The sequence below is a fragment of the Pleurodeles waltl genome, chromosome 11, assembly GCF_031143425.1.
Source record: "Pleurodeles waltl isolate 20211129_DDA chromosome 11, aPleWal1.hap1.20221129, whole genome shotgun sequence".
NCBI lineage: Eukaryota > Metazoa > Chordata > Amphibia > Caudata > Salamandridae > Pleurodeles > Pleurodeles waltl.
Genome location: NC_090450.1, coordinates 23343941 through 23416029, shown reverse-complemented (window position 1 = coordinate 23416029; position 72089 = coordinate 23343941).

Below are 72089 nucleotides of genomic sequence, written 5' to 3'. Positions count from 1 at the left end.
TGTGGCATTGTCATTAAAGGAACTGATGGAAGGTATAGCTGATAATCCCGTCCCCTCCCTTCTTACAGAGGACGGGAAGTGGCGTTTCCTGATGGCCTTGATGGACGTACTGGACAGGTACGAAGCATGTGGCCGGCAGAACCGCAGTACAGACACAACCCTTTCTTTCGTCTGTCTTCCTGCTCGCTAGCGGAGAGAGGGCCTCGAGTAGTATCCACCTGCATGGGTTCTCCTTCGATGTCTCTGGCAGGGGGGCGAGGTTCCTCAGAACGATGCGGATAAACTCGGGAAGTGCTTGGTTGGAAAGACCCTCTACTCCTTCTCTTCTCCGATCTCCGTTCCTGAAGGCGATACTCGATGGAAAGGGCTTGATCCATCAGGCCACGAAGATCTTCCACTCTGGTGGAATGTACTAGTTCATCTTTTATTTCTTCTTTGAGTCATCTACGAAACAAAGTCAACAAAGTACGTTCCAACCAGGTGGTCTCTGCCGCTAGCTGACGAAAGCGTGTTATGTATTGAAGGACATCTTGTGAGCCTTGATGAATATCGCATAAGGCTTCTTCCGCTGAGGCCTCCAATCCCGGACGACTAAACATTTGCTTGAAGCGATTCACGAAGGCGGGATAGTCCGACAATACCGGATCGTTGGATGATACCATCGGGGTTGCCCAGGCCAAGGCAGGACCGGATAAGGCACTGATGAGATAACCCACTTTTGTTCTGTCATGGGAGAATTGGGTGGGTCGGAAGGTGAAGTACACTGTTAATGAATCAAGGAACTCACGCAGTTTGGTTGGTTCACCAGAAAAACGATGGGTAGAGGCGGAGAGCGTCGGAACATCACCACTACGGAAAGCCAAAGCCTGTCGTAACGCAGCATTCTCACTGCGTAGTTGTTGTAATTCTTGAGCTTGTTGCTGAATTGTCGTCAGGAGAGATTGATCCGGATCTGCAGCAGCTACCACTGTGTCATCCATGGTGTTAGAAGACGTTGGGATGGTTGGGCGCTGCAATCTGTCACGACTCATGTGTTGCTTGCGCCTGGAATCTGCAGATCTAGTGGCGTGGATCTTGAGGGTTCGGCTTTGGCCCAAAAAGGGGCGACTCTTTCTGGTAGCCACGGTGCTGTAGGCAATGGAAACGCCAAGAACAGACCGTGACCTTCAGAAAATAGCGCCAGAGGGAAAAAAAACCTTCCAAAGAAGGGGAAAAAACCTCCAACAGAAGATTCACAGAAGATTCCTGAAAACAAGAACAGAAGAACAGGAATCAAAAAGAACTGAAGTCAAATAACACAGAATTGGCGAATTCCAGAACCAAAAGGCTAGGAAATCAGGAGCGAAGACACCATCTGAACAGTGAGTGTTGCAGCGCAAAGAAAAGAAGAAAACACCTCCCTTAAATACCACAGAACAGGAAGTGACCCACAGGAAGAAAAAGGACACCATCTTAGATAGGGAAAAGTAGATAGAATAGAATGGAGTAGAAACCATAGAGAATAGGGAAGGAGGAATGCTGGGAAGAAAAGGGTAACCTGGGAAGGGGGAAAAGACATAAAGGAAAGTGCAAGAAACAGACCCAAGAAAAAAGAAAGAAGACAGAAGAAAGAAGAAAGGAGCCACGAAAGGTAAGAGGGGTCAGGAGACCCCAACAAAACAGAGGGAGAGAGCAGAGCGAGGCCCCATGTAAGTTCTGGGGCCTCGCAGGGTGCAGGAAAGGCTCGGGGCGCGCCGCGTCTTTAGAACGCGATGCGCGGCCCGAGCCGAACGCCCGGCTTGTGCCAAACGCTCGGCTCGCGCCGCGCGGTGCGGCGCGACAGAACTCTGAAAAAACGTAAGTCCTCATCCTCGGCAACACCCCGTCTGCCTGGGACGACTCCTGGTGGCCCTCGGCACCGCACCGACCCCCACAGACCACGCCCGCAACCTCGGCTTCATCTTGGACCCTCTTCTCACCATGACCAAGCAAGTCAACGCAGGGTCCTCCGCCTGCTTCCTCACCCTCCGCATGCTCCGCAAGATCTTCCGCTGGATCCTCGCCGACACCAGAAAAACCGTGACCCACGCCCTCGTCACGAGCCGCATGGATTACGGCAACACCCTCTACGTTGGGACCACAGCCAAACTCCAAAATCGCCTGCAACGCATTCAAAACGCCTCGGCCCGCCTCATCCTCGACGTACCCCGCAACAGCCACATCTCCGCACACCTGAGACACCTGCATTGGCTCCCAGTCAGCAAAAGGATCACCTTTCGACTTCTCACCCACGCACACAAAGTCCTCCACAACAAGGGACCGGAATACCTCAACCGACGCCTCAGCTTCTACGTCCCCACCCGCCTCCTCCGTTCCTCTGGCCTCGCACTCGCTGCCGTCCCTCGCATCCGCCGCTCCACGGCGGGTGGGAGATCTTTCTCCATCCTGGCGGCCAAAACCTGGAACTCCCTCCCCACCAGCCTCAGGACCACCTAGGACCACTCCGCTTTCCGGAGACTCCTAAAAACCTGGTTTTTCGAGCAGCAGTAACCCCCTCTTTCCCCTAGCGCCTTGAGACCCGCACGGGTGAGTAGCGCGCTTTATAAATGTTAATGATTTGATTTGATTTGAAAGCTAGGAAAAGGGTTTAGATTAAGGAAATACTTCTGCCACAGGCGACGCGGTACCTGCTCGATACAAGAATTACTGATACACAATTCTATGCTCAGAGGAGTAACACCAGGTATACATTCTGTGCCAGGAGCACAAGGTGCCCGTCACTGGGCCTGTGGCATGTAAGTGCCCACCAAAACATCTGAGCTTCTAAAAGTACCTAGCTAGGGTCGTTCCTGAAGTATTTAAGAGTAATTCTCAAACTACAAGCCCGATGGGGCGAACAGTGATGCTGAATGAGGCCACTCGAGTACACCGGACACTGCTGTGGCAAGAGGCGTCGCAGATCGCCATGTCTGCCATTCAGGGTGCTTTTTACAGAGGCCCTGGCACAAGACAGAGTTATTCCTTGGGTTGTGGGTACAGCTGGGTTCGAGGGGCCCTAATACAAGTAACGAAAATAAAACCCTCATAACATTGTTAACAAAGTAAAAAAACAGCTATATCTGGGCTGTAGTGGACCCCGGTTGCACTGCACCTGCTGCATCATTGCTATGCCAGTGTTCACTCTACCCCAGTATGAAACTGACCCCCTGCAATGGCAGTTTCTATATTCCCTCCGTTCATGACAGCATAATTGCCACACCGGAAACCACATTGTGGTGATAGGTAAAGCAATATCGTAATGCGAATGTTTATTCTGCCCTGGACACAAGTGACACTTATGCCAGACTCTGCCTTGGCCAGCTTCATCCTGTACAAACTAGAAAACAAACTGTGAGCCATTGTTGTGCCAGAAAATAATTTGTCCCTGTTATGTGAAGCTCTACTTCGTTGTAAGCACTGTCAGCAACATGCGAGGCACCCAGACCCCCATCCCCTGTCAGGGCTCATCCCACATCCCCTTGGACCTACGGGTGTGTCCACAGTGGCCAGCTGCTCCCCTCACTGTGGCAGAGATAGATGGAAACGTGTGTGTACTTCTTCCTCTACAGCCCTGGAGGTTTTCATTCTTTTGGGATGTAAAGTGGACCAGTCCATCCTCCCGTCCATCCTCCAGCCACTCCCAGATCACACACTTTATGACCTCGGCCTGCAATGTGGTCTTGCTTTGAAGGTAGCATGTTTTTATGGTTCAGAAGGACAAGCTACCAGGATGAGGATATCCACTTTGGGTCAAGGGAGCGAGTGGCCACCTCAGCCAGGTGGGGCACCGGCAGGGGGCTTCAGCCTAATAGAGGATCTTTGGTCTATTGAGGCTAAATCATAGCAGCTCAGATTACTGAGGGAATATCGGAACAAAAAATATTGTGTGGACAGGATATCGTGTCAAAAATATTGAGGAAGAAAATATTGAGAACGTTAATACAAATAGATAATTATAGATTTACTCTTCTCAACTCCACATCTGCCCACCTTGAAGGTATATGTAATGTCAAGGTACAATTATGTGGAGTTATACGTGGTAAAACTTTGCTTACATATAGAAACTTGCCTTCACAATCTTTTTGTCCACGATATACTTGACATATTTTGTCCCACAATATTTTTGTTTCTGGTATTCAGTGTAAACACCGTCCGCCCACCAGGCCCTGAAGTCAGGTAATGAGAAAGTGTGCTGGCCTGTACACCGGGCGTGGGACCTGCAGGCTGCTTCTGAAACTGCTCCTGGTCAAAGAGCCAACATTTTCACCTGACTTCCCCACTCAATACCTACAACATATTCCCTATTTTAATTTTGCATCTGTAACCTCCTTTGGCGTACACTTCCCTCCATCATTTAACCAACATAGGCACAAAGCCATCAGCGCACCCTGCTCCCGCCACTCATTTCAGCTTTCAGCATTTAGGCCTCAATTACGAATCTGGAGTTCTCAGGACTCCCAGCTTGCAGTGGCGGTCAGACCGGCGCAGCTGTGGCAGGCTGACCACCACATTACGAACCTGACGGGCAGACCTGCCAACCTATGACCGCCCCCTCCAGGATCCTAGATGCCATCAAGCTGGCGGCGGGATGGTTCTAATCAGCCAGGGCAGCACTGAACTTAGCGCCGCCCTGCTGATTACATTCTTGTTCTCCACCAGCCTTTTCATGGCAGTTCCACCGCTGTTGGAGAACAAGAGCAGGTGGCTAGAGGGCCCCCTGCACTACCCATGGCCATGGCATAGGCAGTGCAGAGGTCCCCCTGCCCTGCACCTTCAAAATATGCACTGTTTGCCTTGCAGACAGTGCGTATTTCAAGGGTGCTGGTGCCCCCTACCCTTGTGCAGCATTGCAGCTGGCTCTATCATCAGCTAGGGGCAATGCTGCTGCAACTTTCTCACTGGGTTGACGTTTTCACTGTTTCACCCAGTGGAAAGGTCGTAATGTGGCTGGTGGGGAGGTTACCAGCACCAAGCAACCTCCCCGTCAGCAGTTTGGGAGGCAGATGTGTCTATCTGCCAAACTCATAATCAGCCCATTTGTCCCAGCTCATGGGTACACATATCACCATTGGAATAATAGCAAAGTCCCTTATTCATACCACACCATCACCTACAAATGTTCACACAGCCTTCTCCAGGACCTTCAACTTGCCACACCCTCCTATTTCAGATTCCCATCTCTTCCCACTCACACGCTAGGCCACTTTCCAAACCTCAACAAAGGTGTCCATTCTCAACCTGTGCACCACATATATGTGTCATCTCTCACAACCAACAATCAACATTTGAACCCTCTTCCCACAGACGACTAAAACCATCAGGTACCTTTGCATATCCCTTTTTTACTTTCTCACCCTTTGCCCTCTGCAGCCATCCAACTCAACGCATTCTTCACATTTCAGTTGCGTTACCACCTCAGTGGACCAGCCTGACTTGTTCTCTCAATGGTTTCTGTGCCCCATATTCAAGAGTTTCCTCAGCTCACTCGCTCCCATCCATTTCACTTGGTTAACTAGTGCAATCACGCCAGCCTCTTCTCCCCTGAACTGCCTTGGTCTATCCCCGGCTCCAGAATCATTTGCTGCCCACTCCGTCCTTCTAACTACTCTTTATCCTTTAAATGACCATTTCATCAACAGTCTTTTAATGACCCATAAAAACTCCTTTAAGCGGGTTTCTACATAAACAATTCCCCTATATCCTGCTTCATTATCCACCTTCAGCTGTTTACCTTTCATATTCCTGTTCCTAACTCGGTGAGAACAGGACCAATAATCCCCAACGTCTCCCCATCATAATTTTTAGGAGTCCCATTCCATATTTTCAGGAGCTCGATCAACTCAGTCCTTACATCTGGGTATGGCATCACCCTAGGATGTCTTTGGGCTTTTACTTTCCTCAGTGACAAAATATCCAACTTAGGACTCTCTTACCACCTCTTTCTAACAACACCAAAACCTTTCTTTCACTCACCTCTCACGGTGACCTGTCACAATCCAAATATTGGACTTACTCTTTACCATCCACTTCTGAGCAGGCAGTAATTACAAAGTTATAAATATATGATACATATTAAAATTACACTTTTTAAATAATTTCCAAAACTAAATTTTAGCGTCAAGATGTAAGGATTTTAAGAGAATTGAGTGGGGAATGTATTACTACTCAGGCAATAGTTTCAATACCTGATTATTAATATACTAAAATCATTTATTAACGAAAAATAGTAAATAAAAGTAAGAAATAATTTTAATATTTTCTCCTTTTGAATATTTTATATTTTTAAAAGGCACATAAGAACATTAGAGTTATAGCTTGTAAATTATATTATACTCAGGTATTGTAGTACATTCTTAGTTATTGAGGCATTTTATTATTGAGAAAATATATATGTCTTAGAATAATTTTCAAAAATAATGTATGAAGCGGGATGTAATGGTTTTAGGGGATTATGGTGTGGAGTGTATTAATACTTGGGTAAATATTTAAATATTAGAGTCTCAATATTTTAAAATACTTGTAAAAATATTGTTAACTAAGATACATTTTTATAAACATGCAACATTTTTTTAATGTAAACGTCTATAAAAATAATACATTACAATTAAAAATATTAAATATTTAAAAATAAAAAACATATAATATCATTTTTAGCATTACAATTACTTCAATCCGATTATTTAAAAATTAATTCTTTATTAATGATTACATTTAAATGTACTCATAAAATTATTTATTGTGTTAAAATGTAAAAATAATGAACATTTCAGAATAAATGGGGACAACTGAAACTTTTTTTTAACATTTCACAATAAAAATAAATATTTTCTTGCATTTTCCAATGGTTTTACATAGACACCTATAGTAGATATTGTCCTTTTTTATTTCATCACCTGCAGCAATATTCTTTCTAAACCTGTTTTCTGCATTGTTTTCGACATTCGGTACTAGTTTGTACAAAACATCGCAAGCATGTTGCCGAGTTTGCTGGTAAATACTTCTAATGTTTACATATTATTAATGCATATTGAACAGTTAATTGGAAGGATACGCTAGGTGAGGTTTATTAGTTGTTATCAAGTTAATATGCTTTTGTTTGTCTATGTTTAACAAATATTCGCACACAGGTTGCTACAGAGTATGCACACCAGATAATGCATTTAAGAAAAGGAAATTAATATTTTGGAATGTGTGTTTTTTAACTACAAGAAAAGGGTGTCATTATTTTTGGAATGATACCAATTTTCAAATTAGTCTTTAATTTTTTTAAATAGAGATTTTTTAGATTACAATAACTTCGAAGGTATACTATACAATATTGAAGATGGATTTTTTCTTTTTGTAAAAAAGGAGATGCAATTATTTTATATACTTCAATTTTTATTTTGTAAGCAACTTCATTCATGTTGTTCAAGGCTTTTTTTTAAAAAATTATAACTTTTGGGTTTTTGAAGGGTTTAACAAAATTGATTACAATAAATGTGGATTTCGTAACATGAGTGGTAAATGCCTCTTAACACATTACCAAACATTGATGAAAGACGACACCTTCAGGTAGGATAATTTCAAACTAATGTAAAACCAAATTAAAATGTATAGTTTACAGACAGGAGAGTAAATGAAAAATGCAATGATGTTTTAGTGTAAGTGATTGATCTTAATAATATAGCATATAGGCAATGTTTTCCAAGTAGTCAACACCCCCATACATTCCAAATTAATGCATTTTAGAACGGCATTGCTCATTCACATGTATAGGCTTTTACATACTCTGGGTTTCAAACTGCTAGCAAAAGAGTGTGCTTGTCTCATTTCCTGGAAATGTGGCTCCTTTCTCAAACTTTCAGAGAAATAATAGAAAGTAGGAAGAACGGTATCTTTAGCACAGGATTAAGAGTTCCGACATCCTGTTATAGCATTGTTCGTTTTTGCACTCCCGCTAAATAATTTGAGTAGCAGTTCCATTATTCAAAACAGTTAAGTGGAAGTCTCCTGCGATGCAACCTGTAGAGATGGCCAAACCATTTTTGTTCAAAATAATTTAATAGGGGAGCTTATTGTTCTTAGTTTTGGGGAAACTATTGTGATTGTACAATTCCAGAATAGTATTTGTTTAGATACTCTGATCTTACAAAAGGTAAGGCTGTTGTTTTTTTTCAATTCAAACTGTAATTTGATATCTGACATATAATACCAGACAAATTTTATGCCAAATTGTCTAAGAGAAATGGAATAAGCATCCTTGGATTTGAGTACTTGGGAACAATTATTCATTGTTAATTGAAAGTCAGTTATAACTTTTGTAGGACTTTTGTTCATTGCTTTAGCTTTAACGAAACAAAAAAACCCATTGAAGTGGAGGATTCTTATCGGGTAGCACAACACACTCTAATGGTATTGTGCTGTGATTAACAGAAGCATTAATGATATATATATCTGGGTGAATGGATGTGGTGTTGTTTAATGAGTGCCACCATTCATCCCGATATTACTGTTCTCGAAAGTTACAAGATTGTTAGTAGTTGCAAATATCAGTATTTTCTGTGGGGGGTAATTTTATCAGAGTAGGAAAGGTTTATGTGACATTTTTCTTTTGGGTGAGGAGGTATTAGAATGTTGGTATAAGTTTTAGGTTGCTCATGTAAAGATTTACTCTGCTGCCTTTTCCGATTTGTCATGTTTTCAAACTTGCAATGGTGAGTAGTGGTCCAGCAATGTGTGTGAATATTTGTGGAAACCTTCTTTAGTAGTGAACCGGAACACTCACTAGAGGTGCTCGCTAGTGTTGTAGGTTGTTGCACAGTGCCTCTTACAATAAAGGAGTCAATAGGAGCTTGGCGGATGGAAACATCCGTCGACCAAACTCCCGATGAGGAGACCGCTGTGGTTCTGACGGTCTCCCCACCGGACCCAATAAAAGGTTCCCACTGGGCTGACCGGCGGAAATCAAGGTTTTCCCCAGTCAGCCCAGTGGAAAAGGTGACGCAGCATTGTTCCCGGCTCATAATTTAGTCAGCGGAAATGCTGCCACAAGCGGGGTGCACCAGCACCCTTGAAAGTGCATTTAAAGGGTCCAGAGCAGGGGGACCTCTGCACTGCCCATACCACAGTGATGGTCACTGCAGGGGCCCACCTGTGACCCCCTGCATTTGTTCTCCTCCAGCCTTCTCAAGGTGGTAAAACCTCCATTAAAAGGCTGGCGGAGAACAAGGTTGTAATCAGCAAGGAGGTGCTGAGTTCAGTGCTGTCCTGGCTGATTACACCAAGGACTGCCATCAGCCCGTCAGGAGCTTGAATCCTGATGGGGACGGCGGTAGGTTGGTGGGTCTGCCCACCAACCTCATAATGTAGCAGTCGGACTGCCACTGCGGTGGCGGTCTGACCACCACCGCAAGTCTGGCATTCTAGTGATCACCAGACTCGTAATTGGCCCCTAAAACTTTTGCTGCGGCAGAGAGATTATGCTTTTACATTTTTCAACATGGTCACCAGCATTATCACTCTGCCTCTGCAAGAGGTTGAATGGTAGTGAGTATTTGTTCAGTATTTCTGTCTTTGATGATGTATTCTCACATTTTGACTGAAGATGTGTGGCTAATGGCATGTTCTCCATTTGATGTTTTATGTGTTGAAGTGATGAAAAGAAGAGATTTGTTGCAATGTTATATTAAACAATTGGATAATCAGCTTTCATGCATATTCCTTGATATCTGTGGATTTTTTTTAAAAAGTAATTGTTTCATACATTGCTGCTCCTGATTGAAAATGGAAATGTTAATGCAAAATAAATCAGAAATATTATTTTTTTCAGATTTCTAAATCAAAAACATTGATAGTTATTTAAATGAAATTGTGTTTTACTATTTTAAGCTGTTTGACTTTCTTGAGTTTGTTTTCGGAGATGGATTGTTTCTTCTTGTGACAGCTAATACTTGCTTTTTGAAATTCTGAAATGAGGAAAAATATGCTAATATTTAATTTAAATAAGGAGTTTTTAGTGCTTTCTTTCTTTAATTGGTATCCTTTTTAAAACTGTTCTTTTCTGTAGTAGAGAATCAAACACTATTTTATTGTTTTAATTGTTATTCTTACATTTCACCAAAAATATGTTTTAAATAAACTTATTCTAGGTATACCGTTTTACTTGTTTTTAAGGTGTACATGGTTTTAGGTGCAGATAAAAAGTCTTATTTTATGGCAATTGTTCGTGATTTCTGTCAAATGATAAATAATATTCAAACTTATTTATATTCTTTTCATTTTTGATTCAATGTTGGAAATAATGAACAGTTGCATTTATCAATTAGCTTTAGTTTCTGTTTTTTTTTATCAAAACATTGTAAATAAACTTCATTATACTCTAAATGTTTTGTTAGCTCCTGTGTCCCACAAGGACATTTTACTTGATTAGATATTATAATACATTTAAATGTTCATTGCGAATTTTAAAAAATCGCCTTGGTAAAAAGAAGAATGCTTTGCTTTTATATTTTAATCATATGAAGGAGAAACTCTCGAAAAGACTATAATCAATACCTAATGAATATAATTTTCTGAAAATATTAGGGTAGAAAAACAGTCTGTCTCTGTTACGGTTCTGTAAATGTAAATATTTGATGTTTTAATTACAATATATTAAAAAAGGCATTGCTCTTTAGGACAAGGCTTCTTTTTATGTCACACAAATATTTCAATACAGGAATACAAATCTTATCTATTTAAAAAATAAATAACATAAACATTTATTGAAACTAATTGGAATGGTTTGAGTTTACTACATTTTTGTGCTAACCTTTACTGATAGGCCGATGAAGGACTCAAACAATTATCTGATCACCTTAGTGCAGTCACACAACAGTAAACATAGAAAGAGAAGAAAAGAGGAGGAATAGAGATATTTCTCCTTGTTACGCGTCCCCCGGGAAAGTGTAAGATTTTGGGGCATCCCGAGGTTTACACGTTCTTGTAAACCTGGGAATGCATCAAAATCCATTGGAGTTGGTTGGGAACACCTACGCAACACCCGTGGAATGCCTTCCCAAGGTACAGTAACTCAGAGATTTGTGCTGCATTGCACTACTCCAGATGTAGAATCACACGGAGCAATGCAAAGTGGCTTTGCGATGCTTCAAAAATTTGTACCAAGGTTTGCATCGCTCTTTTATCCTGCCGTGCGGTGCAAAAGCATGCAAACAGCCTCATAAATAGGACGCCAGGTTTCCAAATTAAAAGTACTTCTGTTGCTGGGGTGATTAATTTTGTCATAGCCGATCCTCATTTGTTAAGGTAAAAGTCTAGTTTCTGAGTGTAGGGGCAAAGGCCACACACCCATGTTGCTAACTTCCAACTTTTCTGACACCTGATGTCTGCATCAGTTAAAAGTTCAACTGTTCTCAGCACTTCCTCCATGTACTCAAAAGTATCTCCCTTGCATTAACTCTAAAAGACTGACTAGTAGGAGTTGAAATTGCCATTAGATCTTGTCTCAAATATGACGCCCTGTGGCCGAACCAGGGTACGGCAGATAAAGCCATACCTAGCATGAAGTGGCTCTCTCGCACAGATGGGCATCAGTGCTACTACTCCTTGTTATGTTGTTTTGTGCCCACCCGGAGTGGCAGCACTTTTAATATGAATTTGAACCCCTCCCGTTACCAGGCAATGACACTGCTAAGTGTTGGTGGTTGCTGATTATGGAGGTGCCATACAGGCCATTTTGCCTGCTCACGTAGGGACACTGCCTACAGGTCAGTGAGCTCTGCGTTCCCCATTGATACCTGCTCTCAGAGTAGATATTGAGGGGATTAACTTAACTCACTGAAAAATCTTGGTGTATGTTCTGCCCCCACTCTAATGCTGCACTGAACTGCCCATGAGGCTCTTTTACAAGTATTGCCACCTGTCCAATCCTACTACATAGGTTAGCATGCAAAAAACAGAACTATTGGCTTTGCCAATGCTTGTTAATAACAGTGGGGTTTTGGCGTGCTATCTGTGTTGTGGCCATTGTTTTTTTTTTTTTTTTTTACAAACAGCGAGTGCTGGTCTGATGTTGGTGTCTGTGGGCAGGGCATGTCTGAGACTCTCAGTTATAATGACAGTGGACCCCTGGACCCTGGCACCCCGTGCCCCCCGCACTTACAAAGACAGCAAGGTTTGAATTATTGTATGTTTTTGAGGCTTTTATATTTAATGACAGTGGGGTTCTGGTCTGCTGCCAGTGCTTGGAGCCCTAAGACCTAATGACAGTGACTTTGGGGTCCTCAGTTCTATTGACAGATACCTGCTGCTATTAAGGGCCTCATTACGAGGCTGGCGGTCTCTTGTGGTGGTCCGACCACCACATTAAGATCCTGGTGTTCAGATCGCCGGGGTTCCGCTATCTGTCATAATTCGGCAGCCTTTTCATGGCGGTTTTACCAGTTGAATAGGTCCAGAGGGGTGGTCGTCACTATGGAGGCGGCCAGCCTGACAGGGGTTTGGCGGTAGGGCTTTCCCATCAGCCAAACTCAAAATGAGACAGTCTTTTTAATTAAACTTGAAACCTTCACTTTTAACAAAACTTTAGTTTTGTGCTTCTTCCGGAATCTGGGGAGGGCCAAAGTATTTATGACTGATATGCTGAGACCTGCACATTGTCCAGGACCCTCATTTTAAATGGACCATTACCTTCCCTTGATTTTTTCCTAAATCTCCATCTTGACTCTTCCCAAACGCTGGCATGATTTCCATTTGTGGTGCTACCTTACCTCCTCGCACGTCTTCCTCATCAAGTCCTTACTGCAGGCACAGGCCACTGCTCAGTCAGAAATTGATTACCTTAAGCAGCCAGAAAAACACCCCCAGTATGGCCACCCCTATCCCAGCATGCCATATAACCGGAAACCCCACCAAACCATATCCTGTTTCGTTTTTTCTGTGACCCAGATTGGAGCCTGACAACAGCCAGCCGAGGTGAGAATATTCTACGTGCTTCTTTATTTATTTTTTTGTTTTCCAAGTACTTTATGTTGTTCTTTTCTCTTCTTTAAAACCTGCAGTAGCATTTTTTATTTGTGTATGGAGTCTTTCCAACATGCTTTGTGGTCACATGTGGGGTGCTGGACACGCTGGGTGGTCCGTATTTGGAGGAATGTGGTGGGCGGCATGCCACGCGCTGTGTTGCTTGCCAGGCGTGCGGTGTGGCGCACGCTTTATTGCTTCAAATCCCCTGTGATGTTTGGACGCGTGCTTTCTCTGTGGCTTTTGGGAGCTTTTGCCATTGGTTGTGATGGCCGGCTTGTGTTTTCTCGCGAGTTGTGCAGTGAGTTGTGCACGCGTTGCTGGGCAACAAAGCTGTTTGAGGAAGTTGGCAGCTGTGTGTGCTACTACCAGCGTTATGGAGTGAGCGGTGGTTGACGCTGCATGTGCTGTGGAGCAGGGTGGACCCTCCTCGGCCTTGCCATCTATGGATTAGCTGCCGTCTATGATTTCTGCATCAGTGGAAGCTGCTATGAGGGCCAAGTAGGCTGGTCCTGTGCCTTGTAAGGTGCCTTGCTTGGACCCTGATTTCTTGCTAGATGATGATGAGAATATCAAGTGCCGATTTGTGCAGGGCACAGACTTGGTGGAGGTCCAGGCACACATGAAGGATAATGTGGGGTTTTTGGCTCCTCTGGTGGTACCTCCTGAGGAGGATTTTCTGGCGCATAATCAATGCGCTGAGCCTGAATCCCTTTCTTTGCGCAGGTCAGTTAGGCAAGTTTTGACCAATGAATGGAAAGATTTAGAGCACCAATCTATTCCTCACTTTCTGCTGAAGAGGTATCCTTTGTAGGGTATTTTGGAGGAAATTCTCTCCAATGTCAAGGTGGGCAACCTTATGATGGTTGGTGTTCCTCCAGTGCTGATTCTGGTGCTGCTGTTTCTGAAATCAGGAACATCTGGATGAGCTCATGGAAGACAGATGCCTCTCAGAGGGTGGTCCTGTTGAAATTGTCTTTTTCTGGTTCCAAGGTGTTTGGTCAGGAACTGGAGGATCTGGTGAAAAAGACTATTGAAAATAAGAAGCTGATCACCCCTTCAAACCTTTTGGTTGGGTAGGGATTTTGGTTTTTATGGCGTGTTTGACTGGAGCGCGGCTTGGGGTTCCTCTCAGGGCTTTCAAGGCAGGGGTCATGGCCGGCTGCCCCTAGTTTTGATAAATCCCGGTTTCAACATCAGTCCAGTTTCTCCTCTCAAAACTCCCTCCCCCCATAAAAGCATGACTATGCCTCAGTCCTGCTGGTGGGTGGACATCTCCAGGCCTTCAGTCATGTTTGGTAGATGACAGTTTTGGATGCTTGGGTTCTGAAGTTCATGTCCTGTGACTACCGGAATACCTTTGTGCCTCCTGCTTCTTTTTTCAGGGCCACTCCAGTTCCACTGAACCTCCTGAAGATGGCTCGTCGGCTTGAAGGTGCTCAGTTGCTTCAGGGCGAAGACCCTACATCTGTGGTCCCTCCAGGGGAGGAAGGAAGGGGGTTCTACTCAATCTCAGGAGCATTCTGTTCTGTGCTGGATCTGAAGGGGGCAAACAAATTCATTCCTCATCAGTCATTCAAGATGGTGTCTCTGCAATCCATCATACCTTTGATAATGTAAGGGGACTTTTGGTGTTCAGTAGGCTTGGAAGATGCATACCTGCTTGTCCCCATCCATCCAAATTCCCAACCGTTCCTCCGGTTTGCAGCGCGTGGAGCCCACTACCAGTTTAAGGTCCTGCCGTTTGGGGAGCCTACACCCCCAGGGTTTTGATCAAGGTGGTTGCTCCTCTGGTGGGCACTATTCATTCTGCGGGATTTAGATTCTTATGTATTTAGATGATTGGTTTATTGCTTCTCCTTCCTTTAGGGCGCAAGCAGACATTCAGCATGTTTGTGCAGTCCTGAAGAAGCCTGGGTTTCTTCTCAACTTGGAAATGTCCCATTTGACTCATTCACAGTGGATCCAGTTAATCGGGGAAGTGTTTCAGAGAGACATGCGGCATGTACTGCTGACAAACGGAGAAAGAGATTGATGTCTCATTTGGAAACTCTTGTAGCCCAAGACTTGTTTCCTGTGAGAACTTGGTTGCGGAATCAGGGAGAAATGGCATAAACTATGGCCACCATCCCTAGGAGCTGTTTACATTGTTTCCTCTGGTGCACCACCTGCTGCAACATTGGGATCCACTAACACAGGAAGATGAGTTCTGGTTCCAGTGACATTGGAGATCAAGAAGTCTCTCCAGTGGTAGTTGCTGTCCCGTGGATTTCAGCTGACTCGCGTCCCTCTATGCGTTGTGACCATGGATGCAAGCAGTGTGGCCTGGGGTGCCATGTGTCCACCTCATTCGACTCAAGGAAGATGGTTGCCAAGTCAGGCCTCTCTGTCATCCTGTTGGAAGGAGCTGACGGCTGTATGGTGGGCCCTTCTCAACTTTGCCAGGATTCTTTGTTTACTTTTGGCCTTTCTATTAAGGGTCTTCATCCCTCTTTGGCTACCTTGCCTAGGTGGGTCAAGCTGGCTATCACAGGAGCTTATGGTTCTGTGGGCCGACAGCTGTCGTCTTCTATTTAGGGCAGATCGACAATGGGACTGTGTAGAGTTTAAGGGAGCTTCGCTCTGTGACATTTGTTGCGCTGCTACTTGGGTGCCCCCCCAAACCTCCATGTCCCACTATAGCAGAGGCCCTCAAACTGGGGGGCGGGCCCCCTTAGGGGGGCTTCAAGTGGTCCCAGGGGGGGCGCCAGACTCTGACCAAAAGAAGCATTATACAGATGACAGGCCTTTGTTTTAAGGAGAAGCATGTTATTGCATTCTTTAAAAAGGTATTAGTACTTAACTGCAATGTTCAAATAGGTCTAGACATATTTAAACATTGCCATCTTTAATAATTGTGAAAAATTCTGAGGGGGGGCAATGATTTTTATTTTTCAACTGGGGGGTGCAGCATTAAAAAGTTTGGAGACCGCTGCACTATAGGTTGCAGGTGGGTGGTGCTTCTTCCACTGCTTTTGCAAATGACATGTTGTCTGTGGTACATGAATTGTGAATGTTGTTTCTTGTGTGCTGTGTTGCTCAAACCCTTGGTACTGCACTTTGGGTTCAGTGTTTTTTATTTCTGTAACTTGTTGAACCAAAATGTGCCTGCTCGGGTATCGGCTCCTGCAAGAACTGGACGATGAAGCCGTACCAGGAGGTAGAGTCTGGTTACTTACCGGTAAACTTCAATGCTACTAAAGATCTGAAAAGTATTTTTATAGCGTGTGGGGAGCACTCCATCTGGCAAAATACTTGTTTGATTGGATCAGTGCACGTCCCTGTATCGTGACTGTCTACCCGACACCCTGGCGCTCAGATGGACTCCACGCCCCCGCCCCCTCTTGCCGGATTCTCGAGCTCTTTGTAAGCATCAGAGATATCTCATTATTACCTCATTTTAGTTCCGCCGCCGCCAGCGGTTTTTCTCCCAGCGCTTCCTAGAGCGCGACGGCTGATTCTCTGCTCCCACCAACCTTTCTCTGGAGCCCGCTTAGGTAGCGTTTTATTAAACGTGGCACGGACCGGCCTCCTCCTTGGGTCAGAGAGGTCTGTGTAGCTCTAATGGATTATCGATCCAGCGGGACGGTGTGGGGGGGGTTGGAAAGGGGAACAGGGAGCCCACACTCCTGGGCTCAGGCACCGCACAGGCAAGATGCGAGCCGATTAACCTCATTATCACCGATTGCACCAGCTACCCCGGCTCAAGGGGAAACCTCCCCTCCCTGCAGGGAGAGAGGATGTGGCGTAAGCGCCAGAGCTCTAGGCTTTAGAGCTGAAGAACCACGCCCGAGTCTCGGGGTCGTTTCCACATCCTGTGATCCTGAGCAAATCACTAAATCTCCCCGTGCCTATAAAACACGAGTGTGGTCTTGTGTGGCGTAACTAGTGCTCGTGTAAAGCGCTCCAATACCTGCGAGCAGAGGTGGCGCTATGTTTAAAAAAAAAATACAAGTCAGGACCTCTCCAAGTGGCCACCCTCCATCCCTGGTAGGGTGACGACCTGATCAATATTTCACCCACACGGACAGGCCTTCATTCGAAGGCCTTAACTTAGCAAAAATCCTTTTATAACACAAACTAAAATTTACCCCCACCACCCGCCCGCCTCGTTGCCTATTCTCTTTCAGTTTCCTCCTTGGACTTTAGACATTAGGATCTGAGAACAATTTCGACTGTTTAAGTGACCGGCACTAGAGGGCGCTCGAGGACAGCCTTAGAGATGCACTTGGCTATTGGAGATCCTGCCACGGTACATGTAGTGATTGCTCAGCGGGTGAATCACCTCTGTAGTTAGGCCGCTTCCTTACAATTGACCTTTCCCTGCCACCTGACTCCACCGTGCTCTCCGGCAGCTACTTATCGAGAGCTCCCGCCTGCTTCTATACATCCTGCCTCAGCCTATACAACCTCTGAGAGGCACCTTCTGCTGTGATCTCAGTCAAACAGGCCCACGAGTGAGTGCAAAGGGTGTTCATGGGAGCAGGGGGGGAAGGGGGGCATTGGTGCTAACCAAGGAACAAAGACCCCCCTGACTCACCAGTGGTAGTAAAGGGCAGTCATAATTGGGGTACAGTGGGCCATCTGTCCCCCCTTAACGAGACCATATATGCGAGCCCGCTTGTGTGCGGTCTGAGTGACTAAATGTGTGTTTCGTGGCACTGTCACCTTAAGGATTTTTGGGACCCTGGGAATTATGCATTCTGTCCGGAGCAGCTTTGAACCTATTGCCCATTTTCAACTAGTTGAAGGAGTTCTGCAACCAAATAATATTGAATTATGTGCTAACGTTTTAAGAGAATGCCCTAGTGTCCTGGGGTCCGCCAGCTGAACAGCAGCAAAATAAATCTCGAGCAAGCATTGTTATATCAATTTCCCTTTGCTGTTGGGGAAAGATTCATTGTTGTGTTGTTCAAACGATATTTTATTGGAATTCGGAGCCTAATCAACCTGCTCCCCCCCTCCCCCTTTGTAGGTAAGACACACTAAGGGTGATTTGGTTCCAGCAGACTTTTAGTAAACATGTTCATCATATCAAAATAAGGCATATTTACATAGACCTTCAAATTGTACATTTGATTGGTGGATTTTCAAAATCATAAAAAAATACCTCTCGACAACCAGACAGAAAGCACTAAGAAAATGTAAGTCATTATGTTACACTTGCATTGCACGCAGTACAAGACGGATGCTACCAAATGTGCACAAAGGTTTCAGATAAAACTGGGCTTCCAAAATATAGGTTTTAGGAATGCCCAGACTGTAGATAATGATTTATTTTTATTTAAATGTCCCGGAAAGCACACACTGCACAGGTCAGCTGATAACTCGCTTGCACTACCAGTGGAAAATAATAAATCTTTGTCACCACAAAGCGTCATGTGATGTGATGTGATCAATTAAACCAGTAACTGCTCCCCATCCCCCTTTACATTCGCAGTTTAACCAGCTGTGCACATTTGCATTTCTTTAGGCGAAGAGGCACCTTGGCAAGAAGGCCTGTTTATTGATAAGCTGCCTGCCCCTCCCTCGGTCTCACAGCCCAGCAGACTCCCTCTCTGAATGAAACTGATGGAACTGTAATGAGTGAAAGGTGTGAGGTAGAGGCAGGTAAAATAGATAAAACAGGTAAAGAGGTTAGTTACGGGGTGTAGCTGCCATTGGTGCAGCAGGTGCAGTGGCACCGGGGCCCTGGTGCCTGAGGGTCCCACCGACCCCTGATTATTGCTGTATTTCACAGTTGAAACAGAGGCCGAGGGGGCCATTTCTTTTCTTGCGCTAGGGCCCGTGACACACTGGCTATACCCCTGGTTATCTAGCGAGAGAAGCATTGAAAGAGGTAAGGTACAGAGAGTGGTGGGGTAGGACGAGGAAGAAAACGAGAAGGGGTCCAGAAATATACTCCCACTAAAAAAAAGTAACAAAGAAGCTGGTAAGATAGAGAGAAAGCGGCGAAGGATAGAATTTTAGGTAAGGTGAAATGAAATGGAGGTATAGAGCCCGAAACAGAGGACGACAAAGAGAGAGTGAGGGTGAGAGAGAGAGTTGAGGTGTAAAAGGGTAAGTTAACAATTAGAAGGACATACAAATAGAGAGAGTGGAAAGAGAGAAGGTAAAGATGGAGCAGTAGAAAGGAAGGAGTAAGGGAAGGAGAGAGGTGAGGTGGGGATAAGTAAAGGATGTTGCGTAACTGCCAGTGCTGTCGACTTTGGAGCTGGGGAACCAGGTTGGAATCTCAGCATCGGCTCAGTATCCTGTGATCCTGGGCAAATCACTCTGGGCCAGATGTAAGAATTTTTTTTTTGCGACTCACAATGTTGTGATTTGTTTCGGACTCGCAAATTGCGAGTCGCAAAACAAAATGTACAACAGTGTTAAGCGCACTGTTAGCGTTTCCCAATGGGGTCGCAAAGACCTACCTCATCAATATTTATGAGGTAGGTCGCAATTTGTGAGCCCATTGGGAATGGCGCACTCACAGGGATGGTGGCCTGCTGGGGACAGCAGACCACCATGTCTGTGACTCTTTTTTAAATAAACAAGTTTTGTTTCTGATGGATGCATTACAAAAAAAATAATCTTTCTTTTTTCAGAGATGGCAGTGGTCTATGGGACCACTGACTGCTCTGAAAAAATATTTTCAATACCATTCACAAAGGTGAAGGGGTCCCTTCCCGTTTGCGAGGGGGTTAACACCAATTTGAGATTGGTGTTAACTCAATTGTTTTGTGGCCGCATTCACGGTCACAAAACAATCATACTTACCATTCAGATTCGGTATTAGGAAGGGACACCCCGAACGTGCCCCGTCCTAATACCAAATAGCAAAACCCAAATAGCGATTCAGTAACAAGTTACCAATTCACAATTTGGGCTTTGTACATCTCAAAAAGCATTTTTCTAGTCGCAAACGGGCCAATTCTGTGAATCGGACCATTTTCGACTAGAAGGATGCGCTGTACATGTGGCCCTTTATCTTTTGTGCCTCCCAAAAATGAATGTGTCCTTGTGTAAAATAACTGGTGCTCATGTAAAGCGCTTTAATACCTTTGGGTCGAGTTTGTGCTATATGAAAACTCAAAAAAAGGGAGGGGAGGCGGAGAGGCGAGACAGCAAACACATGGTGAGGTAAACTAAGAAGCCTGGTAGTAAGAGAGAGGGTTGATGCTTTAGTGAGGGGCGTGCGAGGTAGAGAGAGTAGCGAGGTAGATTGAGGCGAGGTGGAGAGTGATGAGCTGCAGAGTGATCCGAGAGAGACGTAGGGAGAGGCTTATTGATGAGAGAAGTGAAACAGATTGAGGAACGATACATAGAAGTGAAATGGAAACAAGGCGGCGAGATAGAGAGAAAGGCATGATATAGACAGTCGGGCGAGAGCTGTACAGGTGAGCACGGAGAGTGGTAACAGGAGCGGTGGGAGAGGAAGTGGCGTGAGGGCCAGAGATGCTGACTTTGGAGCTGGAGAACTAGGTTCACGTCTTGGCGTTGGCTCAACATCATTTGATTCTGGACAAATCACTCACTCTCCTCATGCCTACAAAAAATAAATGTGAGCATGTGTAATGTAACTGGTGCTCATGCAAAGTGCTCGATACCTTCTGGTCGAGTTTGCACTATATAACAAGTATTTGCAATGCAACGGGTCTCGCGTTTGCTCATGTTAGAGCTGATAGCATTGTAAACTCCTAACCCGACTTTTTACCTATCGGCAAAAGTGCATTTATGTATGTAACCCGAAAAATTTACTATGTAAAGCGCTCGACTTCTGTCAAGCGAAATCGCACTAGTAAAATAGAGAAAAAGTAGTCCACGAGCCGAACAGAAAACAGCGAGCCTCGCATGTTTTCTGTACTTGGTCGATGCGCTCGAGGAGAGCTACCCACCGGAAAAGGCATGACGTGTGCATGCCTTCGACTAATGAAAGCAAGCAGATTTTATTAGGCAAGCCCATGAACCAATGAAAAACACAGACGTGACGTTGACATGGCTCCGAGCCCTTTTCTAAACCCTAAAGCGTCTCACTGCGATACGCATGCACGAGCCCATGCAACGCAGGCTCAACCCTAAAAATGAAAAAGGTGGGATGATGGGGGTTGTAGTGAGAGAGAGGTCAGACACTTGGGTGAGCTCCTGCCTGTTTCTTCAACTCCCTTCTCGCCCCCATTTTACTACCCGCCAATCCCCCAGCTCTGTCCTTTGTTTCATTGATTGTTCTTTACTCACTTCCTTTCATTTCCCCCTCCCTGTGTCCCCCTCCTCCTCCTCCTTTCCCCGTCTCCTCCTCTTGTCCTTTTTCTCCCTCTTTGACTTCTGTAGCCTGCCCCAATATACTAGCGTTGCTTCATGCAGCTGCATGTTCCACATTCTATGCTTGTGTCCCAATCTGGTGTCCGGGTCTGACTTACCTGTGACTGTTTTCGTTGTTGTTCCCTGGAAAAAAAATTGACGCTAATATGGCTCAAGGGGCTTGTACATTTGCCCCTTAATTCATACCAATAAAAATTATTACAACACAAAAAAAGCCAGAGAGGACAGGTAGAGAGAGTTGGTAGAGATGGAAAGGAGTTGGTACATTGAGATTGGTAGTTGGCGAGTTGAAGACAGATGGGTAGGTAAGAAGAGCTGAGATAAACAGAGGAAATAGAGTCAAAGACATCCCAGTTTAATGTTATTGCTGCCCAAGAGGGAGCGGGTTAAGCTTGAGCAAGCAGGGCATGCCCAGCTGCTGAGGTAAAATAGGCTGCGCATGTGTGATCTGCATCAACCTGTGCACGGAGGTTCAGTAACTCCACGCGTAGATGCCAGGTTTCCCAGGTCCATGCGTAATGTGCTGCTCCACTCCAGTTTTTTTTTCTTTAGCATTCTGGGAGTTGTAGTCCTGTTTTCTAATGGAAAAAAAAACAAGGCTACAAGTCCCAGAATTCAAAGGAAAAACCTGGAATGGAGTGCACGTCACGCATGGGCCTGGGGAACCTGGCAGGGCTTCCACGTGCACTGTGCACGAGCCAAACCTGTTTTCTTTGTCGGTATGTCTCTGCCGTGCCCACCCGCCCACACTTGGCTGATGGGCACACGTGTGTTTAACCAATAGCCTCAGAGTGGTGCCCCCTGGGCACTGGGGAGAGTGAAGGTAATGGTTTTTTACGATCTCCGCTTTACAGCCGCCTCTAAATCTACAGCTTTTTAGCCAAAGTAATTGGAAACATTTGCATTTAAATGCACTGTTTCGGTCTGTTGTTTCATTTCCTTGCGCCCTAAGGACCTCCTATGACGCCCGTGAAGGGCACCAGCGCGCCCTGTCCCCCAACTTATCAGCTTGCTATCGCGATACATTCACCAGAGGCTGCTTTACATACGGGGATGTGAATTTATTTTACGCCCAGTTTGCTTTAACAATCGCTGCAGGGTGTAGTTGATTACGGGGGCCGGGGGGTGCTGGGGGGCATTAGATTTATTTCTTGTTTTCTTACCTCCTCTAGGGGAGCCCTCTAAACGGAAGAACGATGAACACTCGCTGCCGGAAGCTGACGATCAGCCAGAACCAAGCACACCTGCACGTTGCACGGATTCTCTAGTACAGGGAACTGAGCGAAGGAATGGAGTCCTGGCTGGAACGATACTTTTAGGAATAAATGCAAATACTACTATGAAAAACCCCAATGAAGAATCCTTAAAAACCTACATTTTATTTAAAATTAGATGGGCAACTATAGTGATGCATTGGTAACAAAAGCCTTCACGCAGAAAATGCATTCCTAAATATATCCCTGATCCTTAAGTTTAGCCCTACATGTACCTTGAATCTAAGGGGCATATTTACAAGCCCCTAGCGCCACCTCGCATCACCGTAGCGCTTTTTTTTATGCTAAGGTAGCGCTAAGGTTCCCCACGACGGATTCACAAAGTGTTGCAATGCTTGTATTGCACCACTTTGCAACCCCTTGTGCCACATTATGCCTGCATCGGGCGTAATGTATACAAGAGGGGCGTTCTGGTTCAGAGAGGCCCAAAAAAATGGTGCAGTGAAGTTTGCAAAATTTCACTGCGTCATGTTTTCCGTCATTTTTAATGCCTGCTAGGAGCAGGCGTTAATATGACGCACTAATAATATTCAATGGGCCTCCCTGTGCTTTGCTGCATTAGTGTTTACATTTTTGATGCTATTGCAGCAAAGCACCACAAGAGCGTAAAAAATGTTGACGGTATTGTCCTAGCAACCGCCATGGTGTGCAGTATTGTAAATACGGCACAATCATGGTGTCGTTAGGTGAGACAGGTGCAACGCAAGGAAAGTGGTGTATGCACCACTTTCTTGTAAATATGCCCCTAACCCTTGACCTAATCCTAACTATAATCAGGCCCGGCTTTAGGGCAGAGCAAGCGGTGCGGCCGCACTGGGTGCTGACCTGAATTAGGGGGGCCTGACCTCAGGGGAGCGCTGTCTTTAGATATAACTTAGAAACTTGAGCTTTAAAAGCACCTGCTGAAAAGTTCCTTGTGTGTTCAGCCTTCAGGAAGCAATTAAAATGTCAACCTACCTCTTGTGGTTAATGTTCCTGCTAGGGAGAGAGATGGGAGTTTTGTCTAGACTCACGGTAAAGTAGCGTAGATGGTAATGTGCCCGCTGCAAAGTACAGAACTCTATTTTATGTGGATAGCTGAGTGGATTAGTAAAGCAAGTCTTTTCAAGCGCTTTAAAAGAAATGGAGGCTATGGAGAGTTGAGGGGCACATCTGCTGGCTAGTAGTGGGGTGGAGGGGTGCCAAAAAAACACAGGAAGGACGCAGGGCAGTGCAGCAAGGACGCAGGGCAGCACAGCAAGGGCACAGGGCAGCGCAGCAAGGACGCAGAGCAGCGCAGCAAGGACGCAGGGCAGCACAGCAAGGGCGCAGAGCAGCGCAGCAAGGACGCAGGGCAGCACAGCAAGGGCGCAGGGCAGCGCAGCAAGGACGCAGGGCAGCGCAGCAAGGACGCAGGGCAGCGCAGCAAGGGCGCAGGGCAGCACAGCAAGGGCGCAGGGCAGCACAGCAAGGACACAGAGCAGCGCAGCAAGGACGCAGAACAGCACAGAAAGGATGCAGAGCAGTGCAGCAAGGATGCGAGAGAGCATAGCAAGGATGCAGAGCAGCGCAGGAAGGATGCAGGGCAGCGCAGCAAGGATGCAGGGCAGCGCAGCAAGGACGCAGGGCAGCACAGCAAGGACGCAGGGCAGCGCAGCAAGGGCGTAGGGCAGCACAGCAAGGACACAGAGCAGCGCAGCAAGGACGCAGAACAGCACAGAAAGGATGCAGAGCAGTGCAGCAAGTATGCGAGAGAGCATAGCAAGGATGCAGGGCAACGCAGCAAGGATGCGAGAGAGCATAGCATGGATGCAGGGCAACGCAGCAAGGATGCAGGGCAGCGCAGCAAGGATGCAGAGCAGCGCAGCAAGGAGGCAGGACAGTGCAGCAAGGATGCAGAGCAGTGCAGCAAGGATGCAGGGCAGCGCAGCAGCAGGGATGCAGGGCAGCGCAGCAAGGATGCAGGGCAGCGCAGCAAGGATGGAGGGCAGCACAGCAAGGATGCAGGACAGTGCAGCAAGGATGCAGGGCAGCGCAGCAGGAGGGATGCAGGGCAGCGCAGCAAGGATGCAGGGCAGCGCAGCAAGGAGGCAGGACAGTGCAGCAAGGATGCAGAGCAGCGCAGCAAGGATGCAGGGCAGCGCAGCAGCAGGGATGCAGAGCAGCGCAGCAAGGATGCAGGGCAGCGCAGCAAGGATGGAGGGCAGTGCAGCAAGGATTCAGGACAGTGCAGCAAGGATGCAGGGCAGCGCAGCAGCAGGGATGCAGGGCAGCGCAGCAAGGATGCAGAGCAGCACAGCAAGGAGGCAGGACAGTGCAGCAAGGATGCAGAGCAGCGCAGCAAGGATGCAGGGCAGCGCAGCAGCAGGGATGCAGGGCAGCGCAGCAAGGATGCAGGGCAGCGCAGCAAGGATGGAGGGCAGTGCAGCAAGGATGCAGGACAGTGCAGCAAGGATGCAGGGCAGCGCAGCAGCAGGGATGCAGGGCAGCGCAGCAAGGATGCAGAGCAGCGCAGCAAGGATGGAGGGCAGCGCAGCAAGGATGGAGGGCAGCGCAGCAAGGATGCAGGGCAGCGCAGCAAGGATGGAGGGCAGCGCAGCAAGGATGCAGGATAGTGCAGCAAGGATGCAGGGCAGCGCAGCAGCAGGGATGCAGGGCAGCGCTTCAAAGGGACTTCGTATCCCGCGGCAAATATTCCTAAATGAGTCTCTTTTTTTCAATAGGACCCTCAACATTTGACTTGAAGCATTTAAAGATTACTGATATTTTGATATCGTCTTTTCACCCAGGTGGATCCGCCTGAATGCTGGGAGCCTCTTTGGGGAAAATAATACAGCTATGTAGTTGGTCCTCCCTCAAACACATCAGAGGTGCTGGAATTAACGATTGCAAATAGTACAAACACTGGCAACTGCTCGGGTAGCATTCCAATCCGTCGTTTTGCGCCCGCTATGTCACGGTTGACCGAATGCTTCACGGGTCTAGCACCCAGAAGCAGATTTTCTAACTTTTTCGACGTGTATATGTAATTTATACCTGGATAACTTTGGATGCGAGTGTGTTAGGGAGGCCTGTGTATGTGCTATTCATAACCCATGCGCACTGTTAGCACGTGATGGGTTATTCACGGGAGTGCCAGAGAATCGCCCAAGAGAACACACCGCACTCCAGGTTACAGACCCACACATCTGTGACACACGTCATCCAATAAATGTACACGTACCAGGATTAGGCGTGAGGGGTAGAGACCGCTTGCAAAAAGTGACAAAAACTGTCTATGTTTGACAAGAAGTTTCCAGGAAGGAGAAATATGAACGGGAAATCATTGGTAGAAAAGATATTTTTTTTTACAATAAACAGTATATGAGGTATTTGTGTTTTTTTCGCCCTGAGTTTACAAATCCACATGGAAAGGAAATGCGGGGCTTGGAAATTAGGGGCGAGCCAGCCAATGTGCGTGGAGGTCCTACATACGCATATGTTGCATATGTTTCTACGTCATTCGCAGCTCAATTTCATGGAAAGGTGGAGACATCAATCAGCAGTCATAAAAAACCCGTGCGTGAACGTAAATTGAGATTTGCACAATTCCTTCATTATCATCAGACCCAGAGCCCCGTGCATATAGTTCTTACTAGTTCTTAGTCCGAAGCCTGGCTAGTGGCAGTGCAGCGGGTGCAGTGTACCGGGGCACAGGGGCTGAGGTGGTCCAGTGTAACACAAGTATGGCTGCTTGTTACTACTGGATGAGGGGCAGTGGGGCTATTGTGCTTGCTTGCATTAGAGCTCAGGTCATCCCGGGTACCCCACTGTCCGAAAAAAATGGACGAAAAATGCTTGTGCCATTGACGTCAGAGGAAGGGCACAGGACTGCAAATACCGCGAATAAATTGCAACTGGTCGCCTACTACTTCAATTTGTGTAAATGCTCCTGAAAAAGCGACACGTCGGTAACCACTGACAACGGTAGCGCTGTAATTGGCGCTACGTCAAGCGGCTCGCGAACATCCTCTATTTTTCCAAATAGCGATTGATGGGGCTAATGGTTGCCAATGGTTACTATGTCAATCCATTTGCGGCAAGACCCCGAGCGGATGGCTCTAAGAATAGCCGTGAGTTTGGGGTGCAGGGAGATGTGACCAGTAAAGTTCACCAGGCGCTTGGGTCAAAGGTCAGCTTCGTGCAGCTCCTTCCTTCATTCTCTGAGACTCACAGCCAACAAGCACATTTATTAATCAATCTACGAATTGTGTTGTACAGCACTGGATTGTCGCATAGCCTGCTTCGCAGCGCTTGGGAGCCTGAGATCTCTCCAAAGGCCTTCAGTCTCGCAAGGTACCCAACGTAGCGCTTCGACTATTCAGATTCTCATGTAGGACTTCCAGTGCAGGAGAGGCCACGAGTACGTTGTCGTCGGCCTGTTTTTAATGTGAGACAAAGAGGCTTTCTTAGACTTTTGATTGGTTCCTCAGTTGAGGGGTCAAAGTGCACCAGAGTAGAAGGACCCAGAACCCTGCATCATGCCTGAATCTTTACTGAGATCACTTTAGCCCCCACCGCCCATCTTAGGTTGCAGTGGGCATTTCGTAGTGGTTCGTTATCTTATTCGGAAGTTTTTTTGGGGCCTGTGACCTTTGATGACAGGCCGACTGTACTTTCTTAAATAGTATTGTCAAGGCTACTCGCAGCCAGTACAGCTCTCTGAAAGCCATGGTGATGTGATCAAACCTCTTGGCGACCTTTGACCTTTTAAGATAGCGCTTCTCCCCCAAGCTTTCCCTCGCTGACCTGCTGAGCTAGACATCTGCCAAAATTGGTTAGACATACCTCGAAACCACATTCACTACACAACGCCTGCACAATCCGGTCTAGGAGCTTCGTTGTTTGGTGCGGCGCCCGTGTCCTAATCCCGGCTGCCCTACTTTATCAAACCTTGTGATCCTCTGTAACTCACTTTATCTCCCTGTAATTTTTCTCTTTTATGAGGTTAAAATCAGGATTCTACGAAGTCGTATATACTAGGGGTGGACGTAGCTGGTGTAATTCTTTCCAGCGTAATTATAAAATTATTTGTAATTATGGGAAATTACTTGAGACGCATAATACCTCATTCAGCTATTTTCTTAGTGCAAAATGTACCATTGCGTCCACAATAGGCCAGAGGATGCGTAGTGCGATAGAAAGAACACTGAGGGGCATAATTACGAGCCTCTTGTGTGTCATTGTGTTACGTTTTGTGCCGCAACAGTGGGCCAAACCCTGAAATCATATCTATGAGGCCTCACAAAGCCACTTTACGTGGCTTTTAATAGCTTCATAAATATGAGTAAGGCTGCGTTGCCGTACTCTGCCTTAGGAAGGCATCCCATGGATGTTTTGGTGGGTGTTCCAATGCAACATAAATGGATTTTGACGCATCTCCGGATTTACAAGACCTTGTAAACCTGGCAATGCACCAAAACCTTACGCCTCCTCAGGAGAGGTGTAACAAGGAGAAACATCTTTATTATTCCCCGTTGTTTCCTCCTCCATGTGCTCTGCATTCTGCAGCACACATAGAAAGAGGAAAAAGCCTCCCAGGACTGTTTTTGGGCAGGAAAGTGCCCCTTCCTGCATAATACCAATCATGTGTGCAACAGAGGCACCCTAGCACCACGACGCAAGGATGCCTGCATCGGCACTAGGCTGTCCAAATGGCGCCAGCACGGTAAGAAAGGCCAGGAAATGCGCTGAATGTCATAAATACGGTGCATTCCTGCCCTTTGAGGCAGGGCAGCGCACCAAGGTGACGTGCTGCTCTTCCCGGCGCCAGAAGCTCCTAAAAATGAAACTGAGTGCAAAAAATCTCAAACTGCGGCAGCCAGTAGCCGTTTGCCCTTAGTTCTTTGTTCTTGTGATCCTGCTGCAGGGTTTTGCCCCAAATTACTCTTAATTACCGAAGATGGCTTAATTGCGTAATTTCAGTAAATTAGCATCACAAGAGTGATGGGTTATTACTGAAATTATGCATGTTACTCTGGTGTAATACATTTTGCCCACGCCTAATGTATACTCCTGTCTTAAACGATGTGAAATCATAAACAAGGTGAATACATTTTGAATAACCGGCTGCGTTCCATCCTGAGCTATCAGTTTCTTTAGTTTCTTATGAATGATTGAGTTTTTTTCAGGTTGTTTTAAATTAGTACCATAACTGCACATTGTAAATCGTGGTTTTGACACGTACTCCTGCTTGTTGGTTATTGCGCAGAAGAAAGATCGCCCTTACAGGAATAACACACAGATTCTTTGATTCTGCTTTAGGTTACTGGTAAGTCCAGGCTAACCCTCACAATGTTCTGTGGGGCATATTTACAAGAAAGTGACGCATCAGTCCCAATGCGCCACTTTTCTGGCGTTGCCCCTGCCCCAGCTAACAACACCATGGTTGTGCTGTATTTACAATGCGACGCACCATGGCAGTCATTAGGAAAGTAGCGTCAACATTTTTGATGCTATTGTGTCACTTTCCTGCACTAGCATAAAAAAAATTGACGCTATTGCAGCAAAGCACAAGAAGGCCCGTTGATTGAAATGGGTGCATCATTTTAATGCTTCATTTTAATGCCTGCTATAAGTAGGCATTAAAATGATGTGAAAAAATGGGGCAGTGAAATATTGTAAATTTAATTGAGGCATTCTTTCGGGCCTCCCCGAGTGGGAATGCCCCTCTTGCATACATTATACCTGATGCAGGCACAATGTGGCGCTAGGTGTTGCAAAGCGGCGCAATGCAAGCATTGCGCCACTTTGTAAATACAATTCATGGGAAAAGCAACATTAGCTCCGCCCAGTGGTGTTACGAAATGTGAGGGGACCCTGTGCAAAGTACCTTGAGTGGGCCCCTCCCCCCCGGACCCAGTCAGGGTCCTGCAGCCAGTGCAGATTGTGCTGTGCTGAAGGGGCCCACTGAAGCTCAGGGGCCCCACCCACAGAGTGGGGGATGTGGGGGCCTTTTACGCCACTGGCACCGCCTTAGCATAAAAAAATGATGCAATGGCGGCACAAGGTGGAGCTAGGCGTTTGTGAATATTGCCCCTATACTTGTTATCAGCTCTACCCATTACTCAGACACTATGAAGGGCACGGCAGGGTCGTTAGAAGACAAGGGAGATGCTTTGCACATTCAGACCATCCAATGAATACCAAGGTGACAAGATGGCCTCATGTCTTATACTCCAACAACAATAATGCACAACACTCGTGACCCTCAGAGGGCACCGTAGTGTCCCTGTGTGACGCTTGCATGTTCTGCTTGCCTTTATTCAGTGCAGGCTCATGTGGGGCCATGACTGACACATTTGTTTTAAAAAAATTGGCCCAGGGAGGATCTTTCTGGGACCCCACCCACAAGAACTAGGAGGTCAGGAATTTCCTACCCTGTCCTCTCATATCCTTTTCATTTTATTTTTCTGTACTCGGGGATGGAGTTCTGGAGTCCTGTACTGGTGGCTGCAACATTTTCTTCAGGTTGCTGACCAGTCACATTGCTTGGTCTTGAAGGTCTCTTGTGGGGCCAGCCAATCATAATGCTTTTTTGTTGTTTTTTTCATACAGAATTTCACTAGATCTCTACCCAGAAAGCATACTTTATGTGATTTGTTATAAATCTATTCAGCTGTTCTTGAGAAATGAAGGTTAAAAAAATAGCAATATCCAGGGATTGCATGATCAAAAGATAACATCTTTTTGGCTACCATTAATATCCATCAATATCAACACAGATTAAAAATTGAAGAAAAAAATCACGCATCACATGCCCCTCCTTACGCCCATGTAACCTAATGCAGCCCCCTGTGGTCCTGCAGGACCAATTAAAAAAAGTGTGGGGTGCTTTTTCTTGAAATCACCTGAGCGGTTGGCTAGGGACCAGAGATTGGAACTTCTTTCTTTTTTTATCAGTCTTTTAAATATTTGGGGAAGAGGGGCTTGCTTGGGGTCAGATCCCTGAGACAACTTTTGGCCCAGAGGACCACATCTCCCGGGGCCCCAAGCAGTACATGTCCTAGGCAGGGAGCTGTTAAGCTTTGGGAGCAGAGTCCGAGGGGGCCACAGGAAGTGAAACACTCCTGACACAAGTCCACACCAACTATTGGATCACACCACTGAAGTTACTGCAGAGTAGAGTCCACTCAGACGGAGCCTGCTTTTGGGACAACTGTACTGAATGGCACACATCTGATACCTCAGGAGGACAGGACCACCCTGTGACTGCGGTTGGATTACTTACCCTGTGTACCTTTCTGCTAGGAATGAACCTGTGGGGTTCCCTATATAACACGTGCTGCCGTGCATGCTACCTTGCAAATTCAGCCTTTCTGGGGTTCGACTGTGTTTGTCTACTGAAAAAACGCCCTGGTTTCCTCTTGCTTTGCACTGAGAGTCCAAAGGGAATTTCTTAGATTCCCATTCACCACTACAGAGGTCTCTGGACCACCAAAACTAATGGCCTGTTGGGTCTTTCTGTAAGAAGTATTTAAACATTGTGCTTCTTGTTTGATTTACTCTTGGGCACCTGTCCAAAGGAGGGACATGAAGGTGAGCAGTGTGAGTGATGGTGGATCTTCTGGTGGAAAGGAAGACAGACGAGTGACTGATGTAATTAGTGAGTTCCAGATTTTGGTATTTTAGTATCTGATGGGGTAGTGAGATGGGAGCTGGCATGGTGTGGGTGACATTTAAAGATAAGAAGTGGGGTGCAGGTGGAATGTTTGCCTGAAGTGAGTAGAGTGGCTCCTGCTATAGAGTGCAGGTGTTTTTTCTTCTTCTGTCTTCTGAAGGTCCAAAGGTGAAAAAGATTTAAAAACAAAGAGGGACCCTGCCTGGTGGCGAACAGATATGTAGCATCCCTGGCTGCTACCACACAGCAGTGGAGCATCCCTTGTGTGTAGTCTTCTAACACAAACACTGCTGACGTGCCTTTCTGAGCGTAAAGGGTTCCCTTCCAAGAAACTCCAAGAAAGACAGTTGGAAGCATATTTATGAGCACTTTGAGCCATGCTGGCACCATGCAACAGGGCACATGCGTGGTGCAAACCACCAAGTCATATTTTTGAAGCCACGTAAAGCCACTTTATGTGGCTTTGAATGGCCACTTTGCGTGGCTTTGAATGGCTAAAAAAATATAGAGTAAGGCAAGGCAGCGCAAATTGCTGCCTTGCCTTACTCTGCACAAGGGAGGGGTTCCATGGGCATTGCGTGGGTGCTCCCAGGCAACTCCCATGGTTTCTGAATCACTTCTAGATTTACCAAACCTGGTAAACCTGGGAATGCACCCAAAAGACATGCCTCCTCAGGAAATATCTGTATTTCTCCTCGTTTTTCCTCTTTCTCTCTATTCTGAAGCACTCATAAAAGGAGGAAAGAGCCTCTCTGGAATGTTTTTGTGCAGGAAGGTGCCCCTTCCTGCAAAATAACAATCCTGCATTCAATGCAGGCTCCCTTGCACCACGGTGCAAGGCTGCATGCTTCAGCGCTAGGCTTCCAGAAGGGCGCCAGCGCAAAGGGAGAGAACAAGAATGCGCCGTATTGGATAAATGCAGCGCATTCTTGCCCTTTCCCTGTGATGCAGGTAAGTGCAGCGAGGTGAATTGTTGCGCTGCCCTGCGCTACAAAACCCATGAATATGAGCCGCGGTGTTTAAGAGACTTTTACTCCTCGAAGCCCCAGGTTCCTTCCACAGCTACACCTCCCTGCGCCATCTTGGTTTTTGTTTCGGATGTTTGGGGCCTGGGTAAAGCAGTTTCTGCCTGTGCCCTTGCTTGGAGCTTCCCATCAGCCATGGAGGCCACGATGAGGCCAGAGAAAGAAAGCATCTGATGCTTGCGGGGGACAGTTCTCCTGCGCTGATGTCAGAGAAGACCTGCATGCATGGGGCTTGAGGGGTGAGTCTTCACAGATGAGAGATTAAAGCAAGGTTTAAAAGCAAACCTCGTCTATTTATTAATGGCCAGATAGCATCAGCTGTTGTCAGGAAGCCCTGGTGTAATGTAATTTACTCCAGCGCAAACTAGTGGAATTTCTGGCTTTTCCCATTACGGTATGAAAAATCCTAAACATTAAGCACCAGTACATGGTTACACCACGTTGTGTAAGCAAGATTTTGTTTGGATAAAAATTGTGTCACACCAGCACCGAAACAAAGCGAACATAAACCAAATGCAAGTACCAATTTGTGTAGCACCTGATTTTCTGCTATTTTTTTTCCAGAGAGAACTGTGTAAGGTGCCACAACGGAGTTTTGAGTAATTGTTTGACATTGTACAGAGTTTACGCAGAGAAATTCTGCAAGTTTCACCCGACTTCGTTGTGCATTTGCTGACCCTGGTACTTCAGCCATGCCCGACCATTCTGGAAAGTTCTGTGATTATTGGGGGCACTATTTACAAAGAACTGGCATAGGGCATTCACCGCTAGTCACCTTAGTGCGCTGCCCTACACCAATTTGAAAGGGAAGGAATGCACTGTATTTACAAGATCTGGTGCATTCCTGTCCTTTCCGCCTGCGTAGGCACAGAAATTACAGTTGAGCACCAAAAGCAGGCACCCTTGCACGATGGTGCAAGGGCGTCTGTGTTGTTGGCATGATTGTTTTTGTGCAGGAAGGGGCACCTTCCTACAGGATACGATCACAAGAGGCGTTTTCCTCGTTCTATGTGGGATGCAGAATGCAGCACATGTGGAAAGAGGAAAAAACGATGTAAACATTTTGCCTCATTACGCCTGCTCTGGAGAGGCGTCCGTTTTTGCTGCTGCCCCCTGATTTATGCTGTCTTGTTAATCTGGGGCAGGGTGAAAAGGCATGGATGTTGACTGGGAGCACCCACAGCAGCATCCATGGCACACCTCCCCGACGCAGTGTGAGGCAATGCCGTGACTTGCGCTGCGTTGACTCACACCGAATCTTCAAGGCAGTGGAAAGTCATGCAGGGTAGCTTTGAGTGGCTTTGTAGACATGGGCCTGCACCAGCCGCGGCCCGTACTTTAGGGTGGAGGAGCCACGACCCCACACCTTTTCCCCCTCGTGAAGAGTCCCTGTCAGTCTGAGCAAAGGTCAGGCTGATAGACACTTAATGTTCAGCTCAGGCAGCCAAGAGCGAGACATGCACGGTTTACGGTGGCTCCTGTCTGCCTGAGCTGAACTTTGCTGGGCTGAAGAGGTCACAGCTCCTATGGGCGTGACCTCCTCGGCTCAGCAAAGGTGCCTCGAGGCCCTCCCCCTCGGTGACTAGGGGAAGGGTCACCCATTGACACCAACCTGGGCGCTTCAGGTTTAAGCTCTGAAGCGCCCAGGGCGAGTGTCAATCAGTGACACCTCTTCACAGAGTGGGGTCGGGTCAGCAGTCTCACTGACTCCACTCGACTCTGTGACGAGGTTGGGACTGCTGCCTTCCCTCACTGGCTGACCTAAGGTCCTTGGGTAAAAATATTTTATCAGATAGTTTCAGTGCGCAGCTCTGTCCTGACAGTCATCAGGGAGAGAAGATGGTGACTGAGCGCCAGTAGAAGATCAGGTGCATTTATTGAAATAACTTTGCATGGAAGAGCTGTTACTCATTCCCTCCATTTCTGTCTCTTTCACACAGATTTCTCTCAGTCCCTATGTTAAAGTGTACTTCACTGTCATTCCTTCTCCTTATCTTTTTATGTCTAACCTTTTCTGCCTATTCATCTGTCTCTGTCCAATTTTCATCTCTCCTGCTGTTTCTTCCTGTCAGTTTTACCTCTCTCCTGTCTCCCTCTCATTCTCTGTAACTCCATTATTCTTTTAGACACACAGGGGCATATTAACAATAAAGTGGCGTATCATCGATGATGTGGCACTTTTCATCCGCCCCCTACTGTCACCTAATGACACCAAGGTTGCGCCATATTTACAATACGGTGCCCCATGACGGTCGTTAGCACAATGGTGTCAACATTTTTGACACTATTGTGGCACTTTGCTACACTAGCATCAACATTTTGACTCTGGGGCAGCAAAGCACAAGGAGGCCCATTGAATATAATGGGTGCATCATTTTAACGCCTGCTCTGAGCAGGCATTAAAAATGACAGAAATAATGTTGCAGTGAAATGTTGTATATTTCACTGAGCCATTTTTTTGGGCCTCCTGCTCCGGAACACCGCCTTGCGTACATTATGCCTGACACAGGCACAACGTGACGCAAGGGGTTACAAAGCGGCATAATTCAAGCATATTGCCACTTTGTAAATGTGGCATGGCAGAAAGCCACCTTAGCGCCGCATTACAATAAAAAAAATTATGCTATGGTGGCACTAAGGTGGCGCAAGGGGCTTTTAAATATGACCCACCGTTCCTATCCACCACCCTTAATCCTTCTCACTGTAGCTTAATCTTTTCCATTCTTCCTTGTGCCCTTGTTTCTCCCTCTATCATCCCTGTCACTCAGACTTTCCCATTCTCCTTAGTTCTCTCCATCACTGTTGCACTGCCTCTGCCTCACGTTACCACTCGCGCATTCCCCATCATCAACCACCTCTATCTTTTTCCGTTTCCTTCTCTTTTGATTTTTTGCTATTCATGCTTTTCTTCCATTCTCATGTTATTTGTCATATCAATTGGAAATCTTTGCAATGTTTTCGCTCATAGATTCTTTTGGGGGACCACGGGGCGGACAGGGCCTACCGGTCATGAAACCATGGTGTTCAGGGGTCTGTTTTTCCAAGGCTCTGCAAACTGTGCTAAGTACACTCGATCCACACTTGTCTTTCAGAGAAGCGATGGTGAGTATTGAAAAGGATACTCAGGAAGGTATTGTGGGGTTGGAGCAAGAGCTCAGAACTCAACAGGCCTATGGTGGATACCATAATGCGCTGTACGGCCCAGCGTAAATCTTAGTACAAAGAAAGTATTAAAAAATAACAGCAAAAAGTACTACTAGTTCACTAGTTCTCTACCCATAGAGTATTTCATAGCTGAGTTCAACGGTTCACACCCAACATTGGACATTTTAAGTAATAGTCACTGTTCCCACTGCAGAATATGGTCTGCACATGTAACTTATGCCCTCATTATGAAACTGACCGTCCATGGACCGCCAGACTCACAGTGGGGGGTGGACCGCCATGGTAGTGGTGGCCCGCCTGCCCTATTATGACCGTGGCAAAAACGCCACGGTGGAAACATCGCCACTGCCAGGCTCCCACCACCAGGCAGCCTGGCGGTAGCGGCGTTTCAGATCCTACAGGGCAGCGCTGCAAGCAGTGCTGCCCTGCGGATTATGAGTCCCGCCAGCCTTTTCCTGGAGGTTTACACTACTAGGGAAAGGCTGGCGGAATGGGTGACTCGGGGCCCCCATGCACAGCCCGTTGTGCATTTCACTGCCCGAATTACGGGCAGTGAAATGCATGAAGGGTGCTGCTGCACCCCCCACACTACCACATTGGTTCCGGCTCTGTTTGGAGCCGGCGTCAATGTAAAGGCCCTGTTTCCAGCTGGGCCGACGGGTGGAAACAATATTTCTGCCCTCCGGCCCAGCTGGAACATCATTATAGGGCCGGCGGGGGCTTCGCCGCGCTGGCGGACTTCCGTCGACTGTCAGCGCGGCTGTCTGCGGGGTAACCCACCAACATCATAATGAGGGCCTTAGTCTTCCACATGTGAGGCCCATAACGTGTTTACATTGTGGCAGTTTTGGGGCACTTGTGGGCATTCTCCTAGGAAGAACTTTTGGAGTGACGTCACTGAGGATTCAGGCCCCCGTAGGCGAGCAGCACAGCAGGCCTGATCGGTAAAAGCCCTTCCCAGCCGATACGCCCTCTGATGAGGGATTCAGTCTATGCTTGTTACAGACAGTTGCAGCCTCTGATCTGGTATCACATGGAGTTGCTGTTCTGGCTGGAGCGGCCTCTGTGATGGGTTCAGGATTATAATCCAGAGGCAATGGCAGCTCGTCCAATGGGGAGTCAAGCAGTAGCAGCATCATTCTATCAGGCATAATAGGTGGTGCCAGCCAGCATGTGTTACCTCTCAGGCTTCGTTCATGTACCTGGTTCACTGTGGGAGCCAGGACTGGAGGCCGCTTACGTCACACCATGGGTCAGCTCTGGCTTCTGTCCCATGGGGCATTCAGCCATGTCTGGGTGTTCCACATGCCCCAAACCCAATTAGCTTCTTCTCCTGGTCAGTCTCTTTTCCTGAAGATCCTGGGACTCTCCTTCCATATCTGAGCCGACGGATACCACACATTCCTTCAGGTTTTGCAAAAGGTTGTGCAGACTTCAGGTTTTAGGGAGACTGACTGCCATGCTGACACCAGCCCAGTTTACACAGCAGGTCTTCAAATACTCATCAAACACTGCCTTCCATGGTCTTGAAGAAAGAGCAACTGGTACACAGCAGGACGACTTGGATCCCACTTTGTTACACATTTTCTTGACAGGGGATGTTGATCCACATCTTGACACTGAACATATTAACAGACAGGAAACCATCTATTTACTTGTGTGCATTTATCTTTAAATATGGAAAAATGAACAAAATAGATCTATTGTGAGGCTCTTCATGCTGCCAATCATTGATGCTTTATCAATAGCTGTGTAGATGGAAAGTATTAGAGTTAACAAAGGTGAAGGTTTACCAAAGAAGCCTAAATTGTTGCGTATTTGTACCTTAATTGTAATAGATTGCACATTACAATTGTCATACCCGGACTGTCTGTACTGTTTGCTGCCTTTTATCATCACCTTTTTGCAGTTTTGTGCTCTGCTGTGCACTGCTAAAAGATCTGTTTACTTAAGTGCAAATGCTGGGAATCTGTGTTTGAGCATATATGTGGTGCTAATAAGTTAAAGGCCTCTGGGCCAGATTTACTAAAAAGTGGTGCTGCGCCAAAATTTGTAGCGCTGCGCCACTTTACATACACAGGGATGCACCGTATTTACTAAAATACAGTGCACCCCTGTGTTTCCTCCTGCGTGGCCCTAAATTTAGCTGCCAGCACCAACACAGGCAAGGGTGACTGCACTGAGGGGTGTGATTGTTTATGTGCAGGAAGGTGTGCCTTCCTGCACATAAACAATCTACAATGGCGATTTGGCACTTCTATGTGTGCTGCAGAGTGCCTCACACATAGAAGTACCAAATCGGCATTTTTGAATGATTGTTTATGTGCAGGAATCTGTCCCTTCCTGCACATAAAAATCATTCATGGCCTTTTGCTCTGTCTATGTGTGCTGCAGAATGCAGAACACATGGAAAAAGCAAAAAACAAGAAGGAATAAAAGTATTCTTAATGAAAGGCCCCAATTTCCTGCTAGAGACAGACTTCTAATTGATAAAAACAATCAGAAATCATCAGTAAGGCATAAGTTCGTAATGTGCTTGTTTACTCAACTTTCTATTTCCTGCCCCAGTATCATGTCGACAGCCTTCTAACTGACAGGATACTCCAGGTAATCTTCTACAAGGCTCCAGATGAACATTTGCATGATACGCTATAAATACTGATTTGAGGTACAGCACCTTGCTTGGCTTTGTCAATCTGCTTGAAGAGAGAGTTATGTCTCCTGGCAGCGGCGTCTTTGGGCATCGAGCCCTCCTGCCTGTGAGAAGAGTAAAGTGGACGCCTTCACTTGGCATCTGAGGGCCAGCAACCACTGCTGGAACTCTGTATTTTCGTAACAGAGTCCAACAATCTTGAACCCTGGAAGCTGGTCCTTCAGCTGGCACCGCCGTGCCCCCATCACCTTGACTATGATCATCAATCTCTCACCGCCCTTCAATGGTCCAGTGATCTGACCCCAGTGCATGGATCTCAGGTTGCTGCACTAACATAATTCTTCTAACATGGTTTCATTATCCTTTTTTTCCTCAAGGACACCCGGACAATTTGAGCTTGTATAAGAAATTCTTGACTAAAGGAAAAAGAGTAGTTGTTGTGAAGTAATACAACTTTAAGGGAAGATAAAGAATTTGGTATCATTTGAGCAGAGGCTAAAAAATATGCATTTGTGATTCAACATAAATATCAGTTCTGAAGAGACCTACACTAGGGCTTCCATTTCTTATAGTAAATCTTGTTTGATATGTTTCATTGAGGACTCAGACCTCAGGCTGTTTGTAAAGCCTGCATGTATAGCTGTCTAGTCATTGCCGCCTTGTTGCAGACTACCTTCCTGACTGAATGAGTGTGCCTTGCTACTAGAACCTGAGTGGCCCCACTCCAAAGGAATAACATCCTTCCCACAGGAACTCCAGATTCACCAGGAAAAAAAATAAAATAAAATAAAAAAAAAAAAATATATATATATATATATATATATATATATATATATATATATATATATATATCTTTCTCTCTCTCTCTCATATATCTAGGTGAGTGGCCATTGCTGTGACAGCAGTCCTTGTATGAAAGCTCAACTCCAGTTTCATTACAGGTGGCTTCTCACATGAAAAAGAAATCACATAGCTGTTTAACTGTATTACAATTGAGTTTTGATATCATCCAACATCCCAGGGGGAAGGTATATTACAGAGCATAACTAGGACTGCAATTTAAAAAGAAATGTGGATTTCCTTCCTCTGCTGTATTTTTCTAGATAAGCAGCAATCAGCAGAAATTCTAATCTAAGTTGCAATAAATTTACTTTAATAGCTCTTTTCAACACATATCTATTTGCCCTTTAGTGTGTTTATTTTGCACTAGAGATTCTAAGTATGTTCCTCATGTTCACAAACATCTTATTTCATTCACACGAAAAAGCACCATTTTAAAGATTTAAGTGGTTTGTGGGTAGGGTTATGGAGTGACCATGTATTATAAGGAATTTAGGGACCCCCTGCTATACATTATAAGGATATTGCCTTTAGCTGTGTTCCTCTATAGAGCCAGGGAACTCCTAGGTGACAATATCCCTATAATGTACATCAAGAGGTTCTTCATCCCATGTGTACAGTTAGGAGGCAAGTGTCTTGCTAATTAAGAGAAAAAACTGCAAAATGTACCAGAATGTTAGGGGATAGGCCCTGTCATGTATCAGAAACTGGCACACCACTAGCCTTCAACCAGGAACATGTGATCCTCTTCAGTTACTTTGATCCAGCCACTTTATTGAAGACTTCCAAGACACTTACAGTATTTCGGAAGATGCTTTGGTGTTCAGGGTTTGAAGCAATGGAACAGCCCCGGTCCCCTACTCCAAAAGGAAGCTTGTTATTGCAGTTCAAAAACTCGAAAAACTAAACTTTCCACACAGTCCTTCAATTAACTCTGTCCTATTTCTCTTGATTATGTGACTTACAGCACATATTAAAACTCACAAATAAATATTAAAAAACGAAATAAAAGTGTGCATGGTGGCTTACAGCACCAGAAACCCAGTAGGTCCACATCAGTGAAATAAAATGAGAAAGTACTAGATGCAGCTTCATATTCTCACAAAGCAAAATAGATTTTGTTCACAAATAAGCTCCCTTCTATGTGGCTCTTTGCCAAGGAGATGTGTCATACCTGAAAAGGAAGTGCTCACTGTTAGAATTGATCATCCACTAAAGGTTGGGGGTAAGTTTGAATCTGAGTTGGACTTAGAGTACCTGGCCACAAAACTGGATGTAAGTTGACCCTTCTGGGTTATTCGGAGTTCGCTTTGTACCTGACAGAGGTTCTCCACACCTGCGTAGGGGGAAGCCAGACTGAATATCAGATTCTTTGGCTCTTACTTATAGTGGTAAAGACTTTACCTCCCAGAGGGAGATGAAGACTTGCCGCTGCAACCTGCAGTACAGAGGAGGGAAACCACCCGGCACTTGGAGACCCTGCCTCAATTCAGTCGTTGCCTCGAGGTCCAGCCAGCATTGCATTCAACAAGTGAGCTGAGAGAGTAGATGCAAGCCAGCTCCCAGGCCTGAACACAAGAGTGAAGATTTCCTTGAACCCAGAACAGCATATTTCTCTGAATGACGACAAACCCAGCGCATGATAGTGGTGTGATGATGGATGTCACATTGGTGTGCCCGATTAGTGATTTTGAAACCCAGCAGTAGCTAAGGGCCTCAAGAGATGCCACAACCCCCGCCACTGAGCATTTTACACTTGACACACAAGTAAACATGCTTAGCAACCCTGCCTGTGCGAGACAAAGCGCTGACCCCTGCTGAGAGTCCGTGAGCATCCCACTGTCCGATGCGGCTGTGCCCCAGTGACTGCGGTCCTTCTGAGTATGCCCCCAATAATCGAAGAGAGCCACAAGCAGTTTAGGGAGTACATCAACAACACATCCACATTCCTGTAAATGGACTCGCACAAGCCCGCTGGAGCCCACCTGAAGTGACCGATGCGTAACCTCTACGGTTCTCTGACCTCAAGACCCATCTAAAGTGGAGATACTGAGTTGAGGCTAAACCGCGGGCTTGGCGGGCAGGAAAAATACCTGATACTGCACTTGGGTAAATCAATCCTTGTAACATTGTATCTTTGCCACACGCGTGCAGATGTTAGAGTAAGATAAATATACAAAGTATCAAGAAGAGTCTTACCCTGTGCAATTATAATGCCTCAAATGTATTAACCTTACTATGCATCTCCTCTTAACATAAATAATGTCACACCTTTTATCTTACTTGAATAACAGTGCTTAGAAGGTCTTTCTACCATGAGTGATACATGTGGTAGAGTAGCTCAGCATTTCTGGTCTCTGCTACCATTCAAGTGTAAGCATTGGTTTCTGGACCTCCCTAACTCCTGAAAGTTGAAGCCTATGGAAGATGTGTTTGGAAATCAGTGAGGTCTCAGTGGTATTTGAATCCTGTGGCTCCAATGACCACTGCAATGTTTGCCGCAAGGACTGCCAACATCCCTTGCATCACACATATCCAAGAAATGCACCCTGATGGAGGGCAAAAAGCAACCATTTTTAGGTCGAGTACGCAAGTGCTTTAACCAGTTGTAATCTATGTGTGGACTTTTAACCACGCCCACCGCACACCCATCCCTATCACTCGTTCATGGGCTTGCCTTTCAAAAATCCTTCGTTATCATTGGTAAATGCTTTACGTTTGTCCCGCCTTGGGGCTGTTTCGTTATCGCCTTGCAGGCTGATCCTGTTACATGGATGATTGTACCTTTGCTGAAACGTTTGACTGCGAGTGAACTTCTTTTTCCTTTTGTGTCTCTCCTTCGCGCTCATGCTCATGGCGGCCGTGGCTCTTTGAATTTGCTCGTTTCTGTCAACTGTTTTACTTTTCATTTTTAATTTATATGGCAAGAAAAGTACAGTTAGGAGTTTATAACGGTAATAGCTCTAACTCGAGCAAATGCGAGAACAATTACATTGCAAATGCTTGTTTATTATTTGAGCAAAAAATGTAACAGCAATTCTTGACTTGGAGCCGGAAGCAAATGGAAGTGTAGGCGACTACAGAGAGTGAAAGCTCTTTGAAGTGTCATTGAATAGCTGATAGAGGCCTCCAAGCTAAAAAACACCATCTCATTCATTTCAATTGCACTTAATGCCTAGAAAGATGCTTCAGCGGATACCGAACACAAGCTCTGATTAATGTCAAAGCACAGCTCTCTAAGCTGATGCCAATTAAAGGCCTAAACAGTAGTTTCAAATTAATTAAGAAATGATGAGGCCATTTAAAAGAATTTCCACCCCACCATTTCCAATGTGAGGCAAGTGGCAATAGGCAAAACGTTGCCACTTAATTTTAATCATTGTAAATGGTGAATGTAAAAATTTGAAGAATTGATACATTTTGTGTGTTTTTGTGGGCAGACCTCTGTGTATGTTTCTTTAAACCCATAAACAGATTGTTTTTGTGGTGAAGTATAATATAAGGCGAGCCTGCAGCCTGTATCTGGGATAAATGCATGTGCTGTGTAAACTCCAGTGGAAGTAGTTTGAACACCACACCTGCTTACATACTGTTATGTGCATTCATTTAACCCTTTTCTTACAGGAACGTGTGTTTTTGTTACCCCCGAGCCATCCCCCAAACACTGCCATCATTACACCTTGTCCTGGAATCACTCTCTGAGGAGGGGTCCTTGCACTCTGCAAACCCCTCTACTATTTGGTACTTGTCTTCTCACTAGAAAATCTCTATGTGTTTCCCAGTTAATCGCCTCCCTTACCAGGGCCTGAGACCTCACAAAGGTTTTAATACATACACAAAGTGGGCAATTGTCCCACGCCCCCTAGCTTCCAAGGGCCCTTTGAATAAGTGACTTTTTCTCCTTTTCACATGTGTCTATTTCTCAGTCTCAACTTTTAATATATTGTTCAATGTTGTTTGGTCTCTTAGTGCTTGAATTAGCAGGAAATTGGTAATAAAAGGCAAAGTTGTTCGGAACAAAGACCCCTAAAATATGTCTTGCCGGGGCTCCCAAAAACCTTAATATGACACCATGTGAACCTCAATAGTTTGAGGCTGTTTGATGCTATTCAAGAACACATACCTGCCTCTTGTGTGCCTGGAAGAGACATATCCCATGAAAAATCTGTCCTGACTCATTCTAACGAGGACCCTAGCCTTCTCCATGTACTGTGCTATGCAGTAGAATTTAAGTAACGCTTGATATTCCCGACGAGATGACGGGTTTGCCAACCTGTTCAAAATTGTCACTGTGTGAGGAGGGATTGAGTCCTCTTAGGGGGCGTGGCACGTGCCAAGCACAGCCTTCGAGACTTTATAATCATCGCCTCCCACCTCCCACACCAGAAATACCACAAACAGTTCTGAGGCACCCGCTGATGTCCTAAGGAAGTTTCACACCCGTTGATGGGCATCAGCTGCGCCGAGCATCAAAGCAATTGGCTGGAAGCCTGCTGTATGCATGGGTTTCCAGCCAATCGATTACACTCCATGTGATATCCACTCCTCAGTGGATTGCAATGTGAAGGGAGCCAACATCATGTTACACATGGCGGCGCCTAGTGAGTTGGAAGGTCTGAGCCTATGAACTGCTCTGATTCAAACTGGGCTCCTGGACACTTTCTGGAATGTAAAGTTGATAGGAAAAAGTAAAGGAAAGTACTGACAAGGGTAAACATACCAGGTTTCACACTCTTTGCTGCCGACCCTTCTCTTAATCTCCCTTTTTTTTTTTGGGTAGTTTTGTACGGCACAAACTCGACCCAAAGTTATTGGAGTGATTAACATGAGCACTAGTTACATTACAGAAGCCAAATTCATTGTATCAGGCACTTGGAGATCGAGGACCCAATTCTCAAAGTTAAACATAGCCAGAAGTCTAAGTTTAGACCTGAAGTCTAAGGGTCCAGGCCACAAAGGTAACCTTAGACCTGGAGTCTAAGGGTCCAGGCCACAAAGGTAACCTTAGACCTGGAGTCTAAGTTTAGCCTTCGTGAATTGTATCCTTAGATGTGTATCCTTAGACTTCAGGTCTAACGTTAGACTTCAGGTCCAAGTTTACCTTTGTGAGTTTGGTCCTTAGACTTCAGGTCTGAACTTAGACATCAGGTCTGAACTTAGACTTCAGATATAAGTTTACCTTTGTGAATCGGGCTCTAAATGATTTATCCAGAATCACAGAATTACAGGTTGTTGAGTTGACACCAAGACTCGAACCTGGTTCCTCAACTGGGGAACCAAAATTATCAGAGCAGCTCTGGCTGGCACAATCCCTTCCTCTGCCTGTTGGTGTGTTTAGAGTAAAACATTGAAGGTTTTCACAGCCTGTACAAACTAACACTGTGTTCAAACTCTAAGAAATATCAGGGGGTGCACTGTCTTTGTGTCAGAAATGTGTGTAGACAATAATCTGTGTTTGTTTTTTCATAATGTTGGTTTTCATAGTCTGTGTAAAAACAAATCAGAAAAAATAGGAAGAAGGCGAAATGTTTGGGGATAACCCTGCAAAAAGGGCCATTTCCAACAGTCTGTAAGAGAGAGGTTTCTGGCTCGGATCCTGTTGCATTCGAGGATCCATGAGGACCCCTAGGTGAGCCAGAGCCCGGCATCTGCCTCAAGGGAAGCTTGGGCCTTTAAGGGCTCGTCCCCTTGTTCCTCCGGAATATCTGTCTAAAGATAACTACCTGTGCTCCAGAGATCTGACCCGTCATTCTCTAATTTACCTTTTCCTACCCTGTGTGTTCTGTGCTGCGAGATGTCTGAGAACACGAAAGACCAAAGAAGGCTGCCAATCGCTACAATTCTACACATTCCGCGAACCAGATGGTGCTCCGCTCCTCTTCTTTTTTTGTGGAAATTCCTGGAGAAAATGTGCTGGATCCATAGTGCTTAGAAGCTATGGTGGAGGCTTTTAAAGCATCGACAGGCGATACCTCACTGTAAGCCAAGTGGAAGAGGTGTGTCTCCTGACCACTCCATAACTTTAGGAAACAGTCCTCATGCCGAAGAGTGAGAGCTTTCCAGTTGGGAGAGCCCTGAGATCTAGCACCAAATCTTTTGACCCTTGGAGAATGACTATCCAAATGCTTACAAGTTCTCAGTCTCGATTCTGAAAATGGAAAATGTGAAAGAATTGATCTTAATTCAGCTGCCAGAGCAACCAAGGAGAGACTTTATTGCGGTCACTCTATAAATGTGACCAATGGCGTGACATAAGGATGTGTGTGACTTGTTTTCTCATATTAAAAAAATGTTTAAGTCAAATAAGATATTTCTGAATGCCCCCTGCTTGCTGACGTCATTAGCCTTCCCAATTCAGGCTGGAGAATCCCACCTTGAAGCATTCCCATGGCCAACAAATCTAGATGAGCTGGAGAAGTCTCACTTCACATGGAGCGCATTGACGTATTCCCGCTGTTGTGCATTATCCTCTGCCCCCATTATGCATTTTCCTGTGCTGGTGTAATGCACACAGTCCTATGCCCCTGAACTGTACTCATCACACAGAGCTCCTTCGAGGCTTTTCACCCAGTGCCATCTTGAGGCACGCCAGCGAGGGCTTCCCTCAGTTAACTCACTAGTGCTCACTTGATGCACACCACCGTGTGCTCAGCCTTGTGTACATCGCTGCATGCCGCTGATGCACAGCATATTGAGACCCCTCCTGCACATCATCCTAAAGTGATGGACTTAGCGCAATGCCTCCTCTTCCACTTCAATAAATCTGAATGTTGGTTTGTGTGCTTTGACGCCTGCACGTTTGTTACTCTGCCTGCATGGGTGCCTGTGGGTGTGTTGGACTTTGGGGTGTCTCATGGTTATTGGTCGATGTGCATGTTTGGTATGAATGCGAGTGGATTTGTGCCTCTGCGTGCATACACCCGGCACAAGTCAAACCTATCTTCTTTGGCCACTTGACTGATGCTTAATAAAAGTCATCATAGGCCAGTCAGTGATTAGCATCTCACCATGAGGGGTGGCCTGATGGTTTGAGAAGTGCCTCTTTGGAAAATCCTAAATGTCCCTGGCTACTAGAGACCAGAGAATCATGGACATTGCAGTCAACAGGGACACTGGAATTCATTGGAATGATTGTATGAGCAACCAAATGACTTCATAGTATTCAAGACCCAATTTGGACCTGACTTAAGTTCACCAGTCAACATGGCAGCTCCCTTAAGGATCTCATTTGCAATATTTTGGTGCAGGGCAGCACTGCAGGCTTCTTGCTATGCTGCCCTGCATCAAAAGAAAAGGACAGGAATTTGCCATGTTTATGTGATACGGTTCATTGCTGTCCTCTTCCACTGCGCTGGTGCACAATTGACTGCCTTGTGTCAGTGCAGAAACCCTTTCACCATGGTGCAATGGTGTCTGTGTTGTGAGGAAGATAAAGGCATTTTCCTCTTGGTATGCATGCTGCAGAATGCAGTACACATAGAAAGAAGAAAACGCAGAAAAATAAAGTTACTTGTCCTAGTTACGCCTCCCCATGGGGAGGCGTAGGCTTTTGACGCATTACCAGTCTGATAAAACCTTGTAAATCTGGGAATGCATCAAAATCCATGGGTCGTGTGTGGAAAACCCACTGCAACGCCCATGAAATGCTCCCCTGACACAGAGTAAGACAACGCAGCACTGCATTGCCTTACTCATATCTACCAGACACCCTGGGTGGTTTTACGTGGCCTTGTATATAATGACTAGCAGCCTGTGCCACCGGGGCACCACGAAAAGTGGTGCACCAAAGGCGCAAGCCACTTTTAAATATGCCCCTAAGTTTCCTACAGCTATACCTTTCCTAACTGTAAAGTTAGTTTTACTCTTAGTAACCTTAGATTTACTCTGATAATTTTTTTACAAAATGCCCAGATCTATCACAATACATACACAAATTTTGCACACATCTTCTTTTTAATGTTATTCTTTAGCTAGTGGACCTTTTACGCTACCTATCTGAATGAGTTGCAGAACACAATGATTCCTCTAATCTTCTCCTTTAGGACGTCCAGCAACATTTGATAATCATTCTTATTTTTCTCAGGGCGACGATCAGATAGACAATGAACTATTAAGTCTAGCAGCATTTTATATTTTACGGATAAGGGTCTCAAAATGTGTTCCTGTCTTGGGCCCTACAGGCTACCATAGTAAAGTCACCACCCCCACAGACCCACTCATTAGCATACTCCCCAAATAAAGACCTCAGAGACTGTGCACTGACAAATACTTGGCTGTGTTTGGTAAATTCTTCTAGATGTCCCAACAATCTCAGGGGCATATTTACAAGAAACGTGCGCTTCAGGTCCGATGCGTCGCCCTAGACCCCCTAATGTCACCATGGTAGCGCTGTATTTACTATAAGGCACACCATGGCGCATAATAGCATAATAGCATCATAGTTTATGAGGCTATTGTGTCGCTTTGCTGGATTAGCGCCATAATGTATGACACTAGTTAAGCAAAGCTCAGGGAAGCCCGTAGGTCACTATGGGAACTTCACTTTAACGCCTGCCCTGAGCAGGCGTTAAAAAAGATGGAAAAAATGGCGCAGGGAAATCTTGTAAATTTCACGGCACCATTTCTTTGGGCCTCCCTGCGTGGGAACGGCCCCCCTTGCATACTTTATACCTGGTGCAGGTCTAATGTGGTGCAAGAGGTTATAAAATGGCGCAATGCATGCATTGCACCACTTTGTAAATATGGTGCATGGTGAGGGCCTCCTTAACGCCTCTTTAGCGTAAAAAAATGATGCTAGGGAGTCACAAAGAGACACAAGAGGCTTGTAAATATGTCCCATAATTTCTTATCTAGTGCAAACAGCCTGTTTGCTTCTAAGGCACTTACAACAACTTTTTGTATACAGCATTCTGTGCAAAACAGCGATATTTAAGCTAATAGTACGAGTATAAGGTTATTCCAATATTTAAAAAATGTCAGACATGTTTAAGATAATATAAACACAGGGTTTGAAACATCTCTTCTATAGAGGAAAACACAAGATAGCCAGGAGCAGTCAGAGAAAAGCAGCATGAAAAGCTTTCTACAGGGTTCAAGAACTTTCTCCCCATAGCTAGGCATAATTGTGGATTTTAATTCGATTTCTAGAAAATGTATTATATTTAAAACACAGAACATATCAAATCATATGTCTATAAAATAAAATAAAATTGTGCAAAGCGGAAGCACTGTAGAATCAAACACATAATTATCTATTTTGTTTAATCTCTGCATTAAGTTGACCTGATTTCTATATTTAAATGCACTTTAGTGTCTTAGAACGCTGCAGGAGATCAGTAAAATAATTAAAATGCGCAGTTTCTATCACATGTTCGGAATCAGGCACTACACTTTATCTTAAGGCTGATATTATAACCTTTTGTGAAAATAATTGGATTTTGTGATTTGAAAATGTAAAATGTTAATGCAGATTTTTTTTAGTTTTTCGAGCACATGTAGATATGGTCACCCCTTCGGCAAACCGTGCGTATATCTAATCTAAAGCTTTACTTTATCTCTAAAACCTTATGAGGTAAATCTTCTTAGCAATTTTATAAGCTCTGGTGGAAGACCAAAGACTGAGTATTAGATGTGAGAAATATGAACAATGTCATCGCCTGACAGCATGCATGAGGAAGAGTGAGGTCAAGGGTAGGCCTGGGCGGGATTAAAATTCTGCTTGAGGAATTGAAGGAATTTGGGTAACTCTGCTTTACGCTTGTAACAAGGAGTTCCTGAAAAAGTCCGCCAATCGGCATGTAGCAGAAACATTTTGCAGTTTGCACCTGCCAGGAATAACAGGAGGCTCCGTAATGCGCACTTGCGAGCACGAGCCACATTTGCCTGCCCTCTGGCGTGGTTGCCAATCACCATGGAACATTCCAGCGGCAGGCGCAAGGGATCGCAGTCAGGGAGGGCTGCCGCTCGAGTAGATTTCCTTACTGTCAAGTATATTTTCTACTTGTGTGGCAGTAAAATCAACTTGAATGGCCGCGCGTTCTTGTGCAAAGCATGGTGCCGGTCTTACTGATTTTCAGGGTTGCTCGCACTCCCAACACTAAACTGCAGCATTAGCAGCGCAAGCACCATATTTTCTGCCAGTTGGCAGAATTCCACTGAATCTCGTGGATTTTTCTGTAACTCCTTGGAATTCCGCGGAGTGAAACTCTGCCCACCCCTAGTCAACGGTCGTGGGTGTCAGTGAAGCCCTTAGACAGGGAAATATGAACACCTGCCTAAAAGTTTATACACCCTCATCTTCTGTGAAGGAAGCTTGCCACAGTCCTAATGCCATGAGCCTGGGTTTAAAATTTCAGAAGACGTGTTCTCTGAGGTGGCTTTTAGGTGCCTGAGTGATATACTTAAGAAGAAGTCTCCTCAAAGGTGGTTTTTCAGTGTTTGAAAAAGAGACATAGGGGGTCATTCTGACCCTGGCGGCCGGTGGCCGCCAGGGCCACCGACCACGGGAGCACCGCCAACAGGCTGGCGGTGCTCCAACGAGCATTCTGACCGCGGCGGTTCAGCCGCGGTCAGAAGCGGAAAGTCAGCGGTCTCCCGCCGACTTTCCGCTGCTCGTTTGAATCCTCCATGGCTGCGGAGCACGCTCCGCAGCCATGAGGATTCTGACCCCCCCTACCGCCATCCTGTTCATGGCGGGAAAGCCGCCATGAACAGGATGGCGGTAGGGGGGGTCGCGGGGCCCCTGGGGGCCCCTGCCGTGCCCATGCCAATGGCATGGGCACGGCAGGGGCCCCCGTAAGAGGGCCCCGCAAGGTATTTCAGTGTCTGCCTTGCAGACACTGAAATACGCGACGGGTGCTACTGCACCCGTCGCACCTTCCCACTCCGCCGGCTCGATTACGAGCCGGCATCCTCGTGGGAAGGGAGTTTTTCCCTGGGCTGGCGGGCGGTCTTTTGGAGACCGCCCGCCAGCCCAGGGAAAAACTCATAATACCCTCCGCGGTCTTCTGACCGCGGAGCGGTATTATGGGGGCGGAATTCTGGCGGGCGGCCTCCGCCGCCCGCCAGAATTAGAATCAGCCCCATAGTTCGAGGACATGTCCTTTGAGGTAAATTTCCAACAACCAGAAAGTGATATTCTCTGAAATGGATTCAGTATTGTGGTGAAAAATCCCCGAAGAGGTATCCCATTAGGTGGTTTTTGAGTTTTTGAGTAAATTACATCAGACGGGTTGTCCTGATGTGGGCTTTCAGCATTGCCATGACAAAATTCAGAAGAAATAGACTTTTACTTGGTGTTTTGCTACTGGAGTGAATGACATCAAAGAGGTGCCCTTGCAGGAGATGTCCTCTGTCCGCTCTTCAGTGTCAGAGTGACAGACTTCAGAATAAGTGTCCTCTGAGGAGGATGCTTCATGAACCACGTGAGAGATTTAGAAGTGGTGTCCCTTGAAGTAGTTTTACAGTGTCTGAGTGACAGAGTGACAGAGTTTAAAAGCAGTGTTCTCTGGGGCGGGTTTTCTGTGACATTATGATGGGCCGCCCTGTGGCCCCTCAGCACTGGCTTCCACCAGGCTTTTCATGTCGAGACACTGCCATGAAAAGTCTGTCAGGAATCTCAGTAGTAATCAGCTAGGAACCGCCCTGGCTGAGTACAACTCTGGCACCATCTAGCCGTCGGGAACCATGTTCCCGGCAGAGACGGCGGTGCCTGGCAGGTCCACCCACCAGGGCTGCAATGTGGTGGTCGAACCGCCACAGTTGCGGCGGTCTGACCATCACCGCAAGGCTCGGGGTTCTTGTACTGCCAGCCTAGTAATGAGGCCCTTACTTCTTCTGTACAACGAGGCAGTGTGGCGATAGCCAGTGTCTCTATCGTGCCACATTTCCCTCTCCCCAGCTCTACATTGAACCTACAAAATAGTAGTCTCTTGGTAGCTATGGGTTTGGTAAATTGAGAAAGCTATCCTTTTACCATGTCGTACACATATTGTCGGGTTAGTGACTCTTGGCAGATGGCCTAGCACACGTCATCATTCCGAATTGAGCAACATATTCTGATATCTATTTATTTCAAATCTTTGACATAGTAACTAACCTTCTACAAGAGATCACCCTAACACTAAAAGTCTGCAAAATTAATTAATCCCGCTTAACCAAGGAATCAGATGTCTGTTAAAACTTGCTAAAAAGAGTCAGGTGCTGTTACCTACGGAACCTAAAGTTACTGAACATTGAACTTTCCCATTTCCTATAAATGACTGTTGTGCAGTAGTGCTCTCAAATGTTATCTATAATACCGTTAGCACTAACTGAGACAGAGGAAAACCCATGAAATGTGCATTATTCCTTAATCAATGTTGGCTACATTTTTTGTTTGAACCTATATCAATTCCAAATGATTAGTATGAGGCAGCTTTTGTCTTTCTTAGTTGAATGGGATTGCTTCCAACTGGAATATTCTGTTAATGTAGAATATTGATCCTTTGGTACCTAATGTCTTTGACGTCTGTGATGGAATGCAGGAGTTGCTTCATAGCAAATCACTGTTCGTTCATTAGACCGTGCACTGTTGAACTTAAAACAAGACAACTAAACTTAGGGCCTTATTTAGATCCTGGCAGAGGGGAATACTCTGTCACGAACATAACAGATATCATGTCCGCCTCATTACGATCCCATGATATACTACTTAGATCGTAATAAGGAGGACGGGATATCTGTCACGTTTGTGATGGAGTATTCCCTCAGCCAAGATCTGAATCAGGCCCTTAGTTAGTTATAGAACCACCTTTAGATACTTAGGCCCTCATTAAGAATTTGTCGGTCAACAGAGCACCAAATTTGCAGAAGCGGTCTAACCGCCACAGACCAGGCGGTATGGACCGCCGCATTACAAGTTGTGAGGTTTTGCCGAAGCCAAACCGCCATAACCCTGCCAGTCCCACCTGTCCGGTCGGACCGACGTGGCTGGCGGTGAGCTTCTCCGGGCCGGCGGCAGGCCTAAGGCCGCCAGCCATATTAGAAGGCAGTGAACTGACAGGCTTTTGGCGGCGGTCGCCATGCCATGAAAACCCTGGTGGTAATGCACCTGGCGATAGGAATCCCCATTCCTGTCGCCAGCACAAGCACGTCCACACACATGCAGACATCCCCCCATCCCATCCACAATCTTGCAAACACCCCCCACCCAACCGCACATAACCATACAAACACACCCACCTGCTCTCACATTGACATACACATCCCCCCATTCGCACTCACACATATGCACTCCTCCTCCTCAATCATTCACACCGCCACCACCCTCCACATTCATGCACACTCCCACCCCTCCACGTCTGTAAACATTCACACATTCCCCCACCACAAACGCAATCATGCACACATCTCCCTTATCCAAACACTTGCACACACACACCCCCATCTGCACATTTGTACACACCCCCCTCATCTGCACACTTGCATACAGACAACCCACTCACTCACAGATTTGCACACATGCATCCCCACTCACATGCATCCCAATACACACACCTACTCACTTGCACCCCAACACTCCCTCCCCTCCGTATACATGCAGACACACCCCCCCAACTGCATGCATAAATCCAGACACCCCCATTCACACACACACGCACTCAGACATCCCCATTCGCACACATACACACACTCAGACAGATACCCCCACCCCTCTGCATACAAACACACATGCACTCGCACCCCAACAAACTCCTCTCCCCTCCGCTTCCATTCGGGCACACACCCTCCACGCACACATACATACACACACTCACCCACACCCATCACGCTACACATACACGCACACAACAGACACATGCACACACCACCCCATCCTCTGCACCCCCTTCACATGGTCCACCAAACTGTCTCGGGAAGGCGGTCGTCTGGGAGGGGATGGATCTTGGCATTTCCACCTACAGCACCACCATTCAGGAAACTGCTGCGCCATATTACGTATTAATACAGCGGACGGAGTCCTGTTGGTGTGGTGGTGCTGGCGGTGGAAACGCCTCTCTTCACCCATCAGCCAGGCCAACAGTGTCGGATTTCCACCCGTAAATAGACGGAAATCTAACGTGACTCTTCATATGGCAGTCTTCGAACCACAAACACTGGCGGTCTTCTGGCGACCGCAGCTTTGGCAGTCTTGTGAAAAGACTGCCGAAGTCGCAATGAGGACCTTAGTGGTTGAGAGTTCTTGAACTGAGGAAAGGAGATTTACTTGGTTTTACCAAGGAATGCAAAGTGAAAAAAAAGATGTACTGGCACAGGTAGTAGAATCCACTATGAAATATGAGGTGCTCATTGATTTAGTAGCATAATCAGATGATCATCTGACTGAACGTCGCTATGAGAAAAATAAGAATGATAAAAAAAATTGTTGTACGCTCTAAAAGTTGATGTTCTGAAACTCTGAAACTTATTCAATTAGATACTGTAAAAGGTCCACTTTCTAAAGGAGAAAAAGGAAAGAAGATGTATGAAAAATGGGTTTATGTATTGTAATAGATCTGGGGATTTTCTAAAAGATTGTCAGCAGAAACCTAAGGTTTCAGAGAGTAAAACTGCAGCAACTTCACGGTTAGGAAAGGTTTAGGTGTAGGAAACTGGATTTATTAAAAATGGCGGGAGCTATCTTGTCAAGTGAAGAGCTCAGGTCAGCTCCAAACCGGGTATTAAATTCTATGGATCCTTCAGTTGCTTATATAATAATTCCAATGAGAATGACATTGCTTTATGGATAGGAAAATATTGTTTCAGCACTAGCAGATGCAGGTGCCCCAGGAAATTATATTTGCTCAATCCTTACAGTTATAGGTGTTTAAGAAAAAAACCTCTTGAAAACCTCAAGGCAGCAGATGGTTCAATAAAGCCTTCGGGATTGTCTTTTTCATAGAAACAGGGTTCCTTTGAATTGTTTTGTGAGTAAACATGATTTTGTTTTTTTTTGTTTGATATGCCTAAATTTATAGTGATCTTGTGCATGCCATGGTATACCTTGTATAATACTTACATTCTTTGGCCAGCTTGCGTACAATTGAATTTTGATTATTGAGTAGACTGTTGTTCACCGAATTAAAAAATCAACCATTATGCTCCCCTCTAATGCAATAGGAGACATTGTACAAGCTCATTAACTGAGTTGTTTAACCTTCTTACCTGACTGCTTTAAAAGTGTTTAATAAAAATAAATCAAGCATGTTACCTCAACGTAATGACTACGACTGGAAGATTGGCTTGGAAACTTGATCAGTAATATTCTTTAATGGATTAACCACACTTACAGATTCTGAGACAGAATATCCTAGCCAGTATAAAGAGGAAATTATAACTACCTGGATTACCTGCCCATCACACCACCCAACATTTACACTGTAAAGAAGATATCTGTTATCTTTGATGTTTCACCTTTTAGATGAGATCAAGTACAGACGTTTTTGGTACAATGTATCTCATTTTGTCAGAGTCCTTGAGGGTGATGAGTGGAAACTGCATTCTACAATATGTTCGATTTATTTGATACACTTCAGACTCTGTATAATGTACCACAGTGATATACTGATTTACTCTGATTAATTTGCTCTGATTGTACACATTTTGGCAAATGTTTTTGTTTGGATTCACACATACAACATGTTAAAGCAGTTAAGCAGAGGTTCAGAGAAAATCACATTTTTGCTAAAATGGATGTGTCTTTCACTCTACTTATGTAGACTTTTGTTGCATGTAATCAATGTACATGACATTCAAATCAATAAAAAATATAATTGATACTTGGATGAACAACTCCTATACCTTGAAAGTATACACTAATTTTACTCAGCTTCGATAATAGTACTAAACTGTTTATTGATCAATTTTCTGACATTCTTCATTAAGGAAGTTCATTTTCTATGACCAAAAGAAGCTGTTAAGATTTTTTGTTTTTTGAAGAAAAGATTGTCTAGTGTAGTGAATCCTAGTTTGTTTTAATGGGATAACAGGAGTTAGCTTAGCCTTCGGCTTGCAGACTCGTGTCCCCGTCACCTAATGACTTTTAACTTACTTAGCTTGCTCTGTCTCAGCCCGTTTAATTATTTAATTCATCTAAGATGGCTGCCTTGTTTAAAGTTACGCCACTTGTTATGCTTTGCATTATCAGTGCCACTGCGCTAAGGCGTCAAGATCAAGTGACAAAGACAAACAAACAGTAGGTGTTCACACTTAGGGACTTTCCCTCTCTATACTTTCGAGGGATTTGTTTATAATAATTGCCGTCCCAAGCATGTCTGTTATCTATTGTTTAGGAATACACTTACGTCAGGGGACCTTGTAGATCTGTATAAATACATCACACTTTAGATAGATAATCAGAGGGATTCCGACCAGAGGGCATCGCCACCACCGCTGATATCGATGCTGCACGTCATCTTGACGCTGACCCAGTCTTCGTGTCCCTGCGGAGTCTGAGATAGAGACCTCATTCCAAGGTAACGAGGGTTGGGGGCTCCTCTCATGGACATGGCATTGGAAGATTAGGTTTAACAAACCCAGCTCTCCTTTAGGTAGGAGGTTAGGCCTATCACGTTAGGGTATTAGGGCATATTACACCTCTTATGTCTTTTACATGCTACTGCAAGATGGTGGGGGTCTTTATAATAATGACTTTTGTCTTCACAATTCTGTTTCTTGCACTGTTCATTATCCTGATCATTGCAGCCCATGCAACATATCGCAGATTGCAGTTGTGTTAAATAAAAACTATTGAAACTTTACTGCATCTTCGTTATTGCCTTTGTTTGGTTGAGACATGATGTATCTGTGAGAAAGGGGTAATCTCCGTTTAACCACTACACTCCCTGGGATGTCTTACTCTCAAGTCATGCGTAAAGGCTGCCACAAATCACCTTTTACTATTGTGTTTTTGGTGAGGTGCTGCTAGTGAGCCGGAAGGGTTGGGACGACAGCTGCGACTTGTTGTAGGATAGGCATAGTCACCTACAAACATAACTACTGTCACTCTTAAACCAGCAGTCTTGACCAGAGCAAGAGTCCAAACTACGACACTAGCACTCATATTTTGCAGCATAGTGATGTGGAATTCCTATTTACTGTAGAAGTCGACGCATCACACCCTGCAATAAGGAGAAGTGTAATCCCAGAGAATTCCTGCAACTAAACAGAAGCATCCCAGTGGTTGCTATTGCTAGAAATTTTCCTCAACAGAATTAAATTATAGAGTCACAGACAAATAACTATTAGCAATACAGAGATCTTTTGAGGAGAGGAGATATTAATTATTAGGAGTGAAACACACAAAGAGGTCTACACCGACCACAGAAATATACAATCCCTAAAGACACGCAGGTTGGTAATTATTAGACAACATAGGGTTGCATTGTTCTTTTCTAATTATGATTTTGTGATGAACTAAAACCTTGGTCCGAAGAATGGGTGCCTTTTCTCAACAAAGTCAACCTGAAATTGACAATACAATTAGTACACATCCCGTTATAATGCAGCAGAAACAAAACACAAGTAGTCCTTCAAACGTGTCTCAGGCCTGCCACTGTAGACTGTGTGTGGAATTTAACCTGACATTTCGATGTGGTGTTTGGGCCAAGGATTATGCAGAGATATTTTTAGACAACTGAAATGATTGGTTGGTAGAAAAAGTCTTAGGGCCTGATTTAGAACTCAGTGGATGTGTTACTCCGTCACAACGGTGAGGGATATCCCATCTGCCGGAATCTCCCGTTGGATATAGCAGGATTTAGATTTCAGTGGATGGGATATCCATCACCATTGTGAAGGAGTAACCCGTCCACCGAGTTCTAAATGCAGCCTTTAGTTCCCATTGAGAAGGAGGGCTTCAGTGAGTGCCCCTCAACAATCTGTCATTGTTTTGCTTTATGGACAACTGAACACGTGATTAACCTTTAATGCTGTTGTGTTGTTGAATTCTGGCCAGCATTTAGTCTGGCTGATAGAGAAATGCCTTAGCTGAAACAAAAAAAGAATGAATATTACTACACCCCTTCTCTCAATTCTGCGAGCCGCCCACAACCTTGAAAATTGAAAGTGAAAGGACTGGTGTAAAATGTTCTAAGACAGGTTTCCTTTTTTGCTTTAACTCTGTTTTCAATTTACTTAGATGACTTACCCAAGGCACACTTTAACAGATAACTTTGGGCCAGATGTATCATCAAGGCCATTTGCGATTCGGAAATAGCGATTTTTAAGAAATCGCTATTTCCGACTCGCAAAGTGTCATGTATTACATTTGTGAATCAGTAATAGCGATTTCTTTAAAATCGCAAATGCTATTACCGATTCGCAAATTGCGATACCGGCCCTATTCGCACCTATGGGCCTATTGGCCCATATCTGAAATTTTTTTGCATTTCCAAAATTGTGATTTCTGAACGAGAAATCGCAATTTTGGAAATGCAAAACCCAGGGGTGCTGGGGGCCTAGGGCCCCCTCTGCTGTACCCCAAAAAAGTTTGGGGGACATGTAAGGTGCACACATACCAAAAGGGCATGTGTGCTTTACATGTACAATTTAAAAATGCATTTTGAATGCATTTTTTAATTGTACACATGGTTACCACCAAGTTCAACTTGGTGGTAATTAGCGATTCCTAGATGCCAAAATCGCATTTAGGAATTGCTTCATACATGTTCTAAGGAATCAAAAAATAAGGAATCCTTATTTGCGATTTCTTATTTAGAGAGTCGCAATTTGCGACTCTCTAAACAGGGTCGCAATTTTAAGGAATCGCTATTTTAAATTGAGTTCAGAATGTATTTCATACATTCTGAAATGGCATTTTGCATTCGCAAACGGGCATTCGCACCGATTGCGAAAGCAAAATGCTTTCAGACATCTGGCCCTTTGATTCCGTCCCCCCGGTAGATGGAATGCATGTTCTATGTATGCAATGTGCTGATGATTTAGTGGTCATGGATTGCACTCCTATTTGTTTACAGAGACAATTATCATGCTTTCTTGATTACAGTTTGAAAAATTGTCTCACAATCAATTGACATAAGATTAAAATCTTAGGTTTTGGTAGGAAATCTAAGGGCCTGATTTAGATTTCAGTGGACGGGTTAGTCCATCACAACGGTAACAGATAGCCCACCTGCTGAAATATAAATTCCATAGGATGCAATGGTATTTATATTTCAGCGGTCAGGCTATCTGTCACTGTTGTGATGGAGTAACACGCCCACCAAAATCTAACTCAGGCCAAAAGTCTTTTGGTTGGTTTCTGGGCAAGAAAATGTTGCTAGAAGTAGAATCCTATACATATTCAGGCCAACTATTTCATAAATCTCTGGGGTGGTCTCTTCATCTCAGGCTAATAGTTATGAAGGTTCAGGTATATAGAAGTGGCCTGAGGAAATTCAACAGAGATTTTGGAGATCTTTCATCACACCCCATAATAGGAAGTTTTAAGAATAAAGTCCCCTCTCAGGTGCAGTGAGGGAGAGAACTCTTAAGCGTGTCTCCCAGTGTTGGAGACTAGTTCGTGGACATGTACAATAAGGATGAATAAGAGAATCACCAAATTGTGATAAACGGAGTTTAGAAATCCTTCTTACTTTATCTACATTAGAGCTACAAAGGAATTGCACATTAGTCTGCATTTCAGAGAGATACAATTATCTATAATATAAACATTCACTTTTTAACTTTATCCTCGTTGGGCTCCTGTACAATGTTGATATAAATTTCCCTGAAGTTTTAAAATGTAGGGGAGGAATGAATCCCCTATTCTCTTTTCCTTCTGCTACTTTTTAATTGAATCAAGCAGGGGGCAGGGGCAGAATGCTGGTGTGCTTAAAACTGAAATACATAGCCACCCATAGTTTATCAGATTGTTTTATCTCCTGACCTACCCACTTAAAGACTTAGGTGGTCAGTGAGACCCATGGGTAAATGCTAAATGTTGCACATAGCATTTGTATCTGCCATTTGGACTCCACTTCCAGTTTGTAGGGTTTTGCACGTGCTTTTTCCATCAGCTTGTGACTTAGGTAATTAATATTGCAAAATAGTGCACAAGATGTAATAACTCCGTCAAAAGGAACAAAAGTAATCTCAAGTTATTGCTCTTTACTTACCACTGATGGCATGATTAGGTGAAAAAGCAGGTGATGTTATTTTCATCAGGGTGTATTTACATCTATCATCTCAGGGTTCCTAATTGTGCATTATTGCTTTCTTTCGTTGCTTTCCTTTCTGTTCTTTAAACAATGTTCTTGCTGCCCAAAAGCTTCGATGGATGAGATTTTCATTTACACTTGCTGTGAATACCAAGCAGCGCTAGAAAATGTCTGATCTGGTGATGAACTGGGACGGAAATGGGAACTGAAGGCGAGCAGCCTCCTTCTCCGAGCCCATTCATTATGATTTTATTGTTTCAACAAGCACTTTCATGTCTGCTGCAATAAAATATTAAAATGTGGTTCTCTCGGTTTTCAGGAGTATGTGTCAAGCTGCAAGCAAAATATTGCAACAGGCAGAGATAAACAAATTCAATACTCAAATTGATATAGGAGGCAAACCTGTCTTTTCTAACCCCCTCCTTGAGTGGGAACATGAGGCCATGAAGAACCACTGGATGGATTTCAGTTTTAAGTTGAGGATTCAGAATTGAACTGAATATTGTGTATGAGGAGCTAAGTTTTAAATATCTCAGTGACCAGATAGCTCTTAGGGCTAGATGTACGTAGCTTTTTTCTTGTCGTAAACGGCCTGATTCGCAGAATCGGGCCATTTGTGACACGAAAAAAGCATTTTGGTATGTACAAACCCTATTTTGCGATTCGGTAATCTATTTACCGAATCGCAAACTAGGTTTGCGAGTTGTTATTTAGAAGGGGCGTGCCAAGGGAGTCCCTTCCAAATAGCGAGTCGCAGTGGCATGTAAGGTTGTTTTCTAACTGTGAATGCGGTCGCAAAACAATCGCAGTGACCACCAACTTCAAGTTGGTGGTAACCCATTCGCCAACAGGAAGGAGTCCCCAAGATGCCTTCCCCTTTGTGAATGGGGACACCAACATTTTTTCAGAGTAGGCAGTGGTCCCAACGACCACTGCCTACTCTGAAACAATTAAAAGGAAACTTTGAGGAAAACAGGCTGCATTTAAAAAAAAAACATAAGAACTTCTTTATGCAAAAGCAGTTACAGACATGGTGATCTGCTGTCCCCAGCAGGCCACCATCCCTTTGAGAGCAGCCATTCCCAAATGGGTCGCATATTGTGACCTGCCTCATGAATATTAATGAGGTAGGTCATTTCTGACCCCACTGGGAATCGCAAACAGTGTGCTTGACACTGTTGTACATTTTGTTTAGCGACTCACAAATTTGTGATTCCCAAATGGATCGCAGATTGCGAGTCACAAAAGAAAATGTCATACATCTGGCCCTTAGACCTTTACTGAGCTGGGTCAAGATTTGGTCAAGGGAGGAACTCAGTTTAGGATTTGGTCTAGGGAGGAACTCAGTTTTAATAGCTCAATTATGAGGGACTGCCTGCTATTGGAGGGTGTTTCTAAAATACCGTAGTGCAGATACATAAGGGATGCTTTCTTCAAATAAGTGCAAGCTGAGTTATTCTCCAATCCTGAGGGTATTGGGAGAAGGGACTACAAATGGGTAAAGGAGCAATTCATCTACATGGCGGTGATTTTTTGGGAAGGAAATTGTGCTTCTTGTGAAAGACTCTGCATGCTGCCTTTCATGAATGCTAAGCAAAATCTGAGCACAGAGACAACACGGGGAGCTAAAAAACAGCATGAGATTTTTTTAAATGTACACCAGCCATGTGTTAACACACACACATACACACACACACATATATATATATATATATATATATATATATATATATATATATATATATATATAACGCTATTATGTACCTCTGGGTGTAGTGTTTGTCATATATCACTGCTTAATTTGCTGTTATCTTCGCATGAGTGCACGTCTAAGAATTAGATAAATGAGGAACTATACCATTTTACGACTCCTTTTATTCTCAAAACACAAAATAAATATGGATGAATACAAATAAGATGTCACAAAAATAAATATGGATAAATTCAGACAGAAATATTTCAAAAAAATACTATAAACTCGCGGGCCCCAATCACAAATAAAGGTGTCCACTACCTCATGGTCGGACTCAAAATACTGGCATCCTTTGTGTTGCATATCATCCATCACTGAGTTTCATTCACGCTCTCCTGTTCTTGCATGACCCTAAGAGACACTGGTACGCACAGTGCAAAATATTCAAAGGGATTTTCTGAAATTCCCACTCTGCCTTTTGAGCGCGTTTAAAATTCAATCCGTAGAGAAACCCACTCTAGATCGGCCCAGAAAAAGGCATCAATATGTTGATAATGGGTCACCCCCTCTGAAAGGTTCTTTCACACCTGATGCTTTACTCCACTCAATCATCGATGGCAGCAGTGTACTTAAAAGCAATCCCCCTAAAACTGAGTCACCCACATTAATCAAGAGAACTACAAGCTTAGATTGAGATCTGGCCCCACACATTGCAATAAAAGGGATTTTCGCCAAAGCAACAGTGGTTCTCAGGGGGGCCATTAATTATCGTCTCGCAATTTGTCATCAACAATTACTGCTTTCAATTAATGCAAAGAATCAACAAAACAACCATCACTCCGTCTCACAGTTATCATAGTAGTTGCTACATACGAACCCATCCCAGTGCAGTGCAACATGTCTCAAGTGAACAGAAGCACCAGACAACAATACATGCAACCAAAGCAAGTGACAAAAAACAAGCAGGTCTGTTTCAACAACAAACAACCCTGAATTTGTAAGTCCATAGGCCTCGTGTGCCTTTAGCCAGTTACACAATTGGCTCTTAGATGTCTTTATTTGTATTGTGTTGATGACGTTTCGCCTCCCTCCTCTATGTGTAGGGTTTCATCAGGGCAAGAAGATGTAGGGACATCCTCATTGTGCAGTAAACCAATAATGCAGTTCCTTTGTAACTGGGATAATTCAAGGAAAACCTCACCCAGTGTGGAAAAACACAAAAAAGGACAATAAAAATTACTCACCCAAGAAGAATCCCCTAGTGGTAAAGAAACGAAGCACAGCACATGCAGTGCTCTAACGGATGGAGTACTGCGATAGTTCACTCTGTGAGCAGGCAATTTAATGGATGAGAGTAGGGGTGTGTAGGGAGCTCCACTCCGCTGGCTGAGCTAACTGAGTTTTTGGAACTCCACACTCCGCTTGGAGCGCAGTTATCCAAAAAACTCCACTAACCCCGCCAGCGGAGCAGAGCTCACCCAGTGCGCGCTGCTGCCCGGTGTGGGGTACACAGCGCAAGCGCAGAACTCTGCCCTTGAGCTGGACTGCAGCATGCACAGGAGCAGACCAGAGGGAGGCAGCCGCGCTGAGACTTGTTGCCTTCGGACGATGAGGAGAGGAGGACCCCCGGGAAGACCAAACTAAGTCCTCGTCTCTTTTGTTGTCGTTGTTTGTTCACACTGGAGCACAAACAAGGACTGAAATGCCCGCTTTTACTGCCTACGCCCCTGGCATGAATTCAGGCCAGGGCCGTAGGCAGCGAAAGAAAGCTGTTGTTTCAGGCCTCTTGAGCACCGGCCTGCCCCACGTGCACTGCACACAGGACAGGCCGGTGCACAAGAGGCCTGAAACGACAGCCTTCACTGCCTACAGCCCTCCTGAAAGCATCCATCTCGGAAGAGCTAAGCAGTGTCCGGCCTGGCTGACCAGGCCCAACCCTGCTTAGCGCTTCCGAGTTGGGTGCATACAGGAGGTCTCCGCGGGGTATGGATCTCCGGCTTCACGGAATTCCATAGAGTTTTTTTTCAACTCCACAGAAGTCCGCAAAGCCGAAATCCATTCACTTTGCCCAGGCCTAGATTAAAGTATCAGCCATGAATCTATGGATGGTGTGCGATCGCAGCGGTATAGGAGACCGCGTGGTCGAGTCTACCCCACCAGGTCTGAGATCACCAGTGTCAAAGACCCGCCTCCTGAACACAAACAGTAAACAGGCTTTCAAATGAATTCAGCGGATTACATCACAAAACGCTTACTAAAGGAGCCCCAACTTCTATGGCATCAGATCAGCCTGCTATGAGAGATTGAAGCCTTCCTACCCTCACACACTCACACTCGGTTGTGCAAGCCCGTGCCTTCAATCACAGTGCAGGAAGTAATACCCTGCTCCTGGCCCTCCAAGCCCTTCCTGCAGTGATACACCTAATGAATAGGAGATGCAAATGTCATGACATCCTAAGCTGCCTGAGAACTCCCATGGCACCCCCACACAGACAACAGAAAATTCAAATCTTCATGCATCATCTAAAAAGCATGACACACCAAGGAACCTGAAGGTCTGTGGAAAAAGTCATTTGAGCAGTGTGTAAACTTAGATCAACTTCAGCACCAAGCACCTCACTCCTGAAATCCCGATAACAAAAATTGGAAAAGACAGGAAGGAAAGCTTTCTCATTCTTTTCAGCTTCAACTTGGAGTAAACTCATTGGTCAACTCTCACCTTGTGTTCAGAAAAACACATCTGCAGACCCTCGTCTTCCCCATGACTGTAAGTCTTGCAAGTTCCTGCCTACCTGTCTGTCACCTGTAGGGGACAGGTGATATTTAAGGGTGGGTCAACTTGCAAAAACATTTTTGTGTAATCTTTGTAAATATCACTGGAGAACCTAGCAACATTTGAACAGTTTTTCGCTCACCACATTGGTGTAAAAACTTTGCACACCCATGGCCGTATTCTTACTGCATTCTGGTGCACTCTGGCCAGGGTCGTGTCTATTAAAACACCCCAAAATATAGAACTGGCTGGTACCATGGTGTAGTGTTTTATCCCTGAATGTTATCACATTTTATTCAAAAGTTTACAATCTTCACTAGCTTTTTGCAAATGTTCAGCTTATACAAATAATCGAACAGATTACGAACACATACACTAAGAGTAGTTTTGCAAAGTGACACTCTGAAAAAACACACCAGGGAAGTCTGGAAAGCTTACAAACTCTAAAGTGCAGGTTTTGACAACCCTAAGCGACTTTTGACACTTCACACATGGCGGGTTGGGCCAGATGTAAGAAATTCAGGTTTTGCATTTTCTAGATAGCTAATCCTAAACAAACACTATCTTGGAAATGCAAAATGGAATGTACAAAGGTAGAGATTTTCTAAAAGTGATTCCTACAGAGTAGGATTCGCTATTAGGATATCGCTATTTAGGAAATGCTACATCATTCGTTGCTATGGCCCTAAGTACGAATGGCTTTGCATTTCCAAATTTCAGATTTCTTAACAGGAATATGTAAATTAGGAAATGCAAGCCAAGGGTGCCTACGGACCTACACCCAAAAGGGTAAAGTTCCCCAAAAAACTGCTGCACATTTAAAGCGTACAAATGCCCTAGGTGCATTTTGGGTGCATTTTTTAAAGTTGAACATAGCTCCCGTCAACTAGGAGTCAATGGTAATAGCATTTCCTAAATTCCCATTTTACATTTAGGAAACGCTTTGTACATTTGGGGCTAGATGTAGGAAGATTCCGAATTGCGACCTGCAAATTGCGAGTCAGAGTGACTCGCAATTTGCGAGTCGCAATGTCGAAAGTTGGACGGTGTCCCTGACACCATCTGCGACTTGCAAGGGGGGTCGCAAAGGCCCATCTCATGAATAATCATGAGGTGAGTCACTATTTGCGACCCCCTTGCGAGTGGCGGCATTCACAGGGATGGTGGCCTGCTGCGGACAGCAGACCACCATGTCTGTGACTGCTTTTTAATAAAGCAGTTTTTTGTTGTTGTTGTAATGCAGCCCGTATTCCTTAAAGGAGAATGAGATGCATTACAAAAACGAAAAATTAAACGTTTTAGATTCATTTTTTCAGAGCAGGCAGTGGTCCATACGACCACTGCCTGCTCTGAAATTTTTTTGCAGTGCCATTCTCAACGGGGAAGGGGTCCCATAGGGGTTAAAAGGGCGATTGGTTTGCAACCGCATTCGCGGTCACAAAGCAATCCTGCATTGCACTGCGACTCGCAATTAGGAAGGGAACACCTCTTCCTAATTGCGACTCACAAACCCGTTTTGCGATTCGGTAACCAGGTTAAATCGCAAAGCGAGGTCTGTGCATTGCAAAGTGCATTTTGCACATCGCAAACAGTGAAATTCGCTGTTTGCAACATGCTAACTGCTTAGTATATCTGGCCCTTGGTTAGGAAATCGCAAATAGGAAATCCCTATTTGTGATTTTCTATTTAGGGAATCGCAAAATGTGATTTCTACTGAGAAGAAATTCCATTTTGCGAATTGTTTAGTCCTTTCTACATGTGGAAAAGCAGTATTGCATTTCTTAATGGACAGAAATTGTGATTCGGTCCGTTAAGAAATGCAACTCGTACATCTGGCCCTTTTTTCCCTATTATTACTACTTAGGAGTAGTAGTATTCATATGTTAAGCTTTTATACTGACATGCTTAAGAAAGGACATTATATTTAACCATCCTTCTCGGTGACCACTTTTGGTAGCTTGCCAACCACTGGGTCAGTGGAAAGCCCGTCTTTCCCGAAAGAAGACTGTCTTATCCTCTGGGGAGAAAACCTCCGCTCTGCCGAACCTTTCGATCACAAATTAATGCGAAATGCAATGCCACCTCACGGCAGGTCACCCGGTATTTTAATCTATTTTTAAAGAACAAACCCCAAAAGTGGGACTTTGGGACTAACAAAAGGCCTTTTTTCAGTGGCGGCTGGCTTGTATTTACAATGGGTATGGACAAGGAGGTGGGTTACTATAATAATAGAATTTTAAAAAATACAATTACCTTAGGACTATCTCTTCTCTCGTCTTGTCTCCTGAGTCCAGTGCACGATGGTACCCAGAAAACTGCACTAGCCAATCCTGGTGCTGCTTTCATGCTGGTAACCAGCATGAAAGAAGCATCAGGATTTGTGGGAGCGGCCTCTCTCAGCACTCACAAGAGCTCTGGAGGCCTGTGCTTTCTCTAACCCAGCTATCTTGAGACAGCTGATTGGGAGATGTTTAAAGTGCACATGTCAGGGTGGCCGTCGCAAGACAGCCGGCTAAAGGGACATGCACACTTTAAACAAGTGCACAGCTCCCTGCTTCCACTCAGCAGCAACTGCCCCGCCTGTATTGACGCTTGGTTCAGGACGGGATGCTGAAAAATAAAATGGTAATATAGAAAGCGTACTACTATTTTATTTTTCCATTCTGGGGGCATTTTTTTAGCACGGCGATCTGCATTGGAAGGACTGCCCAGATGGAGTGACGTACCCAGTACGTTAATGATGGCAGCCCTGCTGCAGATGGGGCACTGCAGATGATTCAATGCCCTCAAGACTGGTATAATCTCACAGCTCCACTGACACACAGTGGTGACCAGTGAGAAAACCTAGGCTCAGGCACCAAATAAAAGTGGTCCCCGTTAGTGAACCAAATAGATAAAAAGGTGGTCCATATTTGGAAATTGAGGGCAGTTTTGAACTTGTAAAGAATTGCTGCATAGATGTTTTGCAGGGGGTGGGAGGCTGCATGAATTTGTGCTGGCTGCAGGCAATGTTTGTGAGACCCGCCCACATGGCACCACCAGATTGTTCCATAGGCCAATCCGACCCATCCCGCTGACAGACAGCTATTCCTCTCCCTCTAAATGGGGCACCTTTGGTGGTAAGCGGACCCTGCTGATTTGTGACCTGGTGCCCACCTCTGACAAACCATGAAGGAGTCCTTAGACCTCAACTTTCAGTTAGACTCCTAAATACTCTTTTTCATTAAGATACTTTGCATAGATTTTGACTGCGTTTTGACCGGCGCACAAAACAATGCCAGACTCACAATGAGCATGTACAAACTGGGTCTTTGCTCATGAATTCATCTCCTGCCAATACTCGAGGAACCAGCACTGTTTTCATTAGTTTCTAAGGCTTGGGAGGATGGGGGCATGAGGACAGAACTCACCATCACCCTGAGCATGTCCTGAATGTGGAAGCTCAAATTAGCAACTTTGCAGTTATTCAGGTTCAAACTGAAGTTGATGGTAGAAAGTAGAATGTAATGGGTCAATAAGAATCCCCCACCCATCCCCCAAAAAATTATACTCTAAGAATACTAAAAGGTCTATGTGCCAAAAATTGGAAATTAGGTATAGGAGTGAATTGCTGGTCATTGTGACAGCTTCTCTTAAGAGGCACAGAGCCAAAAGACTTCCCTCTGCCTGTGTTGGAGTGAAATGAGTTAATTGCGGCAAAGAATAAATGCCCTTTACTCTATTGGCAGAGGTGGTATTCACTGGTACCCAAGGATGCAAACCTCCAATGTTGAAATATGGATTATGGTTGCTTTTTACTCGCGCGTCAACTCACTTTGGATAAATAAATTGCGCATTCTCTCTGAATTTAACTCAGTTGCTTAACATGACTGACATATTTTGGCTCCTTTACATGCTTTTTCGGCTAATAAGTGTCAACTGTTATTATAATAATCAAATGTGTTTATTTTGAAGACAAATCCTTGGGACACTTAGCTATAAACATCAGCCGTAAAAGGTCACAAAAAAGACTTATAAAGACAAACACTGGACTCAAAGTAAAACCAAAGGGCGTATCTGGTCTAAATATTTTGCCAGATTTTTTAAATCAGATGTGGAGGATATTTACTAAAGTTTCGATCCAGAGACACAATGGGATTCTATAGGTAGCGCCTGTTTACTATACATTAAAAAGACCTGTGAGCTTCTGCGCCAAATTGCATTGTGGTGGGCGAGGGCCCTTCCAGATGTTAGTAAACTTACACCGATTGGAGTCTACAGGGGCAACAATCTCAGCTAAGGTGATTCAGTGGCATAACAAAACTTAAAGAGGCCCCCTTGCAAAGGACCTGTAGTCAGGAATCAGTCAGGGGCCTGTCGCCCCTGCACAGTATACTGTGCTGAGGGGGCCCCCTGCAGCTCCGCCCCCACACCGTGGAGGCTGCGGGGCCCTTTGTTACACCCCTGAGGTGATTTTTTCACCTGCCGTGGGCGGGGCAAGATTTACTGTACACACTGGGAGCTCATCACTAGGTTCTGAAACGCAGTAGTATTAAAAGAGCCCTGGGGCCCTTCAGTTCATTCCTTATAGGTTGCTTGACATAATGGGCTCAACTTATAAAAAAAGATGTACATTTGTACCTGTGGACGTACTCCAAGGAACAGTTGTAAATGTGCACCTTTTGAGAATTTACAAGCATTCCCGGTGGCATGTGTGGAACGGTGCTTCAGTTGCACCTTTGCAGAAGGAGTGTTGTGAAGGTGATTTTGAATCTGCTTTTCCCCTTAAGAAGAATTACTTTAGACCTGGGTGAAATTTTAATTACACTGGAGTAATCAGATTAATTTTGGTAATTAAGCATTAATCTTGTGATGCAAATATAAAAAAAAACTACACAATTGCACCAGGTTGAGTAATTTAGGGCAAAAATCCTACCACGGACGCACAGGAACAATTAACTAAGACAGAGCGAACACCTGGTGGGTACTACTGTTGGCGTCCTGTGGTATTTAGTGAAATCTTCTTAGCTCTAACTGCATCCTCTGGCCTATTTTGGACACATTTGCACTAGGAAAATATCCCAAATGCAGAATTGTGCTTTTCTCATCATTATGCACCCACGTCCACAATGCCACTATAAAGTTTGGTGTGTTGTAGGAGAGTTATTCCAGGCCCTCAGAGGCGGGTAAGTCACTGGTAATTAATTGTGATGGACCTTATTTTCCTGCATCATAGCACAGTCCTCTATCTCAGTGTTGTCCAACCTTTTTATCGCCGCGGACCGGTAAATGTTTGATAATTTTTCCGTGGCCCGCTTGTCCCATTGTGTGACAAGCGGGCCACGGAAAAATTATCAAACATTTACCGCCCGCCACAGTGGGGCGGCCCGGTGCCGATTGATCCACGGACCGGCACCGGTCCGCGGCCCGGGGGTTGGGGAACACTGCTCTACCTAACCCTATTGGACTTGAACATGACCGTAGTGAGGTCGGATTTCCTTGGAATTCTGTACCCTACCAGGTGTAGTGGAAGCAATATGATTAGATTGGGTATTAACAGTCACACACAACTTGCTTCCCAATCAGGTGAAGGTTGGGTATCATACATGGTCCTGAAGAATTGCCTAAGATGCAGTTGGACCAAGCAAGCCAAGGAACACGTTGACCCTGATCCACGTTTTGTGATCTGTGAGGTTCATTTTCTCCTAACACGGCAACTACCAGTTTTTATTCATGTCAAGAAAACCATCATTTTAAATTCCAGAGTGTTTCCCTAAGACATTTTTAACACACATATTCCACCACCCTACACACCTGGGCCAGACTGATACTTTTTCATGCAAAACTGCGTTAGTGCAGTTTTGCGTGAAAAAGTATAGTGCCGGCTTGCTCCATTCCAAGGTCCCGGCTGGGCTACATATTTATGGAATGCCGCTAGCTAGCGCTAATGCCCTGTTAGCATCTATGGGAAGGATGCTAACAGGGCGGGGGAGACGTAGGGGAAACCGGGGCTTGTGCGCCGTATTATGGTGCTACACTGTTTAGAGGCAGAAAAATTGCCTCTAAGCAGTGTAGCGCCATTTTCTGGTGTACAACCCCATTGAACAGGTCTCCTGTCTTAGTAAAGACAGGAGCCATGCCCACCCCCCCAATGGCCATGCCCAGGGGACGAATGTCCCCTGGGCATGTCCATTGGGGCCAGCGCCGTGCAGAGGGCCCCAAGTCAGGCTCCACGAGCGGGGAAAAAAAAAAAACACTTACCGGGAACCATCCTGTGGTGTGCCTCTGGTGTGGATGGGGGTGGGTGGGGGTGTCCCTGGGCCAGGGAAGGGCATCTGTGGGCACTTTCCATGGTTTCTGACCATGGAAATATGCCTACAGGTCCCCTTACGCCTGCCCATACCCAAGCGTTAAATAATGGCGCTAAGCAAGCTTAGTGCCATTGTTTAAAGCCCCCATCCCCCCGTGCTGGATTTTAGCACGGGGATAAATATGGGGCTAAGGCCATATCGTCCTTTTCTGGATGGGAACGCCTACCTTGAATCTCATTGATGCAAGGTAGGTTTTCACGTCCAGAAAATGACGTTAACTCCATAACTTTGGTGCTAGACATGTCTAGCGACAAAGTATAAATATGGAGCTAAGTTTGCGCTGAATTAGCATAAAAACAAATGACGCTAATTCAGCGTAAACCGAGTATAAATATGGGCCCTTATTCCCTCACTTGCATACAACATCACAGCAATTTCACAGTCAAGATCTCTGGCAAAGAGCCCCCCCGGAGTGGCCCGTCCGGTACTGCAGCTCTGGCCCTGCGAAGAGTTGGCCGATGATGAAGCATGACACCACAATCAATTATGAATTAGAAGCCAGTGTGCTGGACCTTATAATTTGCTCCTTGTCCCTCTCTTTTGCTTTGTAAAGTCATTTCAGATATTTGCTCGAGTAAATCACCAACTGATTGGTTCATGTTTGGATCAGTCAGAAAGGAATTTTTGAGTGCCAATAACCTCAAATGTTTGCAGGTTCCACAAACTTTCAACACAAGCCCTGCCACGATCCATACACCCTCGCACCACCAACGCATAGAGTTTACGTCCGCGGAACTGCATGTATTTGTAGTGCACAGTGATGTAGAGTACAACCATTGTGGATAGGTGCAAGGGACAGAGTATTTTTTTGCCCTAAATATATGTAAATAGCTTTGTGTATCTACCCCTAGAGTTAATTTATTTTTTTAACCCTCCCAAATGTTTCATCTGATGGTGTGCATTGCCACATCAAAATGTGAAAACTGAGCAAATGTGGCCCTTCTCAATGCTCTGGTTTGATGTGTGGTCCAAGTATGTTGGGCCCTCTTAGTGGGTGCTAGCTTGATTCTGGGGTACCCTGTATAGAACAGAACACAGTGTGCTGAAACAAGGAGAACTGAATGGCAACTGAAGCCATTAAAAGGGTCTGTTACTTTTAATGCATGCAGCAGGCAAGCAATGGGTGACCTCTTGCTAATCAGCATCTGTAGCCAGCGGTCAAAGGCATCTCCTAAGTGTTTCTGAAATGTACATTGCATTATTCTGGGACTCTGCGATTAATGAATTGTTCTCAATGGAGAGCAGCACAGCATACATATTCAGCCAATGGGTTATGTGACTGGCATTGTAAGTTCCTGCGAGGAACCAGTGACCAAGACCAGCCGAAGGGGGAATGGAGATGTCAGAATGTGGTGGCCTGTCGCCCTAGCATGTGATTAAGATGTTGTCACGCGTTCTTTCTCAAAGCGGAGCTGCACGCTGCACGAGCACATATCATGCACCTAATACGTGAAGAACAATTTATACGTGAAAATCTCTACCCCATAGCAAAACATTAATGATCTTGAATAAAATAACAAGAAAACCACAACCATGAAATAGAGAGGGGGAGGTTTACTGTGGAGTGATCTATACAGGTAGGTGAGGGGTGGGGTGAATAGTGTTTTCTCCAAAAAAAAAGGAGCAATAGTGACCAACATGATAACAAATACGTGATAATGTTTTGGTGGAAAAGTCACAGTCAGATAAGAAAGAGGGGCCCACAATCTAAGGTGGACGGCGCAACATTATAAACAGTAATATCAAACCTCCCCTTGGGAAACCAACAAACCACATACATTATACCACACAGAAATCCATTCACCATACAGACCAATTCAGCAAACAAATCCAGTACCACAACAGCTAAACAAACATTTGCAATTCAATAGGTCTTGCATTTGCTCGAGTTAGATCTATTAGCGTTGTAAATTCCTAACTGGACTTTTCTTGTCACTTAAATTGCAAATGAAAAGTAAAACAGTTGACATAAGTGAGCCGATCCAAAATGGCACAGCAGCCATGAGCAGGAGCGCGAAGGAGAGACAAAAGGAAAAAGAAGTTCACTCGCAGTCAAACGTATCAGCAAACGTGCAATTATCCATTTAAGAAGGGACTGGCTGTAATGCGGTAACAAAACAGCTCCAAGGAGGGAC